This window comes from Stegodyphus dumicola, chromosome 4 (genome assembly GCF_044657685.1).
Source record: "Stegodyphus dumicola isolate Sdum_Otavi_A_Nest chromosome 4, ASM4465768v1".
Lineage (NCBI taxonomy): Eukaryota > Metazoa > Arthropoda > Arachnida > Araneae > Eresidae > Stegodyphus > Stegodyphus dumicola.
In genome coordinates this window covers 98439405-98511493 of record NC_140771.1, presented here as the reverse complement: position 1 = coordinate 98511493, position 72089 = coordinate 98439405, and positions in this window count along the sequence as shown.

Genomic DNA, 72089 nt, shown 5'->3' with positions numbered 1-72089 from the left:
AATCCATATCTTGTAGAATGTAGAAGAATGTTCATATGTAGAATATCCATACGTAGAATGTCTATATGTAGTAAAATTAATAAAGTAATAAAATAAAAATATAAAGTTTATATAGAAGTCAATATAATTACATGTAGAAGTCCATGTCTTGAAAAGAGTGAAAGAATGTCCATATGTTAAAATGTCCATATGTAAAAGTCCACTTCTTGTAGAAGTATATATATGCAAAAGTCCATAGTTCAACAATATTGTTAATTAGATCAGAATCCCCTTGTACAATCATTTTTATGGAGCTTCTAAATTTTCACAGTTGATAGATAAATAGTTTATGATGTTTAGAAGTTTATTGCGAAGGAAGTTGCTTTTTATTGTTTGTCTAAACCTGAGTTCTGCTGATGTTGTGGTAAATGGCTTGAGGGGAGATCCTTTGCGATTTCGCAGTTAAAGATGTAGTGATCAAGAGTGCCAATATGTATCAGATATATAGGTTTGAGTGATGGAGACCGAATCTGTTAAGATATTCTGGTAAAAGGATTGCTCTATTGGAGGATAAAAATTTTTTGAGGGTACAGGTAGGAATAGGAAAGTTCTTCTACTTGCAGTTTCCAATGTGCTACAGTCAAATTTCCGCTATCTGAGGGTAATTTAAATAATACAGGAAAAAGATAAATATAACTGTAGGTAAGGTAGTCTGAGACTACACGCACAATAAATTACTTAAGCTGGCTTAAAATAATTAACGGAAGAAGTTAAAATGAAGCTCGACTCATAATAACTGGTTAAATAACATATTCTACAGGATGGTCAGAGATTCAACTAAGTGCTCATTAGGTTTTCTGACAAGGACTTGTTGAGAGAGCTGGAAGCTGCTGTTTTTTTACTTCCTTGTACGAAGTAAAAAGGAAGTATTGCAATCGCGAAAAGTTTCAGGCAGCATATTTCAACGAAAATATCCATTTTGACCGATATCGAATGCAATTTAACGATGTTTTTGCGTGATATCTCTACGTAAGGACAGAAGAAAATACTCTTTTCCTTCAAAAAAATTATAAAACGGCTTTAAAATCAATTCTGAAGAGAATTTTTTGTAGCGTCTGTACGAACGTATGTACGTACGTACGTATCTCGCATAACTCAAAAACGAGTAGCCTCAGAACCTTAAAATTTTGTATATAGGACTACTATAACATGTAGATGTGTACCTCGTATTTTGGTTGCAATCGGCCGCACCAAACGTATATAAATATATTTATATATATATCCACTCTGTTACCCGGCTCAGTGATCTCAGTTTCTTTACTCTTATATGTTTGTAAATCGTACATTTTTTTGCTTTAAAAATGATTGTATTATGTTGTTTTTATCTTCCGGTTAAGGTTTTTATGCCTTTAGTAAATCTGTCTGCAATATTTTTAGAACTATCAACAATTTTAAAGTTGTCTAAGTGTCGCTAAGCCTTTTTTTTTTATGTCGGCCATTGATGTTTACATTTGAAACAGGAGACTAGTGGATTTGTTGCCAATCTAGAGAAACTTAGCTTCGCAACAACAAAGATAACGCATTCATTTATTATTGCCAATTAAATCATGCTTAATTCTTTCTGGAATTTTTTCGAGGAAATAAGAAATAAATGTTTAAGATTTACTTCGTAATTTTTAATATAGATATTTTGAGTTTTTATGTATTTTTGCCTTCTCGCGAAGTGAGAACTGAATTAATTGAATAAGAAATACTCAATCGTCTGTGAAAAACTGTTTCTTTTTTGTTTTATTTGCTTAATTTCTTTTATACATCATTCTAGCTTTATAATAGTATTTGAATAGAACATGTGGCAACGATTAGATAATTCTATTCTTTAAATGATATAAATTTTGTGCATTATGAGTTATAATATGAACGAAATATATAAGTTAACTGTTATATAATTATTGGATTATATAACAGTTAACTTAGTTTCCGTTATATAATTATTATATAAGTTAACTGTTATATAATTATTAATACTGTGGGATGGCGTCGTTCATTATAATCTGATGACGCGACAAGCTGTGAAAATAAATCTTTTACCTTTTTCGATGATGAAGTCAGACGATTCCGCCATTAAGACGACGATGCGACTGAAAGATGTTCACATGTAAAAGACGGTCGATTCTCTTTCATCTGTAAATATCATCTATTTCCTTCTACATATGTAATCATTTTGTAGTTTGTAGCAACTATTCATGTTTCATTAAATTATCGAGTTTTCCATAAATCGGACTAGTTTATTAGCCCCTAGACAGCCACAAAAGGAGTAAGTTTACAGACATCATATTCCTAGACAGTAAGTACCGATTCTACAGATTTGGGCGCTCAGGCCGCGATGAGCCTAGGAAGAAGCATGATGAATATTACAAAAGAAGAGAAGTAAGTTTTGTTTCGATTATTTCCACATTGTTACTTCTAAGAATAGTGTTCTATGATATTGTGAATTAAGAAGACTACCTTAAATTCTATTCCTAGAATTTCAAATTCTTTAAAGACTGGGCCTACTAAGTCAATTAAACTTTTACATCAAATTGTGTTTGGAACTTTGGGTGATCGAAAAAATAGAGCTAGATTGCGTAACTTTTGTGGTTTTCCATCTGATTTTAATATTGAAGAAACAACACAAAAATTACTTAAAACTCTTAGTGCAAATGATTTTATTTCTGTGTGTAATTTGTTACATCTTAATTATTATTCAAATCCTGATAAAAACCGTGATTTAATATTGAATAGTCTTTGTGATTTTAAGCTTTTAAAATTCGAAAGTGATGACGATGATGAGTTATCTGAAAACGAAAAATGTTTATGATTATGATAAAAATGATGATATTAATTCTTTTCGGTCAGAATCACCTCCCATAAATAACTCAGTGGATGAAAACATTATAATGACTAGCAATATTTCCCTACATTTTCGTGATATCTTAGAAACTGTTTTTGAATTTAATGGCACTGATACATAGCCAGTTGAATCCTTCATTGGTGATTTAGAAGAATCTTTTAAATTATTAAAGTTATCGGAATTACAGAAAATTGTGTTTGCTAAAAAATTGCTTACTGGTTCTGCTAAAGTGTTTATTAGGTCTTTGAAGGGTATAATATCATGGGACAAATTAAAAGAAAATCTTTTATCTGAATTTGGTTCTAAAATAAACAGTACACAACTTCATAATTTGTTACAGAAACGACACTTAAAACCTGGTGAATCACTTTCCGAATATTTAATTGCCATGCGTGAAATAGCCAGTCGCGGTTCTGTTGATGATTCATCAATTCTTGATTACGTAATCAATGGGATACCAGATCAGAGTAGTAACAAAATTGTCTTGTATGGGTGTAAAAATATTTCTGAATTCAAAGAGAAATTAAAAATTTATGAGAAAATTCTCGTTCCAGATACGAAAAATAAGGGTTATTCAAGTACTAACACACAAAATAAAACACGCGCTGTACCTAGTAAGATTAAAGAGCCAAGGTGTTATAATTGTGGAAGTTTAGGCCATAAGTCGAAATTTTGTAACAATAAAAGTAAAGGATTTAAGTGTTTTAAACGCGATTTGTTTGGACACAAAGCCGTAGATTGTTCGAAAACATCATCTAAAAATATCCAAGATGCCAAAGCTGTTACTCCAATAACTCAGACTTGTCAGAAAGAAATGCATAAAACAGTTAATTTGGGTAATTTGCAGATTGATGCTTTAATAGATACTGGTAGTCAAGTAACGATAATCTGAGAAGATATACATAAGAAGATATGTTCTCCTGAACTTAAGTCGGCAGAGCTCCAGTTATCAGAATTTGGCAACAAACCTATAGAGAGATTTAAAGGTGAATTCCAAATTGATGGTTCTTCATTTAGATCAAATATTTGCTTTATCGCAGAAAACAAGAAATCTGAGAATGATTCTGAAGAGCAAAAAAATGCTTATTGCAATGGAAATGGTTCTGAAGAAGGATTTGAAAAAGTTGTTAATTATGGTTTTTTACTTCCAAAACCAGAAACTGATCCTGTTAGTATAGTTCCTGCTACAGTACAGAATATGATCAAACTGGACACTTCATCTACAATCAAAGCTAGTGGCAATGATTTCCTGATTGTGAATTCTGATGATGTCCCGAGTGATGCAGATTCTGCTGTAAATGAAAATGATGCTATTAAAGATGAATTAGTGCAAAAAGGAAACTCAAGCACAATACAATTAGCTCTGAAGCCAACGAGGAGAAACGCCACTGCAGAAGCAGATTCTGAAGAGAATCATTTTTCCGAAGAAGAGTCAGTTGCTAAAAATGATGAATCAAATGTGAATTCTACTAGAACAATTTCAGTAAAATACCTTGCAATAGAGAAGCAAAAGAAGCCACTGGAGACGAAGAAACTACAGAGACCACCGAAGAAGAGGAGAAGATTGAAAAGCAGAAGTTAGTCAGAAAACCTGATCACAACGACGCTGATACGGAAAGCAAAGACGAAACAAAAGAAATTAAGAAGAAACAAAAGAAATTAAAGAAGGTGAGAAAAAAGAAGCGAAGAAGCAGATTCAGAAGATCCAGGAAGAAAATTGAAAATCTTTGATAATGAAATGCCGATTTTGATGATTCCTGATTTAGACGTTTTTCCCGACTAGACAAATTTCGCCCGATTTGACTAATGGACTATTATTTTAAAGACGTGAACTAATTTAAGAAGACTGAAGATGATGTCTAAGGATAAAATGTTTGAAGAAGTACGGCTTAAAGAAGATGATTTTGAGAAGACGCATTCGAATGACGGATCTTCAAGATATCTAAGACGCATTCAGAAGACGTATCCAGACGGTATCTAAGAAGACGCATTCAGAAGACGTATCCATATGATGTTTAAGAAGATGTAAATACGAAGATGAATTGTTCCAGACAACATCAAAGGAAGACGTGTTTGTAAAATACATGTATTCAGATAGACTGTTCAAGATGAACGAACACTGAAAGAGCATTTAAGAAGAGCTAACGCCGTTACTTCTGAGGATGTTAAGATGATAAGGGAAGATGGCTGAAATAAACCATTTAGGACGACGTTTCCCTCAACAGTAACTAACAATCTTTTTTTTCGTTTTTTTAAATTTTATTTTTCAGATCCCTAGATGAAATGATGGTGCTACGAGAATGCGAGGCCGCATTCCATAAGGATGGACGAGCAGTTGTGGGATGGCATCTTTCATTATAATCGGATGACGCGACAAGCTGTGAAAATAAAACTTTTACCTTTTTCGATGATGAAGTCAGAAGATTCCGCCATTAAGACGACGATGCGACTGAAAGATGTTCACATGTAAAAGACGGTCGATTCTCTTTCATCTGTAAATATCATCTATTTCCTTCTACACATGTAATCATTTTGTAGTTTGTAGCAAATATTCATGTTTCATTAAATTATCGAGTTTTCCATAAATCGGACTAGTTTATTAGCCCCTAGACAGCCACAAAAGGAGTAAGTTTACAGACATCATATTCCTAGACAGTAAGTACCGATTCTACAATACTGTTAAGTGAATCTAGCCCCAGAGTGTCGCTATGGTAAACAAATACTAGAGTGAATTTTAAAGAATGCATTTATTCTATTGTGGTTTATGCGCTGTCGGCGAAGTAGATTTAATTCAATCCAATAAGTTTAAATGAAATGCAAGAAAAAATGCGTATAATGCGTAAACAATGAACTCATGTGGCGTACACATCAGATTTTTTTCCTTAATAATCATATTCATAAGCAGTTTTACGTGTGTTGTTATGCTCGAAAATTAAGCAGTCATAGTAATAGTAGTTATTACATTGAGAGAGGCTGATTTCTGTGCACGACTTATAAACACAGCAGCAAAGAGCAAAGAGCTTTTTTTCTCTTTTTCAAGTAAGCGGATATTTTTGTCCTGGCAAAAAAAAAAAAAAAAAAAAAAAAAAAAAAAAAAAAAGAGGCATTGCTAATTGAGGCAGAAAACATAGAAGTATCTTGGAAGCTTCGTGTGCCGTGAAATAAATATACAACTAATTCTTGAATAATTAAATCTTTTCTTTATTAAATAAGCGCACATGTAGGCATATGTCTTTAATGTATGATGAAATAATGTCACAGAAAATTTGTTTAAAATCATTTGACATTTCGATTTTGAACAGATTATTTATTCGTATTCCATCCTTTTTTTTCTGGGTGACTAATTTTTAAGTCAACAGGCTAATTGCAAATACTTAGTTTCTGATTGTTATACGCGTTAAACTGAAATCCGCATACGAAGGTTTGAATCCAATTTAAGGAATATAAACATAACAAACTCTTAAAAATTACATTATTGCAAAATTTTAAAACATTAAGAATTTTTATACTTTACTCTTTTGACTATAATTTTAACTATTTAAATCATAAATGATAAGCTTCTCAGAATATTAGATTGTAATCCGTAATGTTCAATTTGTTACTTAATTTTCAGTTTAAGTGTTTTCTCTCTTTCACTAAAATAGTAGAACTTAAGAAAAGACTATGAGTTTTATCCACCTAAGCACGTGATGTGGCTTTCTAGGCTGACAGCAATTCATGCGTCAGCTGAAATTCGTTGATAACTAAAGCAATCATACATTTTTTGAATAAATGTTTCATTTTTTTCTCGTTAAAAGATCGTACATATTACTGCGCTTACTAAGAAGACAAAAATTTGCATTTTACTTTTTAATTTATTAATACTTGATTACTAGATTTCTAAATTCCCTATTCTATCCTTATATTCGTATAAAACTATGTACTAAATTATTCTTAAGAATATTTTGCTAATTACGTCTCTACATTGTAAACAAAGCCTGTTTTCGAATTCTTAAAGAAGCCGTTACCGGCCAAATAGTGTAATCACGAGAATGAAGGTTTGAAGTCATGATGCATGATTTTAAATAATTAATATTAATAACTGGATTTGAATAGAAGACTGCTATGTAGATTTGGTGACAGATTCAGACATTCGTCTTTCGAACAATGTATGACGGGTGCTGAAGAATTGTCCATATCGATGGACTGAATGCTTCAATAAATCAGAATGCGATTAGAGAGTATAATTTTAGATGGCTCTTGTGTTAAGCTAAACGGATTGACATTGTTCGAATCAAAATTAACTAATTCGTTAAGAAACGATCTACGTTATTTACATTAACTAAGATCGTAAGAATGATTTCTTCATGCGTAGAAGCAACTGCAAAGCATTTTTTACACATAACAAAAATTCAAACTATCTAATTTAATCTGACATTCACAAATTAAAATATAAACGCATATCCTCAGCATCCTGCATGTACTCAAACGAAAGATTATCATATGAGTGAAAAACTTAATAGAATAGTAAGCTAAACAAAATACAGGATGATTTTAGTTTCGAAAACGCGGTTAAAAATATTAACCATGGCTATGGACGGAATGGTTTGAATTTATTTGAAGCAACGGAATTTTATTTGAAGGGGAAAGAATTTCCTAAATGCACCAAAAGGTGGTACTGTATTTATCCAACACAAGAATATTGTTAACCGAAGAGAAAAGATAGTCAATTAGGGAAAAATGAATATTTAATTCAAACTGCATAATTTAAGAATTCATTGAAAATCCACGAAAATGAAGTTATGAAACGGGAACTGATGCAAGAAATATTTAGTATGCTGTCCACTGTATTTTGTTACGAGTTGGAAATACGAACTAGTAAGTTCCACGACAATAGGAGTGTCAGTGGCAATACTCTGGAATTCGTGCGTATACGTGCCTTGAAGTGAGTTAAGTACACAACAAGCCGACCCCAGTACGGAACATTTTTCAGATGTCATAAAAAACAAAAGTCGCAGTTTTCAAAATTATGTTGTTGCCTGGTAATTGGAAATGACGACTGATTATCCTAGCATTTTCTAAAACTGATGTTCAGTAGCTTATTTATTAGTGTTACAAGGATCCCAGCTTGCATTAAAGTTTTGCTATCCACATATTCACGCTGTTAAAGTGCAGGAATGATGTGGTTGCGTGAAAGAGATTCATACTATTGGAGACTGTTGGAGCAAATAACAGTCAGCAAGACCTTTCTTCTCAAAATAAGAGTAGACCAGTGATAAAAGTTGCCGTAATCTAGCACCACGCAGTCATATTTACAGTATGTAAAAGCAATCGTTGTAGTGAGGACAGAGTCTCTTAATTCATACTCCGCAATTTTGCGCAGCACCTTGAAAGTAGAAACTGGTATGGTTTATGCATAAATTGTTGTTCACAGAATATTTTCTATGATAATCCATTGTTCAATTTCATCCGATCAAGAAATTAAAAGTGAGAGTTTCTCATTGTGACAGGTCAGCAAGAAGCAGCTCTTGAATACATATAATTATGTATGGATACCATTGCATTTGTAACATTTTTCGAACAGTGCTGGCAAGGCATATCTAAGGATCGGACAATTTCCCATTCATTGCAACTTCTTACATTGCTGCTTGTATTTTCCTGCAGCGCTCTAGCCACATCTTTATTAACGTCGAAGCAATTGCTTTCCTTCCTTTGTTAGATTTATATCTAATGTAATTTGTCTCTTCGAACTGGAGAATTATCTCCTGTAGGTCATTTGCAGACACTGGATCACATCTTAAACTCATTAATGAGAGGAATTTCCCAACAGCAGTGAACTCTGAATCAGCGTTTTAGTAAAACATTTCTCGAGCAAAGCACGATCCTTCAGTGATATAGTCATGATGCTCAGGTGCTACGTAATGGGAATTTAATGTGCGATGCCCGTACTTTAATTAATTTTGCGTGGTCAAATTTCTGATCATTTGACCTTTAGTTTTTTCTTTAGAGAGATCTAAAAGGCGAGCTTTAATTATCTTCAACCTGTATAGTAAATCAAAATTTTAACTAAAAGCATAAAATGTAATAAAATCGACACACAAAACATTATTACAAATACCCGAAATTTAATGATTTTTTCCATGGCTTGAAATAAGTTGATAACTTTCATTAACATTTAAATTAAAACTAATTTTTCATTTTCGTTCAACATATAAATTCGTGTTTTACTTCGAATAATCTTCTCCGCCTTCCACGTTTTTGTTTCTTTAACTGTTGCACATTGATCAGCGCCCACCAGCGGCCGAGCGGCGACGTCGCTGAACACTGGTAGTTCGGTCCGAGGTTCGAATCTCACGAACGGGCATGCCTGTATGGGCGTTTTCGTGGTTTTCCCCATATGTAACGTGTATGCGAGCCAATTTCCCTCAGAACGTCCTCCACGAAGGCATCCCTCCCCTTAGCCCTAATGTGCTTTGCCATAATTAATAAACAAAAAAACCACATTGATCGATTATTACTGATGGTTTTTTACCTCCCAACCTACATATTATATATAGGGAGGTAATGTTTTCAATCGGCATGTTCGATAGTGAGTTTTCAGTGAATAAGCACAAATTAGGGTCGTCACAAAACGATTTTACTATTTTTACAGTGATATCTTTATGTCTGTGTACCTGTATGTGTGTAAAGATTGTTTTTTGTCCGCGATAACTTACATAAAAGTCCCAAAATTTTCTCTTTTGCATATTTAAATTTTCTGCATTCACGTAAGGAGGTGATTAGATTTTGGTAAAATTGGACAACCAGAAGTGATATTTTACCGAAAGCCCATAACAGACTTTAATGGACAGCAGGAGGTGATGATCCCTGTTGAAGGGTTACTTGCCTATAAGAGTTTTACAGCCCATAACAATGTTATGCCGATAACAATTTTCAATGAAAAACTATGTTAAAATATAATCCAAAACTTTTCAGTTTTAGCATTTAAGACTTTTGTATCAATTGGGTCAACACACTAGACTTTAAATTGATAAACCAGAAATGGGAGCTCTGAAGAGACTTCCGTAAATATATATATATATATATATATTATGAGATTATCCAAAACTATTCTAAATACCAAAAACAAATTTGGTATTTAGAATAGGCATGTGATTGAAAACAATATATTATCTTTTAAATATTTTTCTCAAATGAAATGGTATCTTTAAATTATGTTAAATGCACCAAAAGCAAACTCATTAAGAAGCCTCAGGCCTTAATTTTTGCCTGAATTTTTCACTTTCGTGTCAAATCACTTTTCAAATAAGAAGTCTTTGCCCCCAAATTTTATTGCTGTGTATTATTTTTTAAAGAATAATATATCAAACATAATTAATATAGCGAATTAAATAATTTTTTTAATACAATAATTTTTAATTTTTAATACACTTGCCTATTCAGCATTGGCCCCTCCTAAGAGCAGAAGTGATAGCCACTTTACTGTGGAGCCACCTAATAGGCTGCCGCTGTTGCCTCCTATGAAGGAATGGACAATTACAACCATGTTTTCTGCAAGATTCAATTAGGCATCCTTCGGTACCGCAGCATTCCTTAACTACTGTTCCGTCTGGGTGGCATAGAACACAGTAAAACTTGACATTCTAGCATTTTCTTCTAAAGATAGCCATTTTTAAAATTTTGTGATCGATAATCGCAGTTTATGAATCCGAAAGATCAGAGGATATATTACGATCGCTGCGATATTTTCAAATGAAAGCATGAAAATGGATGTGTACCTTAGAACCTGCCATTGTCCATTGCATGGAAGAATAATAATAAAAAATGACTAAAGTTTAAAATTAACCCTGAGCCATAAAGTTTATAAACAAATTAGACTTTACTTACCAAATGATCAATCGAAAGTTTAGTTTACTTTAAGCTCGTTTCTATTCCGCCAGTTTCATGTCTTAACATGGAATGAAGGTTATGCGTTGGTCACATTATATTTTTATATTTGCCATTAAAAATTCAGAAATATCATAAATTGCTTTTATCTACATAGATTTATAAATAACGATGTGATTTATATGACAAATATTAAGTTAATAAAAAGCAAAAAGAAACTAGAGAGTGTAAGATTCATTGTTTGAATTATAGGTACCCACATTTTATCACAATCACCTCAGTAAAAATAGCCAATAGTTTCAGAATACACCAAATAATGGTAACCAAGCCCCTAACAATTATTCAGGCATCATGCGCATGACATATTTCAGTTTCCGATATAGCCATTTTCGTATGCTTTATTTATTTCGTGTGTGTGTTGTTATAATTTCCAATAGCTTTTGTAGAAAAATTAGGATGATTTCCTGTCTTAAACTCGATTATAAAAAGTGTGCTTGTAGGACTTTTTTATATTAGAAGAAAGAGAGACGAAATTTCTGCAGAAGTACATTATTTTCCCCCAAAATCGCTTTGGTAACAATGCTTCGAATTCTTTTTCAAGGCGATCGGTAAGAAATTTCCACTAGCTCACAAACCCACTTGTAAGTAGGTTTACTGGTTGTCTTTTGAAATAAATATATAGTTGAAACGTAGAATATGTATGTAATAATATGTATGTATGTTATATATATATTTTACAATAAAAGTAATTTTTTCCTTTCGTAAAATTCTCCAAATAATGCAAGGTGGTTGCGATAATATTTAAGTACCAAACTATCAATATATAGCAGAAATAGAGCCCTCCCTTTTGACAGTAAGAAAGAATTAAAGTTTTAATAAATTAAGTTTAAACATCTAAACTCCTTACAAATTTATTTGTAAAGGAAAAAATATTTGAAATAATGAATAATGAAATACCTTATTGGAAAAGTTAAACAACAAGAAACAGCGTAATATTTGTAAATTTTGCGGAACTAGTTTCGATGGTTTAAGTACAAATCCAACTTACGTAACGTAACGTATCCATCTTCCTTCATCTGTTTGCCTTCCGCCACACTTTAAATTATGTCATTTGACTAAACAAAAGTTAGCTTCATTTTATTCCTTTGTTTTCCGTGCACTTCAAGCCCCCACTGGCTCTTGACAGAACTAAATTACTTAAAAGCAGTTTACATGTGCTAATGAAAGGAGCTTTTTAGCCAAGATTATTAACCAAGCGGCTAAACAGTTCTCATCTAAGCACATCAAAAAACAACATCTTCTTTTACGAGATTATAAGAATTATATTGTCATTCCTTTCTTTTCATTGATTAGCTATAAAATTGCAGGTATTTTATAGAAATGTAACTTTTGGGTGGTTTTTTTTCTTTTTTAAACAAAATTCCCAGTTCCATACTTAAGGACCTCAATCCGGATATAAATTCCTGAGGTATTTATAGAATTCCTTGCCAGTGTGGTTTAATTATATTGGTCAGACTAAAAGAGCGAAAATAAGACCTACTAGCTTATAGAGTGAAATTTCGTGTTAAAGACCATGAGGCATATGTTAAGAAAAAGGAAACACTGTAAACCTCTGTTGCACAGTATTTTGGGTCAGAAAATCTCACTCTTAATTTTCCTGCATCAATAAACATCTTTCATTTGTGAATCAGAATTTTTAGAGGCGTTTCACATTCAAAAAAGTCTTTCTGTTTTAGCTGACGACGTTGATTCTATTCCATCTTTACCCTCAGCAGTTAGGAAAATTATGTTTTATTTTTCTTGTTTCGTCAATAGGTGGCGCCAGTAGCATGACTTCTCTTCAGTCATTCTTATCAACATATTATATCTCATTCATTTGCACTTAGGCAGCTGAAGAAGTTGGTTCTATACTTAAACCATCGAAACTCGTCCTGCAAAATTTACGAATATTACGCTGATTCTTGTTGTTTAACTTCTCCAATAATTGTTATTCGGTGTGTTATTCTAACCTAAATAAATGAAATACCTGTTCGTCGAAGAATAAGTCATATATAAGAAAATTTTAGAATGTATTTTACTAATGAACCAAAAGCAAGAAGGTCAAAAGTTGAATTTTGGTAAGTTTAATTAATTTTGGCAAAACATTGTGGGGTTACTTGCATGAGGGAAGAGATGCCTTCCTGGAAAATTTCTTTATTAAAATTAGCTTGTTTCTAAATCAAACTTAGAAAAGCTAGTAATAAAGCGATTCTACTGATTCTTAAGTCAGGAAGGAGAATATATATAAAATGGAAAAAGAAGATATATAAAAATTAATCTATGCAAAACATATAGATTTAAACACTAAAATTTTAAAAAAACTAGAACTAAATTATTTTTCGAATTTTGTTTTACGCACGCTGTTGCCATTGCAAAATCTAAATGTTAATGCTACTATGTCATTTGTTCAAAAGACATGTATATTTTCATTATTAGAGCCAGTGCTTTTTGCGAAGATATAGATATATAAGAATCAGAACTTATATATATATAATTAAAGAAAGGAGAATAAACTAAAAAAGACCTCTGTGGTCAAGAATTTTGCGCATTAAGCTGCAAAAATTAGAAAACAAGGTAAAAAGAATATTCTTAATGCTTCCGCTAAAAAGTGGCTTTGATGCTGTGGTTCCGGTGAAAAAAAAAAATTTAACGTAAGTAAAATAAAGGGCAGTGAAAAGTGTAAATACAAAATAAACAAAATTATCACTAGAATATTTACAAATAAAAAGTGTATTAAAAACTCAAATCTAATTGGATGTAACATGTTGATTAAAGTAAGGCAATCTTTAAACAATTGAACAAAAATACAATTGTGATATAAGACTTAAGCAAAAATACACACACACACACACACACAAAAAAAAAAAAAAAAAAAAAAAAAAAAAAGAGCGGTAAATGGTAAATTAGCCCAATTCAAATCTCATTATTGACTCTTCGGGGAAAATACATAATGATTTTCGAATCCAGCTGATTCCATATCGCGTTTCGTCAAAACAGACAATTGATACTGTACATAGGCAAATATACAAAATAAAATAAATAGCGATTTGCTATTAGTCAAAAATACAAGATTTTTAGGGAAGACCTACTAGCTTATAGAGTTTAAACTTTGTAAACGAAGTAAAAAACTAAAAATTAAAATTAAAATAAAAGGCGAAGAAGAAAATTAAAAGAATTTAATGGGTCTTGCTATGATAAAGAATTAAAACAAGGGAAAGAAAAATTTAAAAAAACAGACCTGGATCGGCGACATCTTCTGTTAAGAGCCAAGTTTACTCAAATGGACGATTGCCTCCAGAAAAGATAAGAAAGCAGCCAACCAACTAGGCAGGCTGACGTAAAAGGGAAAGATACGTCATGATGAAAGAGGGAATGAAAAATAACTGACCGTTGCCACAAACCTGACTCAGTGCGACGGGGTGGCAATCTGTTGAAGAATGAAGAAATTGTTCAAGATCTCGTCTTGCTCAACGAGTTTTAAGTAAATTGGGTGTAGGTGAAAAATAAAATGGCTAATTCCACAAACTGTTAAAAATTGGCCATAGAAAGCAAGTATAAATTGAGAAAATATAGTAAATTGTTAATTAAAGTCGGAATTCTACGAGCCAGAGGGCTATCAAGCTTCATGAAACGAAATAAGGCCCATAAAATCAATAACAGGATAGATATGGCCAGGGTTATATATATATATATATATATTTCCGAAACTAAGAAACATGAAAAATCAGATGTGTCCTCACTGAAATTCGAACCACAGGTTTTCTACGCTTGCTACTACTACTACTTTCTACTCTTGGTACAGATAACATGTATATGTAAATTGTTGCAAGATGTAAGAACATATATTTTATACAGAAAGTACAGGAAATAATTGGAAGTTTATTTCCCTCAGAGTTTCGTGATATCTTACTTGTATGAAAGAAGATCACGTTACGTTCAACATTTTTACAATTAATACTAAATATTTAATTTTTACTCCCGCCAACTTAAATATAAGGAAGGCAATGTTTCAGTCCAAGATGTCGACAGTGGGTTTTCAGTGAATAAGCATGAATTAGCATGTACCCACAACGAGGTTTTTTTCTACTTTTACAATGATATCTCTCTGTCTGCGTGTGACGAATTTTTTCGTTTATAACTCTTTTATCAAATTTCCACAAATTTCATTTTCCGCATGTAAGCTTTCTGCATTCATATAAAGAGTTAATCAGATATCGTGCTAACCATTTACACCCCTACGGCATCAAGGGAATACAGAGATGCTTATAACATCATGTATTCAGCGCAATAAGATTCCATTTTCATTCATTTTATTTATATTTGATTAGTTTGAAATACTAAATGATTCCTGAAATCATATTTATGTATACACGTAGAAAAGTATGCGAAACCTTTACAAGAGAAGAATTTTACAAGCATGTACATGCAGCAAAATATTTTATGTTACTTAACGAATTATTATAATTTAAAAAGTTCACTAAAACATCTCCTACCCACAGTACTTACCAGAATGCAAATTATACGCTATAATATTTAAGTCAAGGGCTTTGAATGTTTTAGAAAAAGGGCTTTGGGAAGCGTCGCTAGCAATGTGTGTTCTATCATCAGCTCTACAGGTGAAATTCGCCGACGCTTAAAAACGTGCCTTTGAAATATTGAGCCAGGTTAAGTTCATTCATTTGTAGATTTCCGACTACGATAACTTGAAATTTCAACTTATTTTAAGCTAGTAAATACCCGATTCTCTAACGACTCGAATATGAGAAAGCGAGGAGCTCGCTGAAATATGAGTTTTATGGGAATGAGAATAGGAAAATTAAAAAGTAAGGAATAAATCCACCTTTAAGGGATGATTTTCTTTTACCCGAATGACCGGCTTCAGCCATTTATAGGTATTGGCCTTTAATACTAAGGCCGTAAATGGTGGCATTAGATTGCAGAGGCACCCACTGTTGCCTCCTATGAAGGGACGGACAAAATTACATACATGCCTTTTTGGGGATTCGAACCCGGGCCCTTCGGTACGGCAATCAGAGTCACTAACCACTTTCCCGTCTGGGTGATTCCAACCTTAAAGTTATGTACACCTTTTAATACTTGGCGATAAGATTAAAGAGAATTAAATAATAAATGAATTTAAATAAACATTAAGCAAAGGTGGATCAGTTATTTGATTGTTTTATTTTACAACATAACTCAAACTTTGCTTGGAAGTGAGCAGTGCTTAAAAGTTAACAAAATAAATCAAATCATGAAATTAACCAAAAACTTCCCGGTATTCAATGTTTCGCTCAAAAACATTGTTAAAGATTCTTAAGTGTTAATAAACATATCTGTTGAGTGCGCCCACGTCACAAATGTATTTTTTTTTTTTTTTTTTTTGCCTTCTTCTCATGTAAGGTGCAGGCAAATGACGCAGTTTATTTGTACGCACGAATTGTGCTTTCTGTTTATTTAAATAAACGGTTACTTAAACCATCGCAGGATCATGTCATATTATTTCAGAGGGAATGAATACTAGTTCGCTTGTTAGTCTAATCGAGTCTAAAGGACTCTGAATTAATCTTCACGGTTACAACCGTATAGATCCCAATAAAATTACGAAATGTTTATCTTAATTTAGTCGCTGCTTACAGTTGGAGTGCTATAATTTACTGTGAAGATGTCTAATTTTTCTCTATCGACTTTTGATTCGATCATTTTTAATGTTAGTACTTACAGGATAAAAATCCTGAATTTTCAAGTGCTTAAACAAACATTTTACACGACAAATTCGCGAAGAGATCGCCAGTTATTCTATTTTATACTTCAAAACTGAAAGTAATTAAGAAAATACTGAAAATGCTATGAAAAGACAACTATGTGCTTTTATTTGATTAAGGAAGATTTAGATGTGGATCAAATTTCTAGACGTCTTCATATGTCAGAATGCCCAATGGAACTTTCTACCAAGAGGAAATGTAAGCTTAACTTTTTCCATTTTGTAGACAGGCCTCTTAATCAGTGTTCTGCAGCGGCATTCTTTTCTATGCCTTATCTTCTATTCATTTTAAGAACAAGGCGTTTCGAACGTTAAAGAGAGACTACACTGGAGGATTATATGAGTAATGTGACGGCATCAATATTACTAAAGCTGGATTTCTTTGAAATGTCATGTTACAATGCGTTAGCTACAGATAAAATGTCTATATAAATTGCTGCAAGATAAAATATTTATATAAATTACCGCAAGAACATATTTTATACAGACAATAAATGAAATAATAAGAAGTTTACTTCTTTCAGATTTCCGTGGTATCTCACTTGTATGAAATGAGATCATGTTTAGGTTCAGCGTTTTCACAATTAATAATAATACTTAATTTTTACTCTCGCCAGCCTAAACACATAGGTAAGGAAGATAATGTTTCAGTCCAAGAAGTGGAGAGTGAGATTTCAGTGAATAAGCATGAATTAGCATGTACCCACAACACGGTTTTTTCTTCTTTTACAATGATATCTCCCTGTCTGCGTGTGACGATTTTTTTCGTCTATAATAACTCTTTTATCAAACTTCCCCAAATTTCTCTTTTCCATATGTAAGCTTTCTGCATTCATACAAAGAGTTAATCATATTGTCGTGCTAACCATTTACACCCCTACGGCATCGAGGAAATACAGAGATGCTTTAATTTTTCTATTTTTACAATGATATCTCTCTGTCTGCGTGCGACGATTTTTTTCTTCTATAATAACGCTTTGAATCAAACTTCCACAAATTTCTCTTTTCCGTATGTAAGCTTTCTGTATTCATCTAAAACGTTAATCAGATTTTGGATAAAACTAAAAATCCGGAAGAGGTACTTTACATGAAGCCATTAACAGGTTTTTATTCACTAATGCAAGGGGTACTTTATTTGAATCTTGTAATAGCTTTTAATAAGAAACTACATAAAAGTATAATCCAAAACGTTTTTAGAATTTAAGACTTTTATATCAATGGAAATATAACATACTAGATTTTGGCTAAAACTGATAAAACGGAAGTGATACTTTACCTGAAGTTGTGGACAAATTTTCTTGAAACAATACATTATGAAAAAATCCAAAAGATCCGAAATTTGGAAATTAAACCTTGCATTTGCTTGAAAACTATTAAATTTATATAAGTTAAATATAATCTTGTTTTAATGCTAAATGCAACGAGAATAAGCTCAAAATGTAGACGAGCTCTCGTTATGAAGCAATTAAATGTGTCAGCTTGAATCTCAATTTCGTGTCCGTTTCACCTTTGAATCGAATAATGTTTCAAATAAAAGGATGCTGCCACCAAATGTTATTATTTGTATGGAAATAGTATAGCGAATATAAATAAATAGCGAATGTAAAAAATGTATAGCAACATTTAACGCTCTATTAGGGATTTTAAAAACATGCCATTTTTAAAGGTAATTTGAATTTTTTTAATTATATGTGGCTGTGCGTTGACAAAAAAGAAATTTAACAGGTAAAATTAATAAATTATTAAAATGATAAATTAAAAAGTTGATCATCTGATTAAGAAACCCCAACACTGATACTGAGAAAACATAAAAAGAAAATATATAGCAGCAGCTTAACACTCTGTTGGAAACTCTAAAGATATGCTGCTTTTAGAAAAGTGCATAATTCATAATTGTCATTGATTTGGGAATCCGAAACGGTATGCGAACCAGAGGATATAATGCGATAGAAGGTATATTTTTGAAATAAAAGTATGAGAACAGATACATAATTATACGTGTAATTATTTCTTTCTTTGTATGCAAGAACAGAATAATGAAAAATGAGCACAGTTTGTAATTAACATTGAACATAAAATTTGTAAATAAATTAGATTTCATTTATAAACGATCAACCGGAAGTAATACTTTAATGAAAGCTCATTGCTGTTTAAAATATGGAATTGGCGGGATGTTTTCGGGTCATATCACATTTTTCTATTGCATTTACTGATATTTTTCGATAGCGTTTTTAATACTATTTTATTGCTTCTGAATTAAGATTTGCGTTTAGTAAAATTATTCTTGAATTTATGTAAGTTACTATTAAGGAAAGACTTTCTAAGGAGAAGGAAAAAATTTGTCCCATAGAAATTTCTTTATAAGACATCCTTTTGTTGTAGCTGATTTTCTAGTGACAACATGCATTCTTGTTATTCGGAAGTATAAGTACGCGACAGGCTTGAAATAGCTGTTAGCAATTTCAAGCCTGTAGACTGACACTGATATCGGAGGCTCGATTGTGTCCCTGTCTCCAAGATCGTTTCATTGTCGCTGGTGTACAACTATCTAAGAGTTTTAACCAGTAATTTAAGTTTTGCCCTAAGGCCAATCGCTATTGTAAAATATTAAGAGCATTTGCTCTGTCACCTGGAGGCGAGAATGTTTGGAGGAAGGTCAAGAAAAATTTTATGAGCATGTTTAGTACCTTCTTAAATCGATGAGAATCGAATATTAAACTAAATGAGCAATTTAAGTAGTGCTAGAATGAGTCCGATGCATTGAGTTTTTGAGCATTCGTTTTCGTGCATAAACTGCACGTATTGATGAACTTGCATGAAGATGACGATACAAAGTAAATAATTATATGGTGTTGTTTGAATAAGTACTTTAGTCACTTTGTAAGCTTTGACAAAAAAAGTCCATAATTTCTCCGCAAGTTGAGTAATTTAAGCACAATAATTAAAATTAAAAATCATACGTTTGCTTTCTTTCCAATTGAATCTAGGTAGTCATGTGCCTTCAGTGTCGAATTTGATTTGTTGTGATAGTTCAAAGTGATATTTTTGTCCAAATGTTTAATTTAGATTTACGCCCAAGCAGGTTTATATAGCCATAAATTTGGAATTTGCACGATTTATCCCTTGACCTATTGCATCATTAATATATTCTTAGAAAGTTCGCCTTTCTGTTGTGACACCCTTGCATATATTAGAGTTTTCAATAGTGAGTAAGACGTTATCTATTTTTCGATGTCAGTATCAACTCTGACTGGGGCTTTGTATCTTTGGTAAAGCACCACACAGTATTTGGAAGCTTTTAAGCCGATTTTACATAGCTTGCACTATTTGGCGACAGTGTTGACTTGTAGCTGTAAATTATTTATTGCACTCTGAGGATTCAAGGATTTAGTGACTACTTGAGAATACTTGCATTAGAGGATTTGTAAAGTCACTGATGTAAATTTTGGTTCTAAAATTGAGCCTTGTGAAACCCCACCGTAAATGATCTTAACAGAGTAGCTTTACATAATGATTGTAATCAAGCTTTTCATGCTTGAATCTTTCAATTGAAATAATCTGTATTTGTAAAAGAAACGCAATGTATATTTTAATATTAAATTAATTACAAGTAAAGTGATTATCCTACTTACTAAACATCCATAGTTTTATTCCGCTGACGTTGCGCGAACGCAACGCTCACTTTTTCCACATGTAAGAGCATATTGTTTTATTTTCAATGTAAATTTATGTGATAAATGCTTAACTTAATATTTTTTTTATTTTCAAGAGAAAAGAAACATTCCTTGTAGTTTTGGTGGTTAATGAGTTAAATTTAAGACTTAAAAAGCACAGTTACAGTGTTACAATCTAAGATACATGAGACTGCATTACAGATATATGACTTAACATTTAAAATACTTACCATATATTATAACGCTTTTAGAATAACTTCACAGAATACTATTGACCAATGCATTGAAGGTGCTATTAATATTACTTACTTTATTGAATGAAGCAATTATGGTAATAGAATTTGAACAAGGTAATAATCATAATACTGATGCAAAGACTGAATTCCGTTGTAAAAATAAGCAGCAAAACGAAACAATGATTATACATAAATGCAGATGCAATTACAATTGAACACACACAAAAGACATCATGTATGCAGGTACTATTGAAGGAGGTGGTTATACTACTAATGATACTTTGTGCAATGAGGCTTACTGTTGTGTTTCTGCTTTGCAGAGTGTCATTACATAGTATTACAAATCACAGAGACTTATGATGTACTAAGAAAAAGGTGTGCATAGCTATTTGGTTAATTTCTGATTGAGCAAGATGCCAAGTGTTAGGTCGCCCTGTTGTGCCCACTTACAGTTGAGTTCTTTGTTGCACAGTACGTAATAAGTTTTCTGAGTTTTACTCTGGCTGTGTTGTTTTTAATGAAATTTTCTGCCCATTGGAGCCGATATAGCTGACTTGAATTCTTTTGATGAAATCAGCAGTGTTGGGGCAAGAGGAGAGATAGTGATCCGAGTCACCTACTTCTCCACGGCCACAGGTATCTGTTTCAGTTAGGTGGAAGCGATGTAGGTAAGATTAAAAAAGGTCATGGTCTGTGAAGTTAGTGGGTTACCGTACAATAACCTGTTGATGTGTAACTCTTTTAAGTTGGAAGATTGGAAGTTTCACTGTATGTTCAAGTAGACACACATCATTTGCTGTCGATTTCGCTGCCCTGCCTGCTTCTTCATTGCCTTGGATCCCAACGTGTGCCGGGACCCAGTGAAGACTGGGACGATGCTTGTGGCTGCTTAAGGAGCAGACAGCGAATTTCTTGCACTTGTGGATTCCGACTTTTATGTTCTCTTATGGCCTCCAGGCTGGAGGCAGAGTCACTAAAAATGTTAAACACTATTTTTCTGTCTGAATTATTTCTCACATATACTAAGGCTGCCTTTAGTGCGGCTAGTTCAGCCTGATACAATGAATTGGATTAGTTCAGTTGTCTTCTCCACTCATAGAAGATCACTCCATCCTTTAGAGCACAGAAGGCACTTCCTGTACCTATTGCAGTCTCGGATCCCTCTGTGCACAGTGTGAATGCCGCCTTACGTGGAGACAAGTAATTAAAAAAGATGTCAGCACTCAGATCAGTGTCCGCAGAGTGACCCAATAACTCAGGTCTGTGTTTTTCATAATCACTAGCAAAAAGTGTACCATTTTTGACAAAGTGTAGCATTCTCTTCAAGGCGGTGCACTCTCGAAATTAATTACTCTCTTTCTGCAGTTAGGTCTAGCGGCGGGAGGCCTGCTAAAATCTGGAGTGCCCTGGTTGGCGTAGTTCTATAACCTTTGCAGATGAAGAGCAGCTGCATTCTCTGCATGTTTAGAAGAGCCTTTCCCATACTTGTTGTGATCTTTTCCCCCATACTTCGATACCATACAGGATAATCCTTTCAGTAATAGATTTGTTCCACGCTTTCTGAATTCGGGGTGGTGTGCTCGAGTGTACCCCCCCCCCCCCGTTGTGCGGAGCATTGGGTTAGTTAATCGTGCACAACGTTGCTTCAACTCCTGGAGGTGAGGCATCCATGAAAGATTGTTAGTGAATGTGAAACCTCAATACTTTAAAGATGAAACACAGTTTAATGAGACTCCATTGAGCTTGACTGTGAGGTTTCTTCGTGGGATACCCTTACGCCTTATAAAAAGCAGTTTGGTCGTCGTCTGAGAGATTTCCAGTTTATGCTATTTGGCCCATTCCATGAAGTAATCAATTTCATTTTGAACTTTGCTCTCTATGTCCGTTCTTCCTGTCACCACTAGCAGAAAGTCTGTCGCCTCGAGCTTGACTTCACACTGTCTTAGTAAACGTTCGTAGGCTGTATTTGCTCCAAAGTGACTGACTGATAGGCGACTCAGCGTGTTGAGGCCACTGAATCGACTGTCTATCACAATTGCATACCTCGAGGTACGTTTACAGTGGTGCCAGGTGCAATCGACCTGGGATCTCACGGATTGCAGTAGAACTGTTTTCAGCGTTAAGTCTCGTTTCGACATGAGTCCCAATGACAAGTTTGGAGACATCGTGGAGAGCGGCTGGATACTCACTTGAGTATCTTCCGCTACACAGCTTGACAACCAGGAGTTCAGTTTGAGGAAGTCATTTCATTTGATAGCCGGGCCCCTTTGGTTATAGTTCGTGGAATCCTTACAACACGCATGTACATCGACAAGATTCTATGCCCCGTAGTGTTGTCCTTCTTTTCAAGATCCTCTGGGCCTACACTTCAACAGCATAATACCTGATCGCATACAGCTTGTTTTCTACTTCTTGCCTTCGTGCTTCTCCAACACTTCTCTAGCCTAAGCGATCGCCATATTTCCTTCCACGTTTGGGTTCTGAGCCTCAGTTCTTAGGAACAAGTGTCTTCGACCGTCCCTGGATCGCGCCGATTTAACTCGCCGATTGAAACGTGTATGGAAAGCAGTCAAGCAGAATGACATCCGCCAACTCTACGAATGAATGCTCAGCCGAATAACAGTTTGCATCAGAGCCAGAGATGGGCCAAGGCATTACTTTTTTTTCTCCTGTAGCTGTACTTCCTGAATAAAATAGCCAAATCCCAAAGTATTGTTAGCCGTTCGTTTTCAGTACCGATCGTACATAACAAAACACCGATCGATTTTCGATGTACATAACACCTATCGATTTTCATCCCTTTCCGAAAACTCCTTTTTACGAAATGGCTTTTTTTATGATATAAAGTTGGAGAGTCATTATAATTTTTGAAGCAGGAAACATGCAAAATAAGCAATGTCATGTCCGGGACTCAACCTGGACTTCTGGAATACGCGCCGAATATGCTAACCGTTACACCATGAAGGTATACTGAAAGGAAGGAGAAAACACTTTATGTACCTACCCTCTTAAAGAGCGACTGGGGATTAGAGGACCGAATCGCCAAATCCTGATGGTGAAGAATCATCATGCACCACCTTTTAGTTCGGGTGCCACTGTAGGTTATTTTGATGCAAGAGTACATAACCTCTTGACTCGAACCCTGACTTCTCGAATACGCGCCGAGTGTGCTACTGTTACACCACCAAGGCATGCGAAAAGGAAAGAGAAAATACGCTAATAATAATAATAATAATAAGGAATGTAATAAGGAATTAATGTAATTTTATAAGTGCAATTTTTATAAGAGGAAAATATGCGCTAAAGCAACAAAAATAACCAATCGTGAACGCAAAATATTTTTAAAAATCTAAAACGTATTTAAGAAACTAATAAATAATATTAAGTGACGAAGTTAATAAACGGTTAGCCCGTTAATTTTTAAACCTTCAGGCATGAGCTTGTTCAAAGCAATCGTCATTATTCTATTATTTTAAACTTTTATTTCCCTTTTTATTTTTTTTTAAATTTTATTATTTACTTAAATGGCTCACTTCAAATTGAAACAACAACAATTAATTGAATTAGTTTGTTCAGCTTTGTTTAAATATTTCCCAGTTTCAGGCAAACTACCGTTTCAAATTTATATTTTAATTGATATTCCTTTTTTTCCATTTTAAGCCAGAAGTTCCTTCCATTTTTATTCTTTCTTATTAGTTTTATTAAATTTCTTCTTCATAAATTAGTTTCAGAAAAAAAATTGACTTGAAATATTTTACCATTTATTTACAATAGTTGCTTTTGATTTACAAAGGTTTTTAGTAATTCTGCTCCTTCTTTCGTTTGGAATTCACTTGATATTTATTTAGCATATTACTTTTAATTTACCCAATCACTATTCTTGTTTCTTATTAAAGAAATGTTTTTATAATACTTAATTTTACCGTAATTTTTGTTTTATGGTCACGTCGTAACAGATTATATCTTGATGATTAATTTAAAGTTTAAAAAATGTTAAAAAAATTTTACTTTTCACAGTCATCAAAAAATAATTTAGAAACATGATTTTGTTGAAATTTCTTCGACTCCTTCAAAAAGATGAAGGAATATTCAACAGTTTCATATTAAAATATTTTTATATTAATTTCATTATGTTATATTTTATTAATGTTGTTTTATTAAATTGTTTGTGTTTCAGTTTTGAAGTGTGTATTTCCTGTTTGACTGTTAACCGTTTTCTTGATTTAATTATTATATTTTAATTATTTAATTAATTTCGAAGCGTACTGCGCGACTTTAATAGTTTATTAGCTCAGATTGAATAATTTGAAATTTCTAAATTTTTGTTTACATATGTATACGTTTAATTGTACCCTTTTAAAGCATAGTTATTAAATAGCATAGTAATTCATAGTTATTCAAAATATTTTTGAAATATTTCTTACCAGTACTCCGTCGGCAGATGCGTAATACAAGTAATAAAAATCTAAAAAAATCTTTCTTTTTGTTGGTAGGTAATAAAATTTTGGAGGATTAACAGGGAGAGATAAAATTTTGGAGTATTAACAGTGAGAGATACATGGTTGCTAGATCCAGTAAAAGAGCCATAAGTTGGCAACATTGCTTCTGATTAATTTCTGAGAATCCAGGAATAGATTCAAGAACTTTCACATATGATTTGGGATATTGTAAGCTTCCATTGTCCAGTAATGAAAAGTTGATTCAGATATCTTGTGACAATACCGTAAAAGCATCTTTTCTTAAAAGTCAATGATTAGTTTTTGGATGAGAAGGAATATCTGGCTTTGTGGCTTTGTCAGGAAATGCAGTCAGGTATTTGTTATTACAGTGTTTTATTTATTTTGTTTTTTCTTGTCTGTTTATTTGTTTTTTTCGAGCAAATCTTGAAATGAACTTTTGAGCATTTCTAGTATAATATTTTTTTTGCTTTTTGAAATTCTGCGTACTTGGAAGGGCAACATAATATTCCATTATAATATTTTTTTTTTTTTTTTTTTTTTTTTTTACATTTGATGCAATTTTTTTATTTAGTCTTGAATTTTTCATATATAGCCGTGTTTGTTGATATAACTAATCCTCTCAGAATTTTGAAATTTTTCATCGTTGGATATATCAAAATGTAATCTAAAATAAAGAGTTTTCAAACGTTTTAGCGCAATTGGAAACATTTTAGCAGTTTTTCAAAAACCGATCGAAATTTTTAGCTATCAGAGGAGTGCTAAAAGTAAGAGATTTTTGAAATCAAAGATTTAATCCATTGTATATATAAATTTCACAATTTTAAACAACGTTGTGATCGTTTGGTTTATTTAATTACGGCAAAGCACACTAGGGCTATCTGTCTAAGGGGTGGATGCCTTCGTGGAGGACTTTCTAAGGTAAACTGGCTCGTATACACGTTACACATGGGAAAAACCACGAAAACGACCATGCAGCCAGCCCGTTCGCGGGATTCGAACCTCGGACCGAATTACCTTTGTTCAGCGACTTTACCGCTCGGCCGCTGATGGGGTCCAACGTTGAGATCGACTTTATAAATCAAAGATCAATCTAAATAAATTGAAGTAGTCTTACAGAATGGATTAGAAGAATACATTTTCTACATTCAAATGCAGTGATTTTTATCTCTTTACTGTATTTTCTCCTCGTCTGAACTAAACAATCCGAAATAACATATTTAATATTTTTTAAGTTACATGGTTTTAAATGCATTAAAATATAAAATGTAAATTTCTGTAACTCTTTTGACAATCTTAATCATAGCTAATTAGAAATAAAATAATCCGCAAAAGTATCAAGATATTAACAGAATTTTAAGAAACGAATGACATATGTAAAAGGTCACGTTTACATTCATTCGTATTTCTTTGAAATTGTTTTGTTTCAAATACTATTATTATGAAAATACCGTTGTAATGATTTATTATGGAAGATAATTCCGCTACTGTTTGAAATCTGAAGGTTTTATTTTTGGTAACCATGACAGTTCCATGACAAGAATGTTCAAGAATTCCATGACAACTAAAATTTATTTATTTTTTATCTTTAATATATATATTTGAAACGATATCATTTAAGAAGTTTTTTTAAAATATGTTTTATTATTTTTCATAATGACTAATTTATATGCAGCTGGCATCCATTATCTTGACCTTTTTAAAAAAGAAATATAAATGTAAGCTGAATGCTAAAGGATTATAAGATGAGAATTTGTTTAATGAATAAAACTTGATGAATGATTGAAATGATTATTGGGTGAAAATCATGTAAATAATTACTCGGTGAAATATATATATATATATATTTATGATTTTTTAATGTTTATATCATTTTTGTGTATATGTTAAATTTTAATATCTCAAATTTAATATATATAGAGAGAGAAAGAGATATCTATGTTACTGCTAAAACTCAAAGTTTTAAAATGTTTTTGCAAATTTCGCATACAGGTCGGTTGTTTTTAATATTGTTCACAAAACTGGTTACAATTTGCCATTAATCGAGCTTTGGCTTGTCGTTTCTAGATTTAGCCAAAAGAAATTGGCAGACCTAGATGTTATATCTAGTTCACTTTTAATATATTTTTCACGACTATTCTCTTTAAATAAATTTTTCACGAAACTAATGTTCTTGTTGATAAAAGTTGTATTCAGAATTTAATGAAGTAATTGTTAAAATCTAAGTTTTATTATCACTCCCATTACTAGTAGATGATTAGAAATTTGTATAAAAATTTCTGAAGCGTCTCAGGGGAAAAACATAATAAAAAACGACAAATGAAATAAATAAAAGCATGCTGACAAATGTGAAAAATTCATATAAAAACAAATGAATAGGGTCTGGTAATGCAAAATGAAAGCAAATAAGAACGGTCTACTTCTTTGTTTTGTTTTTTTATATTTTATTTGTTATGTTGGGAAGACTTAATTTTTAAAAGGGACATTTTATCATTAAATACTTTCACATAATTTTCAGTATATCGCTAACAATATCTTACACAATTTGTCTGTGTGAAAACGTACATTTAAAAACAATCTAATAAATAAATAGAATACGCAATTAAAAATATGTTCCTAACAAAGAATGAAACAAATTACATAATTAGGCTGCTAGCGTAATTACATGTTATACAATTATAATGTTGCACAAACGCGTAAACTTAAAAAAAGAGATGGAAACAGTTGATAGTGTTAAAATATTTTAAGTTTATCCTTTTCATATTGTTACAAAATGTACAGGCATGGCAAGATAGATTTCCAGCAAAGCAGTTTTAGGGTTGCCATGAAAAGGCAAGGGAAGTCAGGATTGCCACATTTGGCAAGAAATCGCCCGTTGGCGACATTTGGTGACAAAATTGGCGTTATGCCATAGACGAATGAAGAACTTTCTGGAACGAATTCTTACCGGTTTAGCCCAGAATGTTCTCGAACACAAGTTGAAAGCTATATAAACCCTGCTGGTCCGCAGTCAGAGAGAGTGCCTCGTCGAGAGGGCGAGTGAGTGTGCTTCGCATAGAGTGCGATATAGTTAGTATCGAGTATGTCTCGTCTAGCGTGTTGATAGTCTAGCGAGTGGACAGTTAACGTCTAGCGAGTTATTATTATTATTATTATTATTATACACCAGAGAACAGGGGCTCCGTTGCCTTGCAGTCTAGCAGACTGCCTTACACGGATTAAAGCCTCTGCCTCCGGAAGCTATCTACTACCCGTTCCACCACAACCGGGGTGGGGGGGCACGTCAGACGGCAATTACTGAGTCTTAAAACAAAGAGACACATGGGCAAACAAGGCCAGTGTGCAACAGAGGTTTCAATACATAGTCTGGATTTACAATTTTTTCTTCTAATACATACGTCATACATTTATCACAGCTTATTTACAATCAGTCCTTTGCGACATACTTCAGCCATTAATATTGATTTCAGACATGCAATTTTACACAGTTCTATAAAAATTCCTTTGACGAGAGTTACAATTACTGTTTTCAGAAAAAAAAAAATAGTCTGCATAAATATACATCTTAGATGTACAATCATAAGACATTTCTTATTCAGACAATTAAATACAATTTAACATTAGAATTTTAGGGATACAAGGAAAACATTGGTACACTAGTCAATTTTAAGCCAAATCTTTTTTTTTTTTTTCCAAAAAGAACTTATCCAAACTTATCCAGCTTATCAAAAAGAACGTCTAGCGAGTTGATAATTAGTCTAGTGTGCGAGTTAGTGTTTTTTATCTAGTTAGTCCGTGCGGAGACGATCGAGTTGACAGCCGGCCAGCGAGTGCCGAGTTGGTCGTCGAGTGCACCGAAAGAGTCTCGTAGTCTATCGCGGTTATCGTCGAGAGAGCGTGTTGAGCTCCGGGAACGACTGAACCGAAGATTCGGGAGCTGTGCTCTGAGTGTCGTCGAGTGCATCGCGAGTTGTAGCGAGGAGAGACTCGAGAGTACGTGGAGTTCCGAGAACGACCAAGCAGAGTCGGGAGCTGTACTCTAGTGCTTTGCCGTGAGCTGTCTCCACCGTGATAGCCTGATAACCTGGAGGCTGTGTCGCTGATCGTGTCAGCGTGTTTATAGTAGTTCATCGAGGACTGTAAACTTGTTTTGGAGCTGTCCTGACGATACTGGCCAATAAAGTATGTTTCGAAACTTCATCAAGTAATGTCATCGTTGATCACTCCAAATCCACAGGAACCCCGTACGAACGTTAAGGATTACAATAACGTAACAACTGGTATCAGAAAAGAAGAACGCAACAATATGACTCTTGTCGCCTTCAGAAGATATTTATAATTAATTACATGTTTTATCTATTATTTTTTAAAATTTTTTTATTTCCAACATAAGCAAATTTTCTTTAATTTATAACTATGCATTAATGATAATTAATTATGGCTGTAATTAAAATTATAGCTTTTAACAGCTATAACACTAAATTGTCAATACGCCTTTCTTCCGTGACAAGCAAAAATAAAAATAAAATCATGTAACAAAGGGGTATGTAACATATTACTTTAATCATTTATTAACTAAAATAATTCTCCAAATAGTCAGTTGTACATAGTACGAATTACACATATTTAAAATTATATCAACTAAATGAAATAAATAGTTAAAATAATTTAAAATTAGAATTAGTTATATAGACTAAGTTATATAAATTATCTTAATAAAGTTAGTTTTAAGTGATCATCAAGGATATTGGCCGCCACTGACTTATAGTCGTTAGTCACTGAAGGAGTACAATGAATTTATTTAAAGTAAAAATTTAGCCGAAAGACATCAGTGCGTTCCAAAGCAATCTGTCACCGGTGGTCTATGCGTTGAAGATCACTGGGCTCAACTTATAAATGGCTGTTAATGGTGTTTGGCTCTGCATTAAAATCTAAATATATTATTATATTTTATTTTAATCGGATGATAGTGACCATAAAAGCCATCGGTTACCGAAGAAATAAGAATTGAGTATCACTGGAGATCATACTATAAACCACAGCTATGAAGACATGCAATAAATTGAAGTAGACCATTAAAATAAAACAAAATTGAAGGTAATTGTTGATTATCAAGACTATTGGTTGCTGGTGAACAGAAACGCGATTTGTCATCGATGAATAATGGATTGACAATGACTAGTGTGAGTCAAACACTTGAATTTTAGACAATAGTAGAAGTGACAAAATTATACAAAATTAAGATTGAAGTTTGGACAAATAACTTAAAATCAAGTTAAGTCTTTTAAATTTTTCAAAATGGAATTGGACATTACCCTTTAATAATACAAAAAATTATAATTGTGTAAAATGTGTGTATGTGTCTGTATGGTAGCACTTTTGCGTTAAACTATGACCAGAGGATTGTAAGATAAAAAATATATAAATTAGCTTTATAATTTAATCTATTAATAGCCTTTTAATTTGTTAATTTGCTATTTCTTTATAAGGTATTTCTCCCGCCTTCTTGGCATGCCTTCGTGGTGTGGTGGTCTGCACGCTGGGCGCATATTTAGAGGCCCGCAGTTCGATTCCCGGCGGCCCAATAAATCGATGCCAATTATTTCATTTGGAAATTCGGATTTAATACTATTTAGAAACCCGGCCGGGCGGAAATTAATATAATTAACTGCTTGACATGTTGGGCAGGACTGGACATACGCCCTTGTTAACTTTTGCAGTTCAGGAAAATACACTGCTTCGCGTACGCGTTGGATAGTTTTTCGAATACCAGCATGAGAAGCTAAAGGACTGTCGTGTAACTCCTGCAGGATACTTAATCTAAGACTAGCTGGGATAACAGGTCGAAATTTGTTGTTGGAATTTGTAAATTTTGTATAAAATAATAGACCATCTTTTAGTTCGTAATGGGCCGCCCTATTTCTTATCGCCACAATATCTTGGTGGCTAAAATTTTCAGGATCCTTTAAATACTCATAAATGTTTCTAAATTCAGGATCCTTACCCAGTTCCGTTATTACAGTTTCTCGGGAATTTATTGTACATGCTGTGAGCATTGCCACCTTTACAGTATTACCTTCTTCATCTATTTTTATTCTGGATAGGGCATCTGCTACGATATTTTCCTTTCCGGGGGTGTGCTTGATTACCAGATTATACTCTTGTAACTTGAGTGCCCATGTTATTAACCTTAGGGATAAGTTTTTCCCTGAGTACAATCTAGTTACCGCCGCATGATCAGAATACACTGTTATTGGCGCCCTTCCAAAATAGACTCAGAACTTTTGCACTGCTATCTGAACTGCAAGTGCCTCTCTCTCGGTCGCGGAATAATTTCTTTGTGTTTGATTTAAAGTTCGACTAAAAAATGCCACGGGCTGCTGATTTTGCGAAAGTACCGCTCCTACCGCATAATCCGAAGCATCCGCTGAAACTTCTAAATTCTCATCCTTTTCAGGAAATTTCAAAACAGGGGCTTGCGTTAATGCTTTCTTTAATTTTTCGAAAGCACTATTGGCTTCGGCCGTCCACGAGAATCTTGCCTTTTTCCTTTTTAATTTTAACAATGGTTCAGCAATAGCTGCACAATCTTTTATAAAGGACCTACAATATGAACAAAGTCCTAGAAAAGAAGAGAGCTTCTTCGCCGTATTTGGCGGCGGATACTTTTGCACAGCGATTATTTTTGATTCGACTGTCTCGATTCCTTTCTGAGATATTTCGTAACCTAAGTATTTTAATTCAGGAGCTGCAAATTTGCACGTTTCGACATTAACTTTTAGACCGGCCTCATTTAATAATGAAAACACTTGTCTTAAATCCTGTACATGTTGGTCCAGATTATCACTAGTAATAATGATATCGTCTAAATAGATAAATGTGGACTTTCCAAGAACAAACCTTAGTGCAATGTCCATACATCGCTGAAATGTTGCCGGTGCCCCTGAAAGGCCAAACGGCATACGCAGGAATGCATAAGTGCCAGAATTGGTTATAAAAGCAGTCTTAGGCACGTCTTCCTGTCTAAACCCTATTTGAAAATAACCAGTCGTTAAGTCTAAAGTCGTCATGTATTTGGTAGAAGTTATGTTCCTTAGAATTTCTTCAATAATAGGTAACGGATATACCGCATATTTAGTCATGGAGTTTAATTTACGACAGTCAATCGCAAAACGCCACCTTTTTGGATGTGTTACTGGATAGTCATTGTTTTTCTTACATAAAACAACCGGGCTAGCATAACTACTTGAGATGGGCGTTATGATCTTTTTACGTAACATATCTCTAATGTGCCACTCTATAATTTTTTCTTTATTCTTATCATACCGGTATGGTTTATGGCGAACTGGCAGTGAATCTCCGGTGTCGATACTATGGTTAGTAACTTGAGTAAATCCTGGAATATCACTAAATAACGAAGCAAATTCACGTACCACTTGTCGGATTTTTTGTTGCTCTTCCTTAGGCAGGTGGTCAAGGTTTAACATTGGTAGTTCTGTTTTCTCTTCTCGAAGTGGTTTCATCGTCAGCTTAAAGGACGCTTCGTTAAAATCCAGTGTTGCTTCTGCCTCTGAAAGGAAATCTGTCCCTAAAATTATATGTGCTTGCAGATTCTTTACTGTAAAAAACATAACCTTTACTTGTTCGTCCTTGATACGGACGTATAACGGTAATTTACCTATGCACTTCCATCTTTCTCCTTGCGCAGCTAACACTGTCGTATTATCCGAATTATATATGCGGTATTTACGGAAATACTTCCTAAAAAATCTTCTGCCACACAGGAACACTGCGCGCCTATATCCAGGAGTGCGGTGGCTGGGATGTTATTCACCAAAACTTCAATCTTTGGAAGAGTCAAATTTTTCACCATAACTGTATTTAACTTGAAGGAAGAGGGGTTTTCTTGGTCTTCGGATTTCCGCACCCTCCCGTCAGGAGAAATCCGTTTTAGTTTAAATTTTGTTTCTTCCTTTCCATGCCTTCCTTCTTTTTCCGCTGGCCTTCAGACTTTTTTTTCTGGCTTACTATTGAACTGTCGACGTTTGCCGGTTGTTTTTGGATATTCGGGTTTCCTTGCCCACTGATTCGCTTTGCTTCCGTAGCCGTGTTCTTGACTTTGCTGTGGTCTTCGCGCACCAAATTGGCTTCTTTTCTCATACTGGCGTCTTCTTTCAATGTCCGCCGTTCTTCTACTTTCAAACTGGATTGCTAGCTCAAATAACTTTTCCAGTGTAGTCGGATTCCTTAATTCAATAAAGTCTTGTACTTGGGGAAGTAACCTCGGCAAAATCACTTGGATTATCTCAGGATCCGGACGGTTTCCATACAAGAGTTCAAAGACGTGAATTTTTCTTAAAATAAAAGTGGAAAGATTTTCGATTCGTTGCTGATATGTGCTGAAGAGTTCCGTTTCTAATCTTGCACGATCTCTTACAACAGGGAAGGCTTTTACTAAGGCAGTCTTAAATTTTCGTAAGTATAGGTGGGACTTCCTGCTTGACCCAAGAGACTTCTGCCTATGCATTTGAACCAATTAAGCGCTTGGCCCCTCAAAGCGCTGGTAGCTAAGGTAACTTTTTGAAACTCGTGCACGGGGTAGAGCATGAAGTGGTCATCCAATTTTTCCAAAAAACTGGTTACCGGTGAGTTTCCATTAAATGTTGCTTCTGATTTCATCGATGCGCGCATGGTCTGGACGATGTAACCAAATCCTTCCAGGGCGGCAGCTGGCATTTCTGGATTCTGAACCGCTTCTGCAGGCAGCACAGGTTCTTCTTGAAACTCGGCCATGATTATTCTTCTTCGTTGGGCGCCACTATCAGGTTCAGTGTTCCGCCTTACTTGCTTTCGGAACATGCAAAGACCTGACTCGGAACATGGAGCTTACTAAAGCTATGTTCAATAAATGTGGGAAGTAGACAAAACACACAGGGAGGGTATACGAAACCCTTTATTTTTCTCTCTTTACAATGATTTCCGGACTTCGGAATACAGAGACCAACCACTTGTGGTCTGAACGTAAGAATATAAAAATATTAACTAAATTCTTACTAAACTAACTTTGGATTAATAAACAAGTGTCTACTTGAAGATTGGCCGTATATTTACAGAAAGGCCGTATGTAGTACAGAGAACTGTTAACACTACGATACGTTTAAAATTATCAAGAGGATTAAACCTCTGGCCTTGAAGGCAACCAGCAACCGAGTAAAACTGCAATGGCAAGCGGTCTGCTCCTAATCACACCTTCCTCTCTCTTGCTTGGCAAAAAGCCACAACTTAAGTACTTGGCGTTCGCAAGACAAATTTGCATAAATAAGTTAAAGCTTTTAATTCTGGCCGGAAGTAGAAAATAAGAAGTGATAGTAAAGATTTAAAATAAAATAAACGTTAGTAAAACTTAAGATCCTTACATGGGTACCGTTTAGATTAGGCCACACTTTAAATATATTTAACTTTATGGGCTCTTTTAGTACGCGATATTTGAACACAGGTGTTCAATTCTGATTTACAAAAGATCTTATTAATACACAAGAACAAATACGTTTTCACATTTGAAAACATGTATCTTGTTCTTTTTTCCATGGAAATGAGAGAGCCTCACTAGTTACGAATGTTAATATAATATTTTTTTAACAAAGTAATCTTTCCAGTGTTGAAGCAAGAAATAACGATATTACGTACATATTTTGTAATCAAAAGAAGATGGAGGAATAATAATTTAGAGGAAGATAGAGACAAATATAATTTTGGCAAACATTTCTACGTCTGCGAGATGCAATGCTTGAACGGCTTTTTACTATATTTTGACTGACTTATGATACAAATTACAGCATCAGGAAATTTTATTTATAGTGTTTCCTTAAAATTTTTGGAATCAATTTCTCTGTTTTTAGCAAAAATTCATCATCCAATGAAAACAACAAAGTTTAAATATATTTTGCCTAGACTATGACTATAAACTTTCCTTTTTTACAATATTCTTCTTCTTTCAGCGTAATTCCTTTCCATAAGAAAATGTTTTATCAAATTTATCCTTCATTTTTTGTTCAACTGAGGCCTTTAACCCATTAACCGCCAAAACTACAAGGAATGTTTCTTTTCTCATGAAAGTAATAACAAATATTAAATTAAGCATTTATAACATAAATTTACATTGAAAATAAAAAAAAAATGCTTTTGCCTGTTGAAAACGCGAGTGTTGCGTTCGCGCAACGTCAGCGGAATAAGACTACGGATGTTTAGGGAGTAGGATTGTACTCGTGTGATATTTCTTTTGAGTGGAGCGCAGGATTACGTTTTAGCTGTATAACGTTTTATAAATCTACAAATCACTTTACTTGTAATTAATTTAATATTAAAATATACATTGTATTTATTTTACAAATACAGATTATTTCAATTGAAATATTCAAGCATGTAAAGCTTGATTACAATCATGATGTAAAGCTACATTACATACTTTGTATCTTTAAACAGTCTGGCTATGGTACTCTTTACAACAAAGTCTTTTGTTAGTCAGACTTTACGATAAAATGGTCTACCATCTCCATGCAATGGTTTTTGAATGCCGAATTTACTAGGTCTTCCTGTTGCTGATCTATTTCTGGCTGATTCTACACTCTCAATAGGAATTTGCAAAAGGAATAATGCATTCTCGAGTCTGAAATCTAAAAGAGACTTTATATTTCCAGTAGTTAAAAGTGGTGATATTTAGTAAGTTTAGGTACGGTCTCACCTCATATAATTTATCAGTATTGTCAAATGCAAATTTTGCTTCATATTCCTGTACTGCAAACGCGATATCGATTCTCGTACAACAGGAACAGAAATGTCCTTATGAAAAGACCAATACACGTTTTCTTGAGGTAAAGAATGATAGCCTGTAAGCAATAATATTCCAATAAATCTTCTCATATAGGCTTCAGAGGCAATAAATTCTGGGCCTTTTTTCCCCCCGCTGAGCGTATATATTTGTCTGTTCAGTGAGAAGAGAGTAAATGTCTAAACCAAAAAGAAAATCGAAAATCTGTGCACTAGTTTTACCTTGTATTTTGTCTTTTATAATTTCTCTTCTATCTCTTTCTTCGTGTTCTTCCTGAAACATAACTAACAGTTCCTTTTTATCCACTTCAAGATTTCAGTCTTCTGCTTTTTAAACTTTTTTATATGACTATAAGTTTTAGAAGGCTGAAACTTACTTCTTACGTGAATTTCAACATCCCCAGCAGTATCATTTGGTAAAATATCATTATCATTATTTAAAACATTGCCATTCCTTTCTTCTTCGTTACTAGATTCTGCAATTTCTGGGGGAACAATAACAATATCAGTTTCATTCTGGTCATTATTAACATTATCATCATCTGTTTCTTCATAAAAAAATCTTTGAAGGGCTTCTTCTAATGTAACATACCTCGTTCTAGGCATTTTTAAACAACCAGAACATGAACCAGAATATCGAAAGGAATGAGTGAAAACGAGATTGACTACCCGTTTCCTGCTGTCGTTGCGTCAGGGCAACACCTGTTTTCCCTCCCTTCCCAACACAAATATAAACATCTGTGTGATGTAATGTTCTGATAAACGGTGACCTTCACTAAAAATAGATCACTCATAAAGACGGCGATTCTTTCGTTAAATATTTTCAGCAAAAATAGCCGGTCGAAAATTTTGCTTAAATTTTGCTTAAAGTATGAGATTAATTATTATAAGCAAAATGATTGTTGAAGGCAAATATTTTTTACAGATATAATCTTCATAATTTTCCCTACAAAAAATCATCTGCTGGTATAAAATATCTTAGGTAGTTATATTTATATACGCATTTATTTTGACCGTTGCGTTAAAGCAACACCAGCGGCTAATGGGTTAATTATCCCTTATTAGTTTATCTTCTTGGATAGTTACTGTCGCGTTTGTTTACTAGAACTTTACTTCCACGAACGCCCTCTGGCAAAAGAGACTAAAAGTAGTCAGTTGAAAGGCTGACTCGTCTAACAGATGTATAACGATAGACCGTCTCCGTATAAATTATGCTTGTAATCATTATAACTTGTAAATATTTTGTAGATATCTTTCATATGAATTAAAATTTCTTAAAAAGTTTATAGCTGTGTTTCGCAGTGAATCGAAGTTCATTATAGAGACGGATACCGACAAGAAGGAAAGAAGGCAGTTCAGGGCAGCCCTATTTAGAAGGTAAGTGAACTTTCACTTATCTATTTAATGATCTAAAAATTTTAATAGTACAAAGTTGATAAAATTTTTTAACATGGCGCCCGAACAGGGACTGCCAGTAACTACTGTTTTCCTAACTATTGAAACTGTCTAAATTGATATCAGTTATATAGATAATACATAAGCATAAATAATTAGTGAATTGCTGATAGTTGTTGAATTATTGAATATTAAACAATGACGGAATTCATCGATACATTGAAAAGGAAACGCGGCCACATAAGGGCTGCCGTTACAAAATTAATTGGCCGAATCGAAACTGAATTAACAAAAACAGAAGTGAATGCAGAGGAACTAGAAATTTCCTTAGAACTCTTGAATGAAAAATCGAACGAGTTAAAACAAATAGATGCCGATATAGAAAAATTAATAGACATAAAGGATCTAGATCAGGAATTAAACGGTGTTGACGAATATCGTGAAAGAATAACTACATTTAAATACAAAGCTAACAAAAAATTGAAAGAAATTAATATAGAACAACAAAAATTGAGTGTGTTAAGAAGCACTAAAGCACTAGTTAAGTGAAAGTATTAAAGAAAACCTTAAAATCGAAAGTCATAATGTGAAGCTTCCTAAACTTACAATTCCGAAGTTTTATGGTGAGAGCTGCGAATGGCTGACATTTTGGAACACTTTTTCATCAGCCATACACCAAAATAAAACGCTTGACGCTATAAGCAAATTTAATTATTTGAAATCCTTTTTGGGAGGTACTGCTTATAACACCATTGACGGTTTCGATTTAACCGAAGAAAATTACGAAACTTCAGTTAAACTCCTCACAGAAAGGTTTGGAAATAAAGATGTACTGATAAATGCCCATATAGATAATTTACTGAAAATAAGACCTCTAAAGGATTCTAATGACATTCAAAATTTCCGTAAGTTATTCAATTATATACAGAAACATATTCGATGTCTTGAATCATTAAATATGATCTCAGAAACATATGGAGCTTTATTAACACCTATTTTGCTTAAAACATTGCCCGCAGATTTGGTTTTGGAATATAATAAAACAGTTCGAAAATCAAATTACAATTTGAATCACCTAGTGGAATTTCTTTCTGAACAGTTAGTTGCGCGGGAACGTACATTCCAGACGGTCCAGCCAAAGGCGGCGCCGCAAAAGCATAACAAACTGAGTGAAACCAGACCTATTGCGAAACACACAGCTTCGGAGTTGACGAACGCAAGTTTGCGGGGGGGACAAACACCATGTGTTTTCTGCGACTCTTCTGATCACGAGTCTATAACGTGTAAACAAGCATCTTTATGGCCTACTGAGAAAAAAAGGGAGAAATGCAAAGCGAGAGGAATATGTTATCGCTGTTTACACCCACGGCATCTTAGTTTTAATTGCACTTCTAGAATAAGGTGTGAATTATGTAAACAACGACATGCCACTATAATGTGTTTTAAAACCGAAAACGGAGAAATTAAGGAAGAACAAATTGAAAATAAGGCCTTAACGAATAATTCATCCTATGAAAGTGTAATCTTGCAAACTTTAATTGTGAATGTTTACGGAGATGGTGAAAGCAATTTTATACGAATAATTCTGGATACCGGAAGTAGCAGATCATATATCAGCACATTTCTTGCGGAGAAATTAAAACTAAAATCTTTAGGTCAGGAAAGTGTAACTCATGGGCTCTTTGGAGGGATAGAAAAAAGGGAAAATCACAACAAGTATCTGATTAAGTTGAATAATCCAGAAACAGGATTCACATGCGAAATGGAAGTTTTGAGCCAAAAAACCATATGCTCACATATTCCAAAATTGGAGGATAGGGAATGCTTAAAGAAACTTAGAGGTTACAAAATTTTTCCCAGTGATGTAACTAATGAGAATTCTTGTTTATTTGAAAAACACCCTAACGAAATACACGTGCTTGTAGGAGCAGATTATGCAGGAAAACTCTTTACAGAGGAAATAAAACACGTAACGGAGAGTTTAGTAGCGATGAATACACACCTTGTTTGGACAATATTAGGGAGAACAAGGGTAAAGGGAAAGAATTTTAATGAAGTTCTTTTATCACTACACATTAGTGACAGAAAAATTTGTGACTTGTGGTCTCTTGATTCTATCGGAATAACTGAACCAGCTCTTTCGCAAACAAAACAAGAAATACAAAAGGCTACAGAAAATTATTTTATCCGTACTTTAAAAAGAGATGACGCTGGAAGATATCAGGTGTCACTTCCGTGGCTTCAAATTCATCCTGAGTTGCCAGATAATAGAATCCTTGCAGAAAAGCGTCTGAAGTCTTGCGTGAAAACCCTTCAGACAAAGAATTCCTTAGAAGCCTACGAAACTGTTTTAAAGGATTGGGTAGAAGAGGAAATAATTGAACCTGTCGATATTTCGGAGGCAGAAAAGATCAAAGGGCATTATCTGCCACATAGAGCAGTGTTTCGGGAAAATTCGACTACCAAAATTCGACCAGTGTTCGACGCATCTGCAAAGGAGAAAAATTCGGTATCTCTGAACGACTGCCTGGAAAAGGGTCCTAATTATCTTGAATTGATCCCCAAAATTTTGACAAAATTTCGAGAGGGGAAGTATGGAGTAATTTCGGATATAAAAAGAGCATTTCTTCAGATAGGTGTGAATCCAGCGGATCGAGATTTTCTCCGGTTCCTATGGTGGGAGAAAGGACAGCCTGAAAAACTGACTATATATCGGCACCGAAGGGTTGTATTCGGCGTAAACGCCAGCCCCTTTTTACTCGCTGCCACGATTAACTACCATTTGGAAAATGTACCAAAACATCATCAGGAAATAGCTTCAAAGCTAAAGAAAGCCATGTATGTGGATAACTGCGTAGCGAGCGTGGAATCAATTGAAGAATTAAACTCATTTATCAAAGGCTCTAGAGAAATAATGGCTACTGCAAAATTTGACCTAAGAGGTTGGAAACATAATAGACTTAAAAATGAAACTTCAATTCTAAACCTTTCTGATAAAGATTATGAAGATGTTGTGTCAGTATTGGGATTGAAATGGGACTTGTTTGACGATACTTTGTCTTGTCACGTAAAATATGAAGAAAACCCTGTATTGAGCAAAAGATCTGTTCTTTCCGAATTGACCAAAATCTTTGACCCAATTGGGTTTACTAGTCCAGTTACTCTCACGCCTAAACTGATTCTGCAAGAGTGCTGGAAACAGAAAATTAACTGGGATGTTAATCTGCCGAATGATCTAGCAAGGAAATTTTTCACATGGTCATCTCAGTTAAAATATTTGAGACATCAAAATTCCTAGATTGCTTCCCAAAATAGACGAAAGTACCACTCTGCATGTATTTTCGGACGCAAGCAAGGACGCGTATGCGACCTGCATTTTTTTAGACACAGCGGTGAGAGTGGAGTCACTTGTCAATTGATACAATCTAAAGCGAGAGTTGCTTCCCTAAAAGCACTTACCATACCTCGACTAGAGATACTCGCTTGCACTATTGGAGCCAGACTCTCTCATACAATAAGAGAAGACTTGAAACTAAAAAAGGTTCCAGTTTTTTACTGGACGGATTCCACAAATGCTCTCTTTTGGATAAAACAGAAAGAAAATTGGTTCACTTTTGTAGCCAATCGAGTAAATGAGATTCTAAAACTGAGTAACCCAGATCACTGGCATCACATTCCCGGAAAGTTTAATCCTTCGGATTTGCCATCACGCGGTTGCTTTGCAAAAGAATTGAGGAAATCCGAATGGTGGAAAGGACCAGATTGGATTTATCGACCTCCAGAAGAGTGGCCTATTGCAGATGGAGAACATCCTGACTTCGATATAGTAAATGGAGAGAGAAAACGAACTGTGGTTTCAGCCAGCAATAACACGAATACAGATAAATTTAACCTTTTTGACAATATTTCAAAATTCGAAAAGATCATAAAGGTCGTATCTTGGATCTTTAGATTCATTAAAAATGCTACAACACCACCACCTGAAAGAACTCATGGGAGAATTTCAGTCGAAGAACTAAAAGGAGCTGAAACAGTGGTTTTCCGACTGATCCAACGAGAATCTTTCGAAGGATTGAAAGATAAAAGAATACGTGCTTTAGAACCTATCATGGACTCCAATGGCCTTATAAAAGTGAAGACACGTATCTTTCAGAGAGACGATGACGCTGACTTTCGTTACCCAGTTTTACTTCCCTCAGAACATCCATTAGTATTAAAACTGATCAAATCTGAACATGAAAGGCTAAGTCACGCTGGAGTACAATTCGTTATGTGCGCTTTACGTGAAAAATATTGGATCATAAAGAGTAGGAAGACCGTACGCAAGGTTATCTAAAACTGTGCACGATGTCGAAGGTTCGACTCTGATTCATATAAGACTCCTCAAGCGCCACTACCTGAAGACAGAATAAGAGATGCTTTAATTTTTGAGATTATTGGTGTTGATCTGACGGGTCCCTGAATTTTAAAAGGAGGCCAAAACACATGGATCGTCATTTTTACTTGCGCAATATATAGAGCAGTTCACTTAGAGCTAGTCTCATCTCTATCAACCAAAAGTTTCCTGCACGCGTTCAGGCGATTCATCGCTCGAAGGGGTAGACCTGTCACTGTATACTCCGACAATGAAACCAATTTTGTTGGATCAAATAATTAAGACCATAGATTGGAATTATATCTTAGAAAATGCAACAGTTAAGAAAATTGAATGGAAATTTATTCCCCCTTCCTCGCCATGGTGGGGAGGGTGGTGGAAAAGATTAATTGGAGTACTAAAGAGAATTCTTCGAAAGGTACTAGGAAAAACTTCTCTGAACTACGACGAATTGTTGACAATCATTTGTGACTGCGATAGCGTTATGAACAAGCGTCCTCTCACGTATCTGTCAGAAGACGTAAAGGATTTAAGAGCTCTCACCCCAGCAATGTTTCTAACAGAAATTCCAGAGACTGGAGTTCCTGAATTAGATTTTTTGGATTCTAAATCCATCAATAAAAGATACCTTTACAGAGCCAAATTGAGAAAAGATTTACGAAAAAGATTTCGATCAGAATATTTAGGACAACTAAAACAAAGCTCAAAATTCATCCGCGAACCATCTTCTGTGAACGTTGGTGATCTTGTAATTGTGTCCAACAACGAAAAAAGGATAAACCGGGCCTTAGCTAGAATCGTGGAAATTTTTCCATCCCACGACGGATACATTAGATTAGTGAAACTGAAAACTGCACAAGGGGAGATTATAAGACCTACTAAGAACCTCATACCTCTTGAACTCAACGTTACACCTGAGTCGGATATGCAAGTGAGGTACAGAACTCGACGTATGACGAAATCTCAAAAGACTTGAACTACAGGTCAGTTGAGGTCCATCCTCTGCTGATACTTGACCTCAAGGTGGGAGTGTCGCGTTTGTTTACTAGAACTTTACTTCCACGAACGCCCTCTGGCGAAAGAGACTAAAAGTAGTCACTTGAAAGGCTGACGCGTCTAACAGATGTATAACGATAGACCGTCTCCGTATAAATTATGCTTGTAATCATTATAACTTGTAAATATTTTGTAGATATCTTTCATATGAATTAAAATTTCTTAAAAAGTTTATAGCTGTGTTTCGCAGTGAATCGAAGTTCATTATAGAGACGGATACCGACAAGAAGGAAAGAAGGCAGTTCAGGGCAGCCCTATTTAGAAGGTAAGTGAACTTTCACTTATCTATTTAATGATCTAAAAATTTTAATAGTACAAAGTTGATAAAATTTTTTAACAGTTACCTTAATTATATAAGCTTAAAAATCTTAATAACCAAAGAGGGCATTTTCTAATTGTCCACAATTTTATTTCCAGCGTTTTGTAGAATAACGTATTTATGACTTACGTATTTTACTGTCTACAAGTGGCAATAATCAACTTTTTTGTGCTTCTAATTTGTTCAGTTGACGTGAATTTACACTTAACTATCATTCTGCAAAAGCCACTAAATGAAATCTTATAAATACCATACATACGGAAAAACCACTGAATGAAAAATGCAAATACCATACCGTACGGAAAGTTATATACACTCATGCGCCTAAATTGGATAATTCGTAGTCACGCGGATATCAAACTCTAAAATAAATATATCACCTGTAAAATCACTAAACACATCTTCAAGAATCATATGCAAATTTCAGGAAGTAACCAGATGACACCGATGGTACGTCACAATGACGAGAGTGTAAGAGAGTGATATATAAGGAATACAGGCAAAGAAGGAAAATCGCAGGCGCTTTATAAGCATTTCAGTGCAATAACCGAATCGTTATGGCACAAAGGACGCATTTGGATGATTTTTTACGTGGTAGAATTATCGGCCGTCTAGAATGTGGGCGTACCAAACTGGAAGTATCAGACGAACTTGGAATTGCCCAGAGTTTCATCTCCAGGCTTTGGCGGCGATTCCAAGATGATGGTAATGTGAGTAGACGTTACAGCACAGGTCGCCCCAGAGTTACAACGCCGAATGAGGACCGATATTTGGCAATTACTGCCAAAGGAAACAGGCGGAGCACAGCCTCAGACCTGTCTCGTCCGCTCTCTTCAGCCCCTGGTACGACAATTTCAAGGCAGACCGTATGCAGATGCTTAGGGCAGATTGGTCTATATGCTAGTTGACCTGTCAGATGCGTTCCACTTACTGCAACTCACTCTCGCCTGCGGTTAGCCTGGAGTAGAGAGCATGCATTGTGGACACCGCAACAGTGGGCTTGTGTGATGTTTTCCGACGAGTCCAGGTTTAGCTTGCAGTCTGATTCTCGCCGGACTTTCATATGGAGAGCTCCATATGAACTCCAGGGACCCGTTACCACCAAGAAAACATCATTGAACGACAGCGTTACGGTGGTGCAGGAGTGCTCATTTGGGGTGGAATTATTCTGGGTTTCAGAACTGACCTGCATGTTCAAACTGGAACCATGACAAGCCAAATCTATCGGGACGTCATTCTGGAACAACATGTACGTTTGTTTCGGGGCGCCATGGGCGCACAGTTTGTGTTAATGGATGACAACGCCCGTCCTCACCGTGTAAACATCGTAAGCGAATGCCTTCAATCGGAGGATATCACCCGTATGGACTGGCCAGCATTCTCACCGGACTTGAATCCAGTAGAGCACGTGTGGAACATGCTTTTCCGACGAGTTGCAACTCGTCAACCTCCTCCTACATGTCTACCGGAACTTCGTAGAGCATTGCCTTTTGAGTAGTGTAATATGTCCCAAAATCAGATCGATAATTTGATACTCAGCATGCCTAGGCGTTGTACGGACTGTATTGCATCGTCTGGGAGACATAAGACATACAATGTATTAACAATCATACCAACCATGCAATATTGGTTTTTTGTAAATAGTTTTTTTTTTTTTTTTTTGTTCTTTTTTTTTTGTTATTTGCTCCAGGGAGAAAAAATCGCTAATTTTTTTAATAATATCAAACATATAGCATCTTTTTTTGCTCTTTACCTTTTATTTAATAAATAAGCTTTACAAATAAGTCAAATTTGTTTTGCTTCTAACTCTTCCTTTGCCTGATTTTGCATTATCCTTAATTTATGGACATGAGTGTATATGCGAGTACCTTACCGTATTTTTGCCAATGGTATTTAGCACAATGTTCTGAAAATGTTTTAAGTATTCACACAATTTTCAACAAGTACAAGACGTTCAGAAATGATCTTCCCTAAATTTTAAAAGGAATTCTTTCCCATAGGGGTTATTTTCATCTTACTAATTGATTTGCTCGTGGATTTTGATTGCATTGGCTCTGATTAAAGAAGCAACAATAACGAAAATCTTCAAGAAAACGGAGATCTAATGCTCTTAAAGGCATAGAAGATAATTGTAGTGGGAATACAGATTCAACGGTGACGTTAAAAACGGTGAGGTGGCAACGACCTGCAAGCAATAGAAGACATAACAGCTATTCGAGGAGCATTAAATGATTTGGGGCCTAGGAAGTAGCAGTGGACAACAATAAGAGCAGCCTAGATTCAAGTAACAAGGAAATGGAAATAAAGATATTTTATTATGCATTTTAATATTAAATTTTCTATGTATTCTTACTAGAATGGAGATTTCTTTTAAAGAAATAATACTATGATAGTTACCTGTAGTTTATCCATGACTACTTTTCATTTGGTATGTTCTTATTGTAACTACTCCCTTCAAAACTAAGTTATTCATATAACTTTCCGCCTACGATTTTGGTAAGATAAAAGTAGTGAAAAAAGGCAGAGGGGAATACGCGCGTAATACGGTATTTGTCATATAGCGTTTGGCTTTTCTCTCAAAATGTATGCTTTTTATATTGTTATTTATGAAAAAAGTGTATTCATCAACATACAGATAGTCAAACAAACATGTTTTGCCAGTTTTCAAAGTGATCTGCGAGTACTGAAGGGCTGCCAATAATTAGAATGTGCCCAGCAGAGAAGTAAATGCAGCTGAATAAACTGCTTGTAGATCAATAGCTGAAGAAAACAACAAGTTCCAGAAGTTGTAAAATGGCTTTTTGCTTTCATAAATGCCTTCTGACACCGAAGCTCTTGTCACCTTAAAGAAAGAGACCAAAACCAATTTAACTAAAATTCAAACGAGTTCCTTTAAAAAAAAAAAAAAAAAAAAATATGTGAACATCACATGACTTCCTTGTGCGGCCTATTAAATTCTATGCAATTTTTGCTGCACTTCACTTAAACTTCTTTCTACGAATTATTCTAACGCAATGAACTGATTCCTCAATTCAAGTAAAAAATACATCAAAATTGATCAAAATTGAAAATTTTGAAATAAAATATCCCGGTCAAGTTTTGTCTTACTTCTTATAATTTTATTTAAATTAATTCAAAATAAAAAAAGATCAAAATTTACATAAACCTTTAGATTAAAGTTTAATAAAAGTAGTTAATTAGAAAATTGAAGATCAAACCCTGTAAGGAAATTCAAATTAACTTACTTGTCTTCAGAAATTTAAAACGAAAGGCTTGGAAATGCATTTGTAGTCAGTGACGGAGTGTAGGAGAGTTGTTGTAAAAAGTGTTGTTCTCCATTAAAAATAGTCTTAAATTGGCGAGAAAACGTTTAAAGGTTTTTGGAGATAATATATTTAGTTTGGTTTATTTTAATTATGGCAAAGCACACTAGGGCTATCTGCGTAAAGAGAGGGATGCCTTCGTGGAGGACTTTCTAAGAGAAACTGTCTCGTATACACGTTACACATGGGGAAAACCATGAAACTAGCCATGCAGCCAGCCCGTTCGCGGGATTCGAACATTCGACCGAACTACCAGTGCTCAGCGAATTTACCGCTCGGCCGCTGGTGAGCCCGATAATATATTAAGAGTAGGTTGGTATTAAATAGCGTTTAAATCTGCTATTTAGTCAGAATATAAATTTTAAATAAACGTAATTATTAGTAAATTCAAAAGCCTATAACTTGAGCTAAACTTCAAAGTAATAAACAAATAATTTATAATTAGGAAACTTTTTATATACTATCTGTAAGGAACAGAAATTCAAATTTTTTTATTAAAACCACGAATTAATAAAAAAAATTACTCAGTATTTTAAATTAGTATTTTGTAGTTCTAAATTAGTATTTAGTATTAGTATTCTAAATTAGTATTTTTTAGACCTCTATTACTTTAAAAACGTAAAATTCTGTAAAAAAAAATCCTTAATCGAAAAAAAAAAAAAAAAAAGTCAAATGTAAAATTTTTTTATGTATTCAAAAAGTAGCTATTGTCATTGATCGCTGATTAATTGACTTGTCAAGGGGAACAAACCAATCTACTATCAATTAACAACAACTAAATTAAATGAGAGTGTTTCGTCTTTCTTCCAAGTAAAGACCAAATTATATTTCTGATTAAACCAAATTATAAGTCACGAACAATACTCAATGAATAGAAAGACATTACTCCATTTAAGCAAAAGAGCTTTCATAAACAAAATAAATTAGTAAATAATCATTCAAATTTAAGTTGCTCACGGTGAATACAACTAAACGAGACCCTTACTTTCGAAGAGATATTCCCCGACACTTTTATTTTCAAACACAAATTCAAAAGTAAAAACGAAAGTTTTAACATAAAAAAGTAATTCAAAACATAAAGAAAATCAAAATTGACATAATCCTTTAAATTAAAGTTCAATAAAGGAATTTAATTAGAAAAATAAAGATCAAACTCACTAAGGAAATTCAAATTAACTTACTGGTCTTCAGAAATTTAAAACGAAAGACTGAAAAAGCAGTTATATTTAGCGATGGAGTGCAAAAGGGATGTCGTAATTAAGTATTCTCTCTTAAAGATAGTTTAACCTTAAATTGGCGAGAAAACTTTTAAAATTTCTTAGAGATAATATATTGAGAGTAGACTGGTACTAAGGAGTAGGTTCAATATTAAGAGCTGGAGAGTAGACTGGTACTAGTATATATATATATATATGATGTCCCATAAGACTGTAATTAATGTAAAAAGTCATACAAATTGAAGGAATGGTAGAACTGAACGCAGTTCGCGAAAAAGATTTTTTTTGGGGGGAATAGAATGAAAAATGGTTAAAACTTTGGTCGATAGAGGGCGCCGCACAGAAGCAGTAACAGGAAATATGTTAATCAGAGTTCTATAAATTGCAGGTTTTACGACTAATAGCTCGTTTGGTACTTTTCCGTTTTGCCGGCGCAAACGATAAAGTCGCCAATAACGGTACAACTGATGCCAAACGGAATATCTTCGATGGTAACCTTTTACGCCTCATTTTCAAAACAAGTCGCAATCATTTCTTATCAGATTGATTGTTTCTTTCAACACTGGCATACAGTTACATAGAATTTTTACGAAAGATAGTTAAATTTTATTTGCGGTAATTAAGTCAATTAGAATGCAATCATACCGCTCACCCGAAAGCGAAAATATAGAAAAGGTAAAATCAAGAGTTAAATTCATCAATCCTAATGAGAATGCACTAGCGAAGTAAAGCATTACAGTTTTACATAATTTCTGAGTAAGCTATTTGTACGAATTGAAATAATTCTTGCATTTAAACTTGTATTCCAAAACCAAATTGGTACTTACGTAATAACGCAACCAGGCCAAAATTCGCATAAATCGCCAAATTTGGCGACCCTACTTACGGCAACCCTACGTGTTATACGTAGTTTTTCATAAAGAAATTATTTTTCGGTACTTTTCCGTTTTGCCGGCGCAGGCGATAAAGTCGCCAATAATGGTACAACTGATGGCAAACGGAATATCCCAGGAATATCCTCGCTGGTAGCTTTTTACGCCTCATTTTCAAAATAAGTCGCAGCCATTTCTTATCAGATTCATTGTTTCTTTCAATACTGGCATACAATTACATAGAATTTTTAACAGATAGTCCAGTTTTATGCCCTAAGGTCAATCTAATGAGAATGAACAAGCGAAATAAAGCACTCTGGTTTTACATAATTTCTGAGTAAGCTATTCGTATGAACTGAAATAATTCTTGCATTTAAACTTGTATTCCAAATTAAGATTTAACTTGAAATTAATGTAGATAATTACTGAGAGAATTAGATTTTTTTAGTGTAGTTTACGTGAGATGAGATCACTTGGAGTCACGTGAATCAGGATGTTGTACCATGAAAGCATAGTAAATTCTTAAATTAATGACTTTTTACAAATTTATTGTCTTTATTTATTGGCTTTTTATAAAATTTAAACGATATCAAAATGTTTATGCCCTCAAAACAAAAAATTCTTAGAACCAACATTTGTTAACATTTTATATGTGTATGCTCTGTGTTGTCGCCAATAAAGTCTGCTTGGCGAGATTTGCGCCGGCGAAACGGAAAAGTACCGCTCGTTTTCTTTCTCTTTTTTTTTCTTTTATTTGCTTCTATATATAGTTTTAATTGTGATGCTGACATTAGTGGATAATGCTTTATTAGTATTAGAAAGTCATTTTACCTTAGCTAAGAAATACAGACTGATACTTTACGAAGGGTGTGGACGCAGAAGGGATTGGACAAAAGTTAGGGTCAATTACTTTTGACGGACTGACTTTCCTGATACAATGTTTCAAAGAAACGGTAAGTTTGTGTCATCACCTTCGTAGTGGTGCATCAAGTTTATCAGAGGTCCATACTTCTGATGTGGCTTCGCAGATAGACACTCTAAGACTTAAGTTTCATCCAATTCATATTGACACTCTAAATGAACAATCAACTAGTGCAGGAAGTAGCGCATGAAAAATGGTATGGAACACTGGTATATCAAAGACATCGGTATTCCGCATCGTTCAGAGTGTTTTATACAATTTGCAACCAGTTCATCAGCTGTTATTAAATGACAAAGCTAAGCGATATGAATTCGAAGTTGGGTTTTGACGAAAATCTATTACGATCCACAATGACTTCTCAATATCTTGGAGACAGATGAGGTTCATTTTTCATTGCGTGGAGCAGTCAACACCAATTACTGTAGAATCAGGATAAAGGAGAATCCAAGTGAATATACTGAGAAGCCCCTATATTCACCGAGTTTAACTGTTTGTTTAACTGCGTCCATTATTGTAGGGCCTTTTTTTCCTTTGAAAAGCGTTGTGCAAAAGCTGGATGAAAAACTTGCTGAATTGTTGGAAAACGCTATTTGCAACTGCTGCAGAAGAAAGTGATACCTCACTTACTGGAGCATAATGTCCTTAACACAGTGAGGTTCATGCAAGACGAGGCACCTCCTCATATCACAACTGAAGTGAAGACGTTCCTACGAAAACTTTTACCGAAAAACGATTACTTAGCCGCCATTGTAGAAATAAGTGTTCCTCTCGCTCGCGCTGGACTTAATACCACTTTATTTTTGGGCTTAGGTTTATGTCAAGACCAGAATGCACTGCAGTAGCCTACAGTAAGAGTGATATGTTTGTAAGCATTTGTCTGCATGCAAATAAATATAGTTTTCCTTGAAATGTGGGATTTGCTCTCGTACAGCGACCTCTATCGACGAAAATTATAAATATTTTTTTGTTTACCAAAAAAAAAGGGGGGGGGAAATGGAGGAATCTGACAGCAGGTATCATCATCCCTTCAACAGACATCGCCAGCACACCGGGTATGTTTCAACGCTTTCAACGGCATATTGTGACGTTTCTCTATAAACGGCGAATCACTTTTTAAATTGTTGCCACCAAATATTATTGCCTTGTATTATATTAAAAGAAATTAAATATTGAAGAATTTGCATGAATATATGTATGTTTCTTGCATTATGATAAAACGGCTGTACCTAGAGCCATCAAATTTTGGATAACGTAATTCTCCACCCGAACACGGGCCCCAAGAAGCCCGTATTTTGAATTTCGAGTTAGTTATATTTTCTGTTTCATATTACGAACTTTTGATTAACAAACTCAACAATTTCAAAGCAAGCAATGGCAACATTGTATGGGAAAAAAAAAACATTTTTATCACCATCGCGTGACAATGTCTATCGGAAATTCTAATGACATGTTTTTAAATATTTTGTGATATTGTTGAATTGAAGTTTATCTGGTTTAAGTGCGAAGAACATGATATTTAACAAATAATAGTATTACGGAAAAAGTTAAAAAGTCCCTTTGGGTGTAATATAACCAGATTTTTTTAGTCCAAAGGGGCTTTTTCCCTGAAGGGCTATTGTTTTCGTTTTGCGATTTTGCGTTGAATCACTGTAAATGTCCGTTTCACTTTTCAAACTATTGTTAGGAAATGTTAGAGTCCTGCATTATATTTGAAGGAATTAAATAATGAAAAATATGCATAAATGTATGTATATTTCTCGCATTGTTATAAAACAATGGTATATAGAGCCATCGAGTTTCGAATGACGTAATCCTACTGCGAATATGGGCATGTGGAATCCCAAATTTGAAATTTGGAATTTGTTTTATTATCGATTTCATATTTTGTAAAACTTTAACGAATTTTTAATTATGAAACTCAAGGATTTCAAACCGAGCATTGGCAACGTTGTACTGAAAAAACATTTTTATCTCCAATGCGCGAGACTCTGTATCGAAAATTCTAAAGATATGCTCAATTTAAAACGTTTTTGCGATACTGCTGTTGAACTGAATTTTATGGTTTAAGTGCGAAGAACGTGATATTTTATAAATAAAGGTAACACAGAAAATGTTAAAAAAACGCCCGTTTGGAAGTAATTTAAAATCTGAGACCTTTCAGATTTTTTAATAAAGTTTGTTATTCTGATCTCTGGGTAAAAATACATAGTTCCGATGATGTAGTTTTTTTAAACGAGTTGTCATTTTACAAACTTTACACAATATTAATAACTTTAGACAAATTAGCATACATAGCAATTTTCATTGTTATGAACTTTCAATTCTGAAACAAAGTAAATCTAAGTAAAAATGAAAATGATAATTAAAGTATCAATGATACCTACCAGAATATAAATTAAAATTCTTCTCAAGGGTGTAAATGCTGAAGTTATCAGAATCGTTAGCAAGCTTTCCAATTCTAGAAGATAAAAACAGCATGGAGAAATATATCTTAAAAATAGTATAAATTAACAACCTAGGATCCGTTTTGCTGTTTCAGCTGAAACAAAAGTTGATTCAAAGGGAGATTAATAATTAATAGCATCATCGATATCGAGTGGATGGTGAAATGATTTGTAATTAGTGAAGATTACTGCTGAGTGTTCAGAATAAAGCATGTTCAAAGTTTCTTACTTTTCGAAGCAAACTTTAAGCAACTCGGAAAAGACTTTTCCATGTTTTTTAATTACATTAAGCTGTAGGATACGCTTTCGCTTCCCATTAAAATTTGCATACGCTTCAGTAGTTTTAATCTCAGTTATAAATCGAGACTTAATTTTTCTGGATAAGGTGAAGAAAAAAAATAGTTTTAAAATCACTAAAAATGATTTATTTTCTGCTTAAAAAACTTTTATATCTTCCTAAAATCATGGTTTTGAACAGCTATTCGTTCTGAATTTATTTCCTTACCGTAATCTTTTATTTGAGCATATTATTCACGTTGTGTACATCTGAGTTCAGTAATTATAAATCAGTTTTATTTTGGAATTATTTTCTTTTAAATGTTTCGACTTCATTTTCAAGCTCTTGTTGGGTATACGATTAATGATAGCGGGAGGGTTCATTATTCCCGTTCAAGAACTGGAAATATAAAAGTTTGCATTATAATTGCAATATATTTGCATAAATAATGATGCTAATAAATTTAATATCAAGCCTAATTTGTCAGATACAATAATTTATAAATGTATGGATGGTGAGACTGTATTTAAGAACTGGGCATTTAAACTATCAAACTAAAACACTATGGTTATTATTTGAAATTGTATACATTTCTAAATACGATTTAAAGTAATTTCTTAAATTTCAAATATATTTCTGCGAAAACACTTCAAGCAATTATTATTTATTAGCCTGACCCTTATTATTTAGTTAACCTAATTAGATTAATTATTATATCAAAAAACGTGAGTGCATGCGTCTCTGGATGACTTTATAACGGAAAAGTCCGATTTTATTAAAAGAACAGAAAACTTATGACTTTTCGTCATTTTAAATTAAAATGACTTATATTTTTATTAATTTCTGTCAACAGTAAAGTTAATTTTAATCTTCAAATTTTGTAATTGAATATTTAGCTTTTATTCATAGTGTTTGATATCAACACATAGGATGATTAAAATTGTTTATACAAGTATGAAAAAGCGGGTCTCAGTCTGGCCGCTCGTGGACCGCATATCGTTCTCAAAGCAATTGTATGCGGCCCGCAAATACATTTTAGTTATGCATTTGTTGTAAATGCGGTGCCAGAAGTTCGCAATTAGAAAAGGTTATTGAAAAAATAACTAAAATAATAAACTTTATTCACGGACGAGCTCTGAATCATCGAGTTTGTACCATTGCCCAAAAAAAAGGAAAGTGAGTACAGAGAAATTATTTAGTATAACGTGGTGAGGTATATATTGATGAGCTAACAACCTATATAATACTAATACAAAGATTTAGCATTTCTTGTTGACTTAACTGGATATTTAAATATTCTCAATAAAAGTCTGCAAAGAAAGAATAAACTTATCGTTGACTTTGGTGCTTACAATTAAACCTTTAAATGTTATATTGTAAATGCGGGAAACTCAATTTGATTATATATCTCAAATATTTGTTGCATTTCCTACATCTTAAATCCTGTCCTATTATTTTAAATAAAAATAATGAAAAAAATGGAATATTATTATAAGAATTTGAAAAAAATGGATTGATTTTAACGATTTGTAGTCCAGCTTTACATTAATTTCATTAGCATTAAAATGAACGCGAGTAACGCAACAGAAAATCTACAAATAAAGTAGTGGTTCTGCACGCTGGGCCGGTATTCCAGAGGTCCGTGGTTCGATTAACGGCGAAAGCGATTGCTCATTTTTCATATTGCCTGCTTTCAAAAAGTACCTAATGTGTCTACAAAATGAAAACCATTTTTTGTTTCCCAGATAATGACTTGCGGGCAAATCGTTATAATTTATGGCTAGTTTTGAAGCGATATTACATTTAAATTCAAAAGTCTCTGCCAATATGCATTTCGATCTCAAAATTTCCAGGTAAAGTGTACAGTTTTCAAGTAATACTTCTATAACGGAACTTTAAATTAACCCTTTAAATACTATATCTTTTTGCGCAAATGAATACTATACTTTTATGTAATTTCTGGCGTTTCGCAACGAACGTTGGAGGAATTCAATTGAGTAACAATGGTTAATCTCACAGTATTAAAATTTATATGTGCCTCGTCATCTAGTCTGTGGATATTGATTTAAACGTAATAACAGTAGTGTCGAATGACATTTATCCAAATTATGTAAATAAATGTAACATATTATATACTCATAAAATGCACATACCTATTGCTCATTTCTCATCACTTGTCTATTGTATTTAGAGTATAAATCTGAGGTAAATAATAAATATGATTACATATATTTGCTTTGTCTGAAATTCTCGTAATCGTATTAAAGAGAAATTACGAGAGATTTCTGCATGGCAAACTATATTTCAGTCATGTCATTTATTTAATATTAATTTATATTCATAAGCATTAAAAGTAATATGATATTCATTATTCTATTCTCAGGCATGGAATGTTATTTGAGTTCGCTAATGTTAAACGGTATTCCGTTTACTGAATGCAAAAATATGAAATGTAACACATGCTTTTACAGTAAGACTTTAATAAATTCTACGTAATAAAATGTAGGATTATTATCCATCAAATTTTGTCTCCCGCTGCTGTCTGTAGTGAATATTAAACACATACAAAAATAAAGTCATATGCAAACGACAGATATCTCTATCAGAAATTCTGATCAAAATATAACTATGTAGTCTCACCGTCTTGGGAAGCATATACTAAATAGAGATTCTTGATGGATCTAAACTACTTATCCCTATATCCAGTAAAAAAATAGAAATGTAAGAATGGTGTATAAAACTTTCTTATTAAGAAGTTATGTAGTTAACAAAAGGCACTTCTTGTGCTTACAAAAACAGGCAGTATTTACAGCTTAACTCAAAAGTAACAAATTCAGATTAAATTTATGTTAAATTGTAAGTTAGCTAAACGCTACACAGAAATGATTAACGCGCAAGTTGGCTCAAAACTATACCCGGAGTGACAAGCACTATTCACAAGAATAAAGCAACCCCGAAGACAGACTGCTGTCATGGAATTTCAACTAGTAACGGGGCTTTCAATAAACGGAACATGCTTTGATTAAACAATATAAAATCTTCCCTTTAAATACTATATCTTTCTACCACATCTAAATACCTGTGAACTAAAAAAGCATCCTGGCAAGAAACCGGAAAGGGAGAATAACAATAAAGGTACTAATACAATAGCTGGTTAGACAAAATAACTGAATACTTTACAACTTGATTTTATCTCCAGAAAGTTACATTTTGTAATGTTGTTAAATGTGCACTATAATAAATATAAAACGCAAGCCACTTCTTATAAACTGATATATTGAGAAGTTAAATGTGCATATATGGAACAGAAGTTTTAGCAGAATTTAAAATTTGCTATTAAAGTGTTTTTGAAAGCCGAAGTATAGGATTTAAAAGGAATATTTTACTCTTTTCAACACATTTTAAGACATCGAAAAAGATTCACGGATGGCTATTTATCATTCTTTTGAAATGTGAAGTGAAAAGTATGGATTTACATTTTTATGAATGATAGCTTTTTCTATGACATGACTACCGTTCCCTACTGAATGTAATATATGCGAATCGATAAATTATTATTGGTTACATTTCTCAATTCTTTTCCATTAAAATGGTTTTATTGAACACTGTATATAAACAAGTAAAAGGCTTCACTCATATAAGCAATTAATAATATTGTAGGGTTTATATTTATTTTAACTAACATTTATTTTAAGTTTAAACTATCTTTCCTGTCAAGCCTTACTTTCCCCTGGAACTGCCAATGCCAGAATATGTAAATTTGAGTAGAACGCGCAAGGATTCAAATTATCAGCGGAAGTATTATGATTTAAATAGAGAGGAAACAAGTTCGGTGTGTGATATTCTTACTTAGCGAGCGCGGAGGTAGTTAGCGAGAATTGAAGGACCCCGCGTCGCGGCCTATGTGCTTGGCGGGAAGTAGTGGTAATCGTTCCAGTGAGCTTCAAGTCTGCTGAATTAGCAGCGGTATTGTAAAACGCGGTGAGTTAGTTATTTTAGAGAGCCTCGTAGTTAGAATCTTGTCATTAGTTTCTTTTCAGGTTATTATTTTTATTTGACTGCCGAGTTGGCACCGTCTGTAAGCGTCAAGAGAACGCAATTGTAATTTATTACGTTGAATAAAAAGGGACTTAAACCCTTCACAAGGCTCTATCTTTTATACAAGTTTTCACAGTCACCTCTTGGTTGCGTGCAAGTTGGAGGCGCGCAACGTTATATTGGCGCCCGAACAATTATCGAACTGAAATGGCCGAAAATTGGATGGAAGCCGCTGGACAACACCAAGAAATGACAACTCAGTTAGAAGGATTTGGATACCTGGTCCAGACTTTGAGAGCATCAATCAAGCCAAACGTCCATTTCGACGGAAAAAATTCGGTGGCGGTATTTTTAGAAGGTCTAGAAAACCACTTTCAGCTCTACCCTGTGCCTGAAAGACAAAAAGTTGCCATCGCCACATCAGCACTAAGAGGACAGGCCGCGCTATGGTGGAAAAACATAGGAAAATTTCTACTAGGTGAATTTGGAAGCCCGACATATATATTTGCCAATTTCAAAAAATCGTTAGTAAAGGCCTTCCCCATAGTGAAAGATCGCGCACGGCTGGAAGCCGAACTATATAGTTTCTACCAACGGGATACAGCAGAATTGACGGACTTTATTTTACGAAAAATCAAGCTAACGGATATGCTGTATGGGAAAAAACCCGATGCGGAGATTATTGAAATAATATTACCAAGATTGTTACCCGTTGTCCAAGACTACTTTGAAATTAGAAACCCAAGCAGATTGCAGGAACTTTTCGAATTGGCGGTGAAGTTTCAAAATCGCAGAATAGCGGGAAAAGCGAGAGGGGAAACATATTCTCAACATACCCGAAGGAAGGAGGAAACCAGAAATGAAAATCGCTCTTATGGGGGAAAGAACTATCAAGCTAACGCATCGAAACTCGAAGGTCAAGGCCCAAAAAGAAAATTTGAAAATAAACATCCGCGTACCCAGAAGACACAGATTGAAAAGAAAGCTTTAAACGAGTAGAGGGGCCTGTGAAAGGGAGGGTCCAGACCCCGGAAGTTTTAAAAAAACCCTCAAATAGACATTTAAACACGGTCATCGTAAAAAACTCACAGCTACCAATTATACAAGTCCTGGTTGGCGATGTACCAGTAGAAGCCCTCATAGATACAGGAGCAGAAGGAAATTTTATGAGTGAAAATTTCTTCAAAAAGAATTTTTATAGGATACGACTATTTAAAACCAGAAATACGGAAATTATAGCAGCGCAAGGAAAAACATGTCACTGCATCGGGAAATTATCATTAAACTTACAGGTAAAAGAAGAAAATCTCAAAGTATTAATTTTTGTGGTGAAACACCTGCAACACTCTCTTATTTTAGGTATGGACTTTCTAAGGGCCGCGAGGGCCAAATTAAATTTTCAAGATAGTTCCGTGGTGTTGGAGATGGACCAGAGGGTGGTGGAACCTGTGGAGACCCCTGAAGTGGCCCTTAGCCATCTGAATGACCATGAAAGTAAAGCAATACAGCAAGTGGTGAGTAATTTTTCTCATTTGTTTTCAGAAAAACCAGGAAACTGCCAGATAGTAACTCACAAGATTCAATTAAATGCCGAAAAACCTTGTAGGACTAAACCGTATCGTTATGATAAACAAAAAGACCTAATCATCGAAGAACATATTCAGGAGATATTAAAGAATAAAATAATAACGCCCATAAATAGTGAGTACGCGAGTCCAGTCGTACTATGTAGGAAAAAGAACGAGTTTCCTCCTTCGGATAAAAGGGCTTGGAGGTTTGCTATCGATTACAGAAAACTAAATAGTATTACTAGATTTCCAGTTTACCCTTTGCCGGTTATAGACGAGATCATTAGACAGATCAAATCGACAAGATATATGTCTACTTTGGACTTAACGTCTGGCTACTATCAAATAGCTATGAGACCCGAAGATATACATAAAACCGCGTTTATAACAAAATCGGGCACTTATGCATTTTTACGCATGCCCTTTGGGTTGTGTGGGGCCCCATCAACATTCCAGAGAGTTATGGACATTGTTCTAAAGCCTGTCCTAGGAAAATCAACTTTAATTTATCTAGATGATATAATTATAACGAGTAGTACGTTGGAACAACACATTAATGACCTCGAACAAGTTTTTAAATTATTAAAAGAGGCCGGTCTTACAATTAACGCCTCAAAATGCAAGTTCGCAACTAAAGAACTTAAATATCTCGGTTATAAAATTTCGCAAAAGGGTATAGAAACGCAAGATTCAAAAATAAAAGCTATTAATAATTTCCCACCGCCCAACACCGCCAAGAAACTTTCTTCTTTCCTTGGATTATGTTCTTACTATCGATCTTTCATAAAAGATTTCGCTAATATTGTTGAACCACTCTTAGTAATCAAAAGAAAAAAGAGTAAGTTTACGTGGACAGCGGAAGCTAACACAGCTTTTGAAAGATTAAAAGAAGCGCTTATTAATGCCCCTGTTTTAAAATTCCCTGAGGGGGACGAAAACCTGGAAATTGCAGCAGATGCGTCAGACTATGCGGTGGGTGCGGTTCTTATGCAAAATAACCATCCGCTGGCATTTTTTAGTAAAACATTGAATCAGACACAAAGGAATTATACAGCTACAGAAAGAGAAACATTAGCCGTATTAATGGCTGTACACAAATTTCGAGTTTATTTCGGCAAATCGCCAGTAACAGTCTTTTCGGATCATGCGGCTGTTGGTAGACTTTACTCGGGAAAAAACCTAACGCCCAGGTTAATAAGATGGGCTTTAAAACTCCAAAAATATAATATCACAATAAAATATAAACCGGGTAAGGAAAACAATGTAGCTGACGCACTTTCTCGTATAAAACTGGACGATGAAGGAAATGAACTTAAATGCGCTGTGTTGACTTCAAAAATTTTAGATTCTAAAGATACGGTTATTACTGAACTGAAAGCTGATCCTGAATTTGGAAATATCTATGCTTATTTGAAAGACCCCGAAAGCTTTGAGCATACAGATATCGATGCGATAAGAAATAGAGCAAAAAACTCTGAAATAATAGATAATTTATTATTCTATACGAAAACAACAAACGAAAATCTTGAGTATAAGCCAGTCATCCCAGCCTCGCTTCGATTAAGCATTTTGAAGGAGTTGCACGAAGAAAAAACAGCGGGCCACCTAGGGGTCAGAAAGACTATAAAAAGGGTACGCGAGGCGGTATATTTCCCGCAATTATACAAAATAGTAACGGCGTATGTCAGGTCCTGCAATCAATGTCAGTTAATAAATGATATTAATTACAGCCCGGCCGGGTAATTAAATAGCATTCGCGCTACATTTCCGAATGAAATTTTAGGCATAGATCTCCTTGGTCCCTTCCCCCAGAGCGAGTTAAATAAAAATCGTTTTCTTTTAGTCTAGTAGATCATTTTTCAAAATGGATAGAAATTGTTCCACTTAAACGCGCGTCAGCGAAAACAGTCGCAGATGCATTCTTACACAGATACATTTTAAAATACGGTGCACCGATAAAAGTCATTAGCGATAACGGAAAACAATTCATTAGTCAAATATTTGAAAACATATGCAATGGACTTGGCATACGCCATATCAAAATGGTTCCGTATAGACCACAGGCTAACATAGCAGAAAGAGTTAATAAATACAAAGTAAAAATAATTCGCAGTTACGTGAGCACACATCACAAGCGCTGGGATGGCTACATAAATGAATTAGCTTATGCTTTAAGAACGGCACATCATGATACTACGGGAAAAACTCCAGCAGAATTATTTTTAGGCAGAAAGTTAATTACGCCTTTAGATAAATTATTCTTTGTGCAACAAAGAGAGCAGGAGTTTAAACAAAAAGATGTGCAAAAGTTGATTGATCAGGCGCTTAAAACCTCGGATACGGCAAGAAATAGGCAGAAACTATATTACGATAGAAAACGCCGTGAAGCAGATTTTAAAGTTGGGGATAAAGTATTGAAGCGGAAATTCTCTTTATCAAGTGCCCCAGACAATTTTGTGGCAAAGCTAGCTCCAAAGTTTGAAGGCTCCTATGTAATTCAGGAAATCAAAGGAGTAGTCTTATATCTTAAGAACGAGAGAGGGGAAATCTGTAAAGCAAGTCCCGACCAGGTGAAAAAATACTATAATCCAAATGATTTTGAAATCCTTAAAAGTTTCTTGCAGGACTCAAGTCTAAACGAAGTAGAAGAATCAGAGACTACAACAACTATTCCACCACCCAAGAAACAGAGAACTGAAGAGAGACCTAGCACTTCTACAACCCGGACGTCGGTATCAAAAAGAAAAAATAATTTTCAAACTCCAGCGTTTAAGAAAAACAAAAATACAGATGCACCGGGTAAAGAAACCGTGGTAAAGAGAAAAACACCATCTACAAAGGATAGCAGGAGAAATTACACATCAAGGAGAACGCGCACACGGCCACAGAGTCAGGTGCCAGCAAGGCCGCCGTTCCGGAAACTAAAACGCCAGCAGGAGGCACAAAAATACGAGGAACAGAAGAAATTCAAGAAAGACTCCAGACCGGAGGACGTCAAGACCAGCCGTCCCAGGCAGAAACGGAAAGGCCAACAACCAGACGATTACTCCGTCAAGAGGCCAGGATGTAGAGGACGCAAAAGAAAAAGCAACGTGGACGACACTCGGAGATCAATAAGGAGAAGATTGACATCCATGAAACCTCTAACTTGGGATCAATTTTGCCAAAAACGGATGACGGAGTTTCAAGCATCGAAAACTCAAAGATAAGTTAAAACCTTCTATAATTTTTTTTCTCTTTTGTTCCGAAATGTTATGCATAAGTACGAAGTTCTATGTTTTGACGAAAGTCAATATGTCTCGGTTGAGACTTAGTTTTGTTTTACTTTATTTAGCTAAGGCAAAAGTATTATTTTCTTTAAGTGTAAAAGCTAAAAACAAGCATTTTCTGTTGGTCGAAAGACTAATTCTGTTATGTTAAAGACAAAATTTGGCCGAAGATAAAAATAACTTCGTATTCTTGTATTAATAAGAATTTTACTTTCAGTGCCGCCAGCTTGGCGAAGAATGAGTAAAGTAAAAATTTATTTTCTCTTATTCATTTTATGGTAAATTGTAAAAAGCATATGTATTAAAAATTTGTAAATGTATGTAAATACTTGAAGGTTATGTAAAAGTAGAATTAAGTCTAGAAGCATAAATTGTAGATGCTAAAAGTGAATGCTTAAAAGCAATGAAGTCAAAATTTAAGTAGTAAATTGTAGATAAAGTCATGCTTTAGAGCGAAAGCCTGCATGTTTAAAGATGAATGAGGGGGAAGTTAGAATGAATGTGTTTTCTAGGGTTCTCCACCTACATTTGAATTTTTAAGACTATTAAAGTAGCTCATTGAGTTGTAGAATGTCGAGTAAGGTGTGTCTATTTGGTCGTTGAATTCTAACAAATCATGGTGGTTAGGGGAAGTGTTGTAAGACTAAAACACGAATATTCCCGTTTGACACCACACACGGTGGAGAGCCAGGGTAAAGTTAAATTAATGCTTGAAAAATTGAATGAATGTGAAGTAAGCAATAACTAAGAAAAACGAATCGTTTAAAAACAAAAATTTATTGTGTCAAGAAAGTGTAAATTATAATGTATGTAGAAAGATACTGATACTTATTCCTTCCAGATGCTGGAAGGAAAGACCAAGATTGATTGATGAAGTCCAGGAAAAGTTGCTGTAAGAAGAAAGCTTTGTAACGATCAACAGAATTTTAGTATACAAATGGTTACATAGATATTTTTTTTTTTTGTGTAAACGAGGTTCTCGCCAGTTAGTTCAGAATTAGATAAACTTACAACAGGTCGTTTGTAGGACCTGCTTCCAAGTTTTCCAAATTCTGGCAGCGGCAAATGTAGGGTTTATATTTATTTTAACTAACATTTATTTTAAGTTTAAACTATCTTTCCTGTCAAGCCTTACTTTCCCCTGGAACTGCCAATGCCAGAATATGTAAATTTGAGCAGAACGCGCAAGGATTCAAATTATCAGCGGAAGTATTATGATTTAAATAGAGAGGAAACAAGTTCGGTGTGTGATATTCTTACTTAGCGAGCGCGGAGGTAGTTAGCGAGAATTAAAGGACCCCGCGTTGCGGCCTATGTGCTTGGCGGGAAGTAGTGGTAATCGTTCCAGTGAGCTTCAAGTCTGCTGAATTAGCAGCGGTATTGTAAAACGCGGTGAGTTAGTTATTTTAGAGAGCCTCGTAGTTAGAATCTTGTCTTTAGTTTCTTTTCAGGTTATTATTTTTATTTGACTGCCGAGTTGGCACCGTCTGTAAGCGTCAAGAGAACGCAATTGTAATTTATTACGTTGAATAAAAAGGGACTTAAACCCTTCACAAGGCTCTATCTTTTATACAAGTTTTCACAGTCACCTCTTGGTTGCGTACAAGTTGGAGGCGCGCAACGTTATAATATAAACTATTGTTTCACTTTATATGATTATATGAAAAATATTTTTTAAATATAAAAGTATAAATACGATTACATCTTTCACTAAATCCAATATTAATACTGAGCACGAGTTTTAAACTTTCAAGAGCCCCTGCGTAATATTTAGGCAGCTAGAAATGAGAGGAGGCATCAGAAACTTCATAATGGATCGCACAAGTAGCGTTCCACCACACTAACAATCTCTAGGATTACCATCAAAATGGGGCCATCTCTTCAAATTCTGAGTTTGAATGGAAGATGTGATGAGCAATTGTTGGGATTGAGATTAATTTCTTCGTACGTGCTATTCCTTTAGAAATTGGAGGGGACTTTGGTTTTGAATTTTTGATTTTTGAACAGTGAAAATTAATTTAATTATTCATTAGAGATAAATTTATTTCAAATTTAATTTAAGCATTCACTAACTTGAAAACTATGAGCACTGCTAATTCGCGTACATTGATGCATCTTTTCATTATTTTCAGGGTGATCTCTTTCAGTTATAAGGTATTTTCTCCCTCCTTCCAGCATGCCTTCGTGGTGTAACGGTAGCACACTTGGCGCGTGTTTGAGAGGTCCAGGTTCGAGTCCTGGCGAGAGCATTGCATATTTTTCACGTATCCTGCTTCAAAAAATCTTAATGACTTTACACAGTGATGGAAAATCTTCTTTGCTTGAGGAGTCAAAATTGAAATAAAAGTACCGAGCTTTATTTTACTGGAATAACACCTTTCAAGTAAACAGAAAGCATATGAAATGGGGAGAAATATCTGATTCGACAAAGACTTTGAATAAAATTATATCGATTTTTAGGGAGATTTATGTATGTTCTTTTTCGGAAAATCTCATAATATAGCCTGCCAGTGTCAACTAGTGTGTCATTATTTTGCTATTACTAATTTTCTTGATATCTTAATTTACTTTAAAATATTGCAAGGAAAATACGTACGTTATAATTTTTGGTGCATAGTAAACAAAGCATTATAATTTTATCGCAGAAATCTGACAAGTATTCTAGATCTTAGGTAGAAGGGTAATGAATATAGATATACATTCTTTCCCAAAAATGACAAAGTAATTTTTAAAAACAAATAATATCATGAAAATAAATACAGATGTTTTACACAGAATTACACTTCTTGACATTAACACTAAAAGTGGCAAAACATAATGCAGCTAAGGGTCTTTTATACATTCATTATTGTACTAAGATGAACTCTTTACAATTTCACGGACGTTAGGTAAACATAATATGCTATGATCAGTAATAAGAGCAGCATGAGTATGAATAATTGCTGCTATTATAATGCTACTTATAGTCAAAGAAACGATGGAAGGTATTTTGAGATCGTGCAATAATATAAGCAGCAATAATTCGTTGCCAAAAATTATCTCTTGTTGTAGACATTAATGCTTTTGTCGTGCCAATGTGTGGGACAGGGGCATTACACACGCCTACATCCACTGTGATACTTCCTGCAGATTTAAGAGAGAAAAAATATTGTCAAGCCACTCATCTATAACATGCGTCGTTCAAAGCACTTACTAAGTCACAGAAATCTGTCCTGTATCGTTAAAATGGTAGTCTGCCGTGCAAAAATTCACAACAATCAAAAGTACGTTTCACCCTACTTGCAGATACGTATTCCCATGCCATACATGCCATTTTCTCTGTTAGGGTAACTGATGTGGCTCAACTGTTTATGCAGGCTATGCAAACAAAGTGTCTCTTCTGTCCTGAATTAGTGAGCCGAGGTAGTGGTGAGTATATATGTCGCTTCATCTGTCTTTTCTGGATGCATCAGTTCAACCGCTGCATGATAGTAGTCCAATTTCGACTAACGTGAACAGCAGATTTGTGACATGCTAATTCCCAATTCAGTATTCTAACTCTATCAAAGACAAGCAGATATTACTATACGTTCCACCTTCTTTTTCAATACACAGTATACACTCCTAGTCAATTATAGAGGAAGAAAACATGATTATGTACCGAAACCTGTTCTCTTGTTAATAGTCGCTCTTCCGCATCCGTTGGCTCTGTATTTGCGGTTCCACTATCAGCGATTTAGAGCAGTAAAACTGGTGAAGTTGTTCTGTAACATTCTTAAGCTTTAAAAGTTTAAAATATAATTGAACTGCAAGTTTAAACTGTAAATAACTGCAAATTTTAAAAGGTAATTGAACTGGAAACACTCCATAGCAGTAGCATGTGAAAAGTAGCATATTCTAGCATACAAATTACTTCTAGACATCTAAATGCTCATTTCAGACCGATGTAACTAAATCTGATAATGAAAATAGTAACTGCTGAGTTTTATGTAGATTTCTCAAAATGTAGGAGGTCCCTCAAACTCTGAGATCGCATTCCCCCCCTTAACTGTCATAAATATGAATCAGACAGAGAGTATTTAACCTATCATCGTTTTCATACCCATATTTTCAAACATTTTGCCTCTAAATTTTTTCTAGCATTCCCCCTGCTCTTATCAATAGCATGTGTATTATCAGTCGCTCTAGTTCTTTCTTTATTGAATATACAGAGTAATAACCTAAACTTTAATATTAATAACGCAGTAAATTCTAGAAGCCTAACACTGTTAGGACTGCGTTATTGCTACAAAAAGGAATAATTCTTATTTCTTCATCCCTTAAAATTGCATATTATGCTGTATATCTCATGAACAGCATTTTTTCATTTCCTGCTCATAAACTGCGGATTAAGCGAAAAATATTAGAATCCCTCTTTTTCATAGGTATGAGAAAAAATATACACTGCTATATGATATTTATTTTTTATTTTTGTTTAGTAATACATTATCTCAGTATCAATATTACAGTGCACAGAGTATCATTATTTTATTTAATATTAAAAATACCTTCTGTGCAAAGTTTATATAATACATTTAGGGATAATTATGTCTGTTAGACAAAGGGTTTGGAACGCATTATCAGTGGATATATTGGCAATATTGTGTATTTGTTTATTTATTCTCTCATTTACGAGAATAAAATTTACTTTACAAGGTATTCTCCCGACTTCTTAGCATGTCTTCGTGGTGTAGTGGTCAGTACATTCGATGCGTATTCGAGAGGTCCGTGGTTCGAGTTCCGTTGAGGGCATTGCTCATTTTTCACGTCTGTCAGCATCAGAAATCCTAATGTCTCTACAGTAGCGTCCGAACTAAAAAGAGTTGTGGATGATGATTATCCACCACCAGGCTTTGGCGATTGAGTTCTGTAATCCCCCGTCGTCCTTTGAAAAGGGGAGCATATAAGGTATTTCTCTCGCTTTCTTAGCATGCCTTCGTGGTGTAATGGTCAGCAGACTCGAAGCGTATTCGAGGGGTTAGAGTCCTGGCGAGGTCATTACTCATTTTTCACGTCTCCCGCTTCGAAATAACCTAATGTCTCTACAACTTTGAGGATAATTTCGTTTGTGGATAAACTATTATGGTAAAACATTGCTATGTGTTTCTCCAAAATTTTATATCCAGTCTTTTTCTTCACTAATTTTTTCATTTATATAAAAGCATTTTTAATACATAAATAATAATAGTTTAATTTTATAAAATAGAAGTTTTCTATTCAATAAACTTTGATTAAATAATTATTAAGGTATGAGTATGCTTCGATCTTACTTGCAATCGTGACCCACAATCTATATAAAATTTTCGCTTCACGTTATGCGAATTATCAAAAGTTTCCAATGTTTAAAAATTTCCTATATGACAGATATATTTGTAGAAACTTCACGTCATGAGTTAATATAATTTTCAGAGAGTTCTGATCATGTAGATTTAACAAAACTGATAGTTTTGAGAAAAAACAAAGTGGAATGAAAATTATATTTTGCTTTCAAAGGTTTTTCTAATTCACATAATATTTAACTATTAAGCAGAATAATTCATAACATAGATGACCCCCATCTGTCATCATATATCTCACTTTGTTCTCATTAGTAGCATACTATTGCAGATTTTCTATTCTTAAGATACAGGTATATTATTAACAGGTATATTATAATAAATAAAATAATACAATACAGGAATAATAAAATACAGGAATTGCATGTTTTCTTTATTCAGACACTTATTGCAACTTATTAAACTATCAGAATTTTTTTCCATAAGTAATAGAAGTAGAAACTAGGTCAGTACCCTTGTAGCACCACAGATGATTGAGGCATTGCTGAACATAGACAACTGTAAAGCTTCCACACCAGTTTTCAGAAAGAGGGCCCTGGGAAGCAATCGAAGGTTCTTCTGCGCCTCTTCTTCTACCATTAATCTCTGGAAAGGATTTTCAACTCGTCTCGCATTTTGAGTGCCTCCTTGTCGCATGGACACTATTAGCTTGCAAACATCCATACCTTCTCCAGGATTCAAGCTCAGGCCCATTGGGACTGCAGTCTGCGTCGCTAACCATTATACCGACTGGGTGACCGTAATTATTAAAAATATTAATTATTATAGAATTCTTCACTTTTATTCTATTAAACTATGTGTCGAGGAACCTACTGAAGTGGTAAATTAATAATCGCTTGGCTTCAAGAACAGAAATTGAAATTGAAGAACGGTTATTTACATTTTATTCATTTAAAATAAGATTAACAGTCGACCCTTTTCTTAGGGCGTACAGCAAACCCTCCCCTTGGGCTTAAACTCAAAATGGAAGAAATAAGAACTAACTAGTGACTTTAGCCAAAGCTAACACAATTCTAAAGTACTTCGCTCGTAATATTAAATTAACCAGCGAACTATCAAAAGACACGTAATACAGCTGAGTGTAAAAACAGCTTAGAGAAACCTAGCCCAAGGGCGAACGCGCGCTACTCAGAAATCATAACTATCTCTGTCGAAGCCACTCCATCCCCCGGGGGTTGACTCAGGAGAATTCCTGGGTACTGGCTAGGATCTGTACTTCGGCAGTCTAAACCAAGGGGGTATATATTTTGTCTTCACAGGACTAGAGCCCGAGTTTATTCTCAGGTTGGTTCAGCCTTGGCAGGGACCGTACTGGTACTCTCGTGCCTGTTCCTCTGTCTGTGATGGAGCTAGATCGGAGATCGCCGATCCTGTCGACGTGGGTTTGGCCTCCATAGTGGCAGCTGCCCCGGAGACTGACAGCGTGGACAAGGCACCAAGCGAAATCTTCGTTGCTAAAGGAGTGGTACCCTGCGGCAAAGATGTCTTCGTTACTTTTATCTTGTCTGAGCGTTACAAACTTGTCCAAGTCTTTGTATAAAGCCGGGATGCAACTGTGGGGTCTGCGCCGCCATTGGGGGGGGGGTCGCTGAGGCTTGGATAAATAACCCCGTTTGGTTTACCCTTAGGTCGGTGATCCTTGTCCTTAGTATTCTGCCGAAGCCAGTGTTTACATATATACAATAATTCTTGGTTACATAAAGTACCTATGTATCATAATTTACATTGAATACATAAAATCATATAGCTTGAATACTTCTATATGTTACTGCTTGAATACTTAATTAATTTTCTATTTTATTACAGCAGCAATTCTGGCACTGGTGGCACTCGTTAGCAACCCATAGCGCTAATATTTTGTTGGCCTTCCTTTGGAGGCACTCTGAGCATTCATTGCAACAAAAAATTACTCAACTGCATTACGGCAATCATTTCTACTGATTGCCTTTGTGCTTGCCAAATACTTTTCTGCTCTACTAAACCGCCATATCTTTACCCAATAGAGCCTGTTTAGGGTCTGTGGAGAAGTTTTTTCTGACCGTGTAAGGATGTCGCCAATCTCTTCAATAGCTGGACAAAATTCTTCAAGAGCTTCCGCAAAAGTCATCTACCAAATCAGCAAGTCAATGCCAAGGCGGATAACAGTTTCTTTATAGTCAGAAGTGGGTCAAAAAATCTTACCGATATATTCTCTATAAGGTGCATTTCCGGAATAAAATATTCAATTCTTCAGAGGCTATGACAATGTTTTTCCATATATGCATATTACATCTACTGAATTCTAACTTTTTCCTGATGCCTTTTTTCACTTAAAGAGTAATTACAGAATGTAGTAATTTGCTTTCCACATCACCTTTCTGATGAACAAAATAGCTAGTGCATTTGATCACCGTTATGGTACAGACCTACATGCATCTCTGTTTCAGAAGATCTGCTGAAGAGACCAATCCCAATAAGCGCCGTGTTTTATAAAGAATCGAATATTACTTAAATTAAAATGATCAGCCTACGTGCCTGTGTCCTGTCCCTTGTTTCCAGTCGCCAGTGATCTGTCTCGAATGACATTTTTGATGTGTTAATATGGATGTTATCTCATCGAGCGAACGAAAAGAACTATGTCTTCCTGCTCAATGATCTCTGTCAGATTGCTTTTCATTTATCTCATTTTCGAAAACATTAACTTGTAGACTTAAACATTAATCCCAAGCTGAGTGAATTCACGCTACATATAATTTTTTCTCTTCGCCTTTGTTTTCGTTTGTTCCTCGTCACATTTTTCTCGTCGCCTTTTTGAATCATATCAACCAAGATGCTGATGTCACTGTTAACACTGGAAATAATAATTAAATAATAAATTATAACGAAAGTAGGCAATTCATGTCTTAGCATGTCATGATCGCATAATATCTAAAATTTAACATCAAAACAGAAATTAGATCGTAATAATAAGGCTTATGCATCATTTCGATTGTATTATTAGAATCTTAAAATTCAAAGTTTTAAATATATAAAAAAGGATCTCTTAACTTTTAAAATTTAGAATTCCATTTTAAATTGCTTTAGAAATCGTTGCCATCCACAGCTACAAAAAAAAATAATTAAAATATATATTTTATTTTTTGCAATGTTTTCAAATACTGAGCAAGTATTTTTGTGTGGAATGGTTCATACAAGCTTTCTGAATTAACATGCCAGAAGAATAACAAAAAAAAAAAAAAAAAAAAAAGTTAATCAAATTTCGGTTTTTTTTTTTTTTTTTTTTTTTTTTTTTTTTTTTACTATTCTAAGCAATAGCAATTTCTGCAGATGAAGAAGATATCCGGAGCAATCTGGATATCGTCATAATCCGGATACTTTCATCATTGCATCCCAAATGCAAATCGTGTTAGAAAACGCACATAATTGAGCATGAACAAACAAAAAAAAATAACTTTTAAAAAGCATTTTTTAAACTCAAAATATTACAGAAATTATATAAAATAATGAATAAATTTAATTAATAAGTGCAAAATTTGCGAAAAGCTGTCACAAATTATTTTCTTACTCTTTCACATCAGTTGATTTTTTATTAAGTACTAAGGTTAAAAGCGTTACTAGTAGAGATAATCTGCGTAATGAATCTAAGAATTTCATTATGCAGCGTTCCTGTTATTGCGACCTCATTGTGATTTCGAAAATCATTTATTTCTCTTGTGTGGTTTGATATAAATTTTAAAGTTAATCAAAGCAGGATTATGTCACTCAAGGCATGTTTTTTTTGGAATAAAAAAAGCAAGTAGACAAAAGGAAAAATTGTCTTGCTCATTAGAGTGAAATTTTATTAAGGACATACGGAAGCAATCTAAAATTTGTCTGTTTTGTACGTCAGTGAACTATCAAAAGGCACGTAATACGGCTGAGCATAACAACAGCTTAGAGAAATCTAGCCCAAATGCAAACGCGCGCTACTCAGAAATCCTAACTCTCTCTACCAAAGTCAGTGTCAGCGTCAATCGAGTGCAAATGATAGGCCTTCTCTTATATAGCTTTTACAAAAAACGCTTCCCCCACCCCTCCAAGAATCACTAAGAACATCGTCCAAGGTGTACCACAAAAGGAGAAAGAATCCCGGGGAATTTCCCGGAGGAAGAGGAAGCTTAGTCCCAGATTTGATTTAGAATATCTCAGGGGACGAACTCGATAATCTCTCTTCCTTCTTCCCTTACAAGAAGAACTTTAGAGGTCTTTTGATTCGTTAGTATTTTAAGTACCCCATGCCGCAAGGACATTGGGCATTTCAGAAAATCCGTGCCTTCTCCGGAATTCCAACCTACGCTGAAAATTAGGCAGGTGGCCTCCTTTATCACCGTGCAAATAGGACGACATTTCTGCAGTAGTAACAACCATCTGTTTCCCATTTCTAAGACAGAGCATAGATGATATAGTTAAAGGCCTTAATATTGTTTTATACCTTATTTCTGCCAAAGGAGATAAAAGTCAGCTTTAAAAAAGATTATGCGAACTAGCTTCAATCAATTTTATTCAAAGTTTCACTTTAAAACTGATTCTAAGCCTTGTGCACAGCATTCTAACTAGAATTTAGCCTTCTTTTCATTTCATTTGTGGTAGCTAATTTCATTAATCAGGTGTTCTTCGCCGCAAGATAAAATTGTGTGTAGTGGCTCAAAGGATAAGTTATATATGTATGCATAAATATTTACGTGCATACTGTAGGAAAATTATGAAGATACCGTATTCAAACCTTTATTTTTAAAATTGTTCGATAACTCTTTCTGGTTACAATAAGGACATTAAGTTTACTTACTATCATAGCTTTATGGAGATCAGTGTCATTTCATTTCTGAAGCTAACTATGTTTCTTCAAAGATTCTGCATTTTTATCTTAATTTATGGTAATAACTTTCATTAAAGTTTTTATTCAAGTGAAATTAGTGTTTACTCAGTTTATCCATATACATTAGTCTGTAATAATACTGGCAACCTATTCCATCTTATGCACTTTTTAAGATAAATTACCAATACTTCCCCGTAACAGAAAACACAGTAGTGAGTTCCATGATATGGTATGGTGCATAAGCAAGGTATTGCGTTTTGGAAAAAGCTTTCAAATTGCACAGAAATTTTCTAGTATTATTTGGAATTCTAGGTATTGCACTAATCTCAAAATTTCATTGCATTCTTAATATTTAAAGTTTTTCTGAACAGTATCAACATTACAAAATGTTGTGTTCAGCGTGCTTGTAAATTTTAAATTTATGTCGGAAAAACTTCTCATTATGCTTTTCACAATACAAGATAAGCTCAAGCAAAGGCAGAATTGGCTGGGACACCAGTATTTCATCATTAATCGTACAGGTACAGATCAGCCTCACTAACTGGGCACTTCTGCCCCAGGTTTGAAAAAGAACACCCCTTGAGTAAACCGAAGGTCTGACACAACTTTTATCCTACCATCAACCTATTGAGATGACTATCTGTTTTCCGTGTATTTTGAGTGCCCCCTTGCCGTCAAGACACTATAAGCTTGCAAACATGTATGTTCGGAATTCGAAATCGGACTCATCGGCATCAACGGCGTTAACCACTCTACCGGCTAGGCGGCGAGCACAACTATAGAAAGATGCACAATAGTTTTTCTGATTTTATAAAATCTAATTGCTAAAATCATATAAGCATTATTCGGCAAAGTCTGAAAAAAAAAAAGCTAGAAGTAAAGATGTCTCCTTTAGGGAGAATTTAATTTCTGGTAAACACAGCACTGTTCATGAACTCTGTGTTCTGTTTCTACTTCCTCTTAGGGAGAAAACTAATGCAGAAACAGACAGGTGAAACCATAACTAACTAAATATCAACAGAGAATTAAACTCTTAAGAGTTAGCTAATTTCCACACTTTTAGTGATCGTACTAGTGAAAATATAGGCATTGCGTTG